This window comes from Lactuca serriola, chromosome 2 (genome assembly GCF_051521515.1).
Source record: "Lactuca serriola cultivar US96UC23 chromosome 2, Lser_US96UC23_V15, whole genome shotgun sequence".
Lineage (NCBI taxonomy): Eukaryota > Viridiplantae > Streptophyta > Magnoliopsida > Asterales > Asteraceae > Lactuca > Lactuca serriola.
The window spans coordinates 233,629,516-233,701,604 of NC_136409.1; the positions used below are offsets into that span (position 1 = coordinate 233,629,516).

The following is a 72,089-nucleotide window of genomic DNA, read 5'->3' on the forward strand; positions in this document are numbered from 1 at the left end:
AATCAAGGAACCAAGGGATCACGGTAGATCTAGGCATATCGATAGAAAATACCATTTCATTAGACATCGGGTAGAAGAGGGACTCCTCATAGTGAAGAGGGTATCGTCAGAAGATAACCCAGCAGATCCCGTTACAAAGGGACTGAGCGGGGTTAAGCACTTGCAACACGTTAGGAGTATTGGGCTATAGGATGATATGAGTTTAGATTAGATAGATAGGAAACGTGTAATAGATAATTTGTACTTGACATTTGATACAAATAAAGGTGTTTTATTTAAGAGTAAAGTTATTATCTTGTGTTGGTTATTTATCTATTGTTTCAGTTTTGCATGTTTTGACTTCCTGAATAATAAGATTATTCAAACGGTCCATAGTCGCTCATATGTTGGAAGTAGATATGAAAGAATATTGTCATGAAATTGTTTGTAGATTGTCTAAAAGGTTTTATACATAGCAATGGTTTGCTGCAAAGTTCATGAGTGCTTATGAATTGTGATTTGAGCATTGGAATAAAACTCGTGTTTGCTGGTATCACTTCATGGAATTTTATCTCGAGTGATCGCAAAGCGATAATATCTTATAGGCTTAAAACTTAGAGATATGGTAATTGTTTGTTGGTTGGTTATGCATTGATGATGTGTAAACGCATTAGTAACTTGATGTTATAAAAAACATTGTTGTGCATGATTTAATTAGTAAATAGTAAAAGCATATGAGTCGAAGTCAATCTGTTCCTTTTATTCTGAGAGGATAAAGGTGATATCTTGGCCACTCGATGATTTGGTTTGACTTATGTGTCGGGCCCGGTCAGAAGAAAGTTGATGTGTTCAACTAAGTTCTATGTCAAACGAATCAGAGATCGAGAAACAATGTGCTAAACAATAAGTATTATAAGCATGATATCTAAAACAGAGGATTATTCGATCCCTTATCTGAACGACAAGTTACTGATCAGAGTTGACAGCGGCGTATAAGAGCTACGATTGCTAAACGGATCCTGAAGTCATATGTGAGATATAGTTACTTGACTTATCCAATTGGGAGACTATTTGATTAGTGTCTAAGCCCGTAACTATATTTGGTATGTACTTGACCCGGTTGTGCATGGTCCTTTTGGGTTGCCTTCACCAAAGCAACTTGACAAGGTAATTTAGAAGAGAGAGAAGATATTATGATTTATTAATATATTATAAGAATAATATATTAAAGGAGAAATCATATTATTTGATTAATATTAGTCATAAATTAATTAGGAATTAATTTGGTGACTAAAAGAGATTAATTGAATAAAGGGGCTTAAACTGTCAAATGTATGATAGTTGAGTTTTTGGGCTAGGAAACCTAATGGATTAAAGGGGGAACGAAATTATGATGGGGATCCATCATCTTTTCGTCCATAGGCCCTATTCCAGAAGGTTCCATGGGCTACTTGGTGATTAAGTTGTCCATTAGGGTTTTACCTGAAACCCCAGCAACCTACAGTATACATAGAGACCCCTACTTTCAATTTTCGGCCACTTGATTCCAAGAGAAACCCTAGGGACGATTTTAGCATCCTCCCTCCTCTCTCATAATTGTCTTCTTGCTTGTGTGGTGTTTGTAACTCATTTGAGGAGTTACACTTGTGACTCTAAGCTCAAGAACCAAGAAGAATCAAAGGATTTCAATCCAATTGAAAGAGGTAATCACTTAGATATGTTCTTATAATGTTAATTTCGAATTATGCATGCTAGATCTAGGGTTACAAGTCTTGGATGAATTACATGTACAATAGAGAAGCCTAGATCCAATCTTTAGGGTTTTGCATGAGCACATAGGATGTTCTTTTGTATAAAACCCATCATAGTTGACTATATGAAATGTATTGTATTAGGTTATGGGCTACTTGAGTGAAGTTTGATTCAATGGATAATTTTGATTAAGCATAGAGTATGATATTCACTTAGAGTACATGTCTTACAATAGATGATGTTTACACGAGAATAGAATTTCCTAGCTAAATTTGCTAGTTATGACAGTTGATGGCAACGGAAGCAATCGACGTCGCTAGGAACGACAGTTGCGGCGTCCGGTGATGGCTTCGTCTTCACGGAAGCAATGCAGCGGCGACATCACTCCAATCATTCACGATCCATGCATCGGCGTTTAAAATTCCATCTCTGGACTCTGGTGGTTCTCTATCGGCTGCTCACGACGTTACCGGCAGGGGGTTGTGGTGGTGGCGTTTCGATGGCGAGGAGGAAGGCGATCGGTCTCAACAAGGCGGTGGCGGCTGAGAGGCTCGATGATGATGGCAAGTGGAGATATAATGAATTAGGTTTAGGTTTCGGTGGTGCCTCTTTAAACGGGAAGGAAGGGTATCGGGTTTAATCCCGTACCACCCACTCAAACATGTAACCATTTTTCCAAGTTTGGCCCTCCACTACCAAATCTATTTCAATTTAAATCCATAATTTACCCTTTATCCCCTGCCTCCAAAAATCCTTTCATAATAAGTCCAAAAATTACCAACCAGCCCCTAGCATCAAAAAATATGTTCATAACTAGTTGGAAAGTTACACTTTAACCCCCATTGCCCAAAAATACTACTTTTAACTCCCATGGCTAACATTGATTCCTTATTATGGAGTTAGGGATAAATAAAATAAAATTTACATCACGGGGTTTAGGTTTTATTATTTATTTAATTATTTAAATTTTAGACGGACGGTTACAATTCTCCCTTACTTCAATTAGATTTCGTCCTCAATCATTTCTTACCAATCCCAGCAAACCAAAAACCTGAGCAACAAGTCCTCAACCCTGAGCATACCACATCCTTCCCAAGGCAACCGAAACCAATCCGCAGATGTATGAATTCCTTTCAACATGATCACATTTACACAGTCTGAAATCTGAAGTCTTGCGATGGTCTGACTCCCTGACAGATGCCCATACTAAACCAAAGCTGAATCCATCCCATAAATTTTCCCAACTGACTACTCAGCTTCTAATATTAGGGGTTTCAATTAGAAACAGAATCATTGACCAGCTATCCTTGCAGATCACTTATACTTGACAGTAGGCTCAAATAATCCTTCGAGTAGGAGACTCGGAAGATAGCTACGCAACAGGGTAAAATCAATTACTCTAAGATTATTTAATCTAAACTGCAAGTGACTTAGCACTTTCGATCAACAAGCTACTCCACATACATGAATCCTCAAATCACTACTTTTTCTCGAAACATCTTGTTGTTTCTTATCTACTTTCCAAAATAACGGAGACCTCCCAGGTCCCAACTTACCTGCTAACTATCCGGAATACTGGATTCCCGCCTGGCTACTGAGCCAAAAAACACCTTCACAATCTTCCTATGCGATTTCCATAAGAAAGCTTCGACCAACAATAGCTACCCGAACACTCTCAGCACCAAACCCGATGCTAGGCTAAACGTTACAGGACCAACTATGGTCTTACTTAAAACCCGGTCTCCCACGACCTGACATGTCCTGATTCCAAACATGCTATGGCCCTTCCTCAGCCTAGCGAACTGGCCCATTATGGCCTCATCTATCCGAAGAAAATCGCGAGCAAATCGCAATTTGCCTCACTCCCACTGCTGCACAGGGACCTATGAATGCTACGGGCCACCCCGCAGTCTTACAACACTTCTCATGCTACTAATCGCTAGTGAATGCTACGGGCCACCCCACAGTCTTACAACACACCTATACTATCTACAAACCAGTGAATGCTACGAGCCACCCCGTAGTCTTACAACACTTCCAATAACTGCTAACTAGTGAATGCTACGACTACCCCGCAGTCTTACAAAACTTCCAATAACTGCTATCAAGTACCAAGAAAATGAGATCTCAATGTTGGTAAGTTTCCCGAACTTCCCGTTCCCACATTCCTCAATCCAAATAGCCACTTGGGTTGCCCTTCCCCCGATGGGGATGTGAAGCTCATCCACGCTTCAAAACCGCTTCTGATCCTGAATACCTACGCAATTCTCCCCCACTTAGTTTCGACTAAGTCTTCACAACACATGAGGATTGAAGGATTTTCAATCCTTTTTGCTTTCCAAAAGTTGTTCCGATGGCATCCAGCGATTGCCAATGCTAGTACTCCATCACTAGCCAATCCCCAAAAGACCACACCACTTCTAAAGACCAGATGAACACTTCCCAAATCCTAGCGAAACCGATAGCCCCTGATGCTTGAAATGATACCATACTTAAATCTTGAAAACCAAAAGACAGATGCTCCAACCAATGCCTCAGCAACGAGCCACTTCCTTTGGTGCTACCATCAGCTAATCAATAATGGTTACTAAAACCACCGAATCCTGACGACACTGAATAACCATTCTACGGAACCTTGACCGCAGACCTTCCACATAATACCCCTGAACCGATCTCCACCATAAACCAATATAATACGGAACACTCCCAACCCGAAAATAGGGAAATGACCTTTCACTAACCACTAATAATTCACGGCATGTAAATAGCATATGACATCACTTGAAGATATATCCCAAACACAAGCAAGGAAACAAACCTAGAGGTAAACTTACCCAAACCCTTGGAATGAAAAACTCCATCGTGCAGTTTCCCACAAGTGTTGCACTAACTCCAGCCCTGATGGCCACTTGGAAGCTGATCCGAAATATTGGGTCTCTTCCCAGGACCCTCAAATATATGCACCTGATTTGGTCCCCTCTTCCCAATGTGCTCCAAATCAGTCTCCCACTCTCGGGCCCTAGAAATCATATCATTCATGGTCTCCCACCCCAAGATACTCACGAACTCTCTGATATCATTCTACAGTATATCATGCTACCTTACCTTCTTCATCTCCTCATTTGCTGCATACTGCGGTACCAGATAAGTCCTCTCCTGAAACTTGGTAGTGATCTCTTCCACAGTCTCAGTAGTCTGGCGGAGATTCAGAAACTCTCACGCCAACTGCTGCACCTCAATCGCCTAGGCAAACTCCGCCCAGAATCCAGTCGAAAAGTCATCTCATGACATAACATTAACCACATCATCACCCAACTCACTACCAACCTCTTCCCATCAATCATGTGCCCTGTCTTTCAGGAGGCATGAAGCAAGTCGGACCTTGTTCCTCTCGGGACAACGGTTGGTACGAAAAGTGTTGGCGACATCTGCCAACCATCTGCTGCTAGCAATGGGGTCCCTAGCCCCATGATAATATGGAGCTTCACAAGCTCTGAACTCCCGAAACGTCAACGTACGCGTCCCTATCATGTCCGCCATCTCAGAGCGGAATGAGCTCAGCTTCTCATCAAGAATCTCCCAAATTCCCTCCTTGACCGCTTTGAAGAACACAGGAGTCTGGTAAATGATACCACGCGTAATCTCAGATGGAATGAACTCCCTCATCTGACCATCGAGCTGCCCGACTCCAGAGTTTGAGCCTGATCCCTCGCCGGCACCAGAACTACCATCTGGTCTACCACGTAGCGTCACCATACTCGAAAATGTATCATAACAATCATCTGAATACTCATCATAAATCGAGGGATCACACACTACAAGTTCCCTGGTTTTATCTCAGCCCTCCTTGACTCGAGTAAGGATCCTCTTCTTTTAGTAGTACGTGCCCAAACTACCTTCCACATTTATCTGTACTTTCCTCATGGCTTGCCTTCACTTTACTAAGTCCCTTTTCACTACTGTTTCTCACGCACTAATCTCATCCTAGGCTTGCCCTAGGGTAATCTCCGACCCACACTTTGCCATCAGCTGCATAAGACGTTCCAACCATCTCTCCCTAACTAGCTCGTAAATACCATTACATATTACTAAGACCAGATAATTCTTCGAATGAGAGATCTCTTCCTACAACGGTTGGACTCAGAAAAAAGCTGCAAAATAGGATTAAACCTAACCTTCTGAAATTATTTAGTCCTTGTAATATGTAACTTGGCGTATTCGTTTACTAGTTAGCTAAAGATAACTAGAACTCCTAAAAGCACAAAGCAAGCAGCATTCGAGACCTTAGAGTTGTGTCGTCCATAAAGGAGTCAATGGATATTTTCTGCAATAGTGAAGGATCAGTTGTCAATTTTAGTCTCGGCCAAACTTTCCAACTTCATTCCAAGATTTCAGCTGTTACATTCAAACCTTTTGAGTTCTAGATCTTCCTCAAAATATTGCACTATAAATGCTATAAGCATCAACCTTTTATTTACTCATCTTTTCTCTCTCTTTCTCCAATAGTTTGTTCAGCCTCATCAATTTTTTGCGCACATCATTTTTTTGCACACCACCTAGTACTCGCCATTTATTTACCTTTCCCTGTCAAAAAGTTATTGTTTGTTATGGTTCATGTCTTAAGCATTTAAAATCTATATATCTATAAAATAAGCTTTTCAAAATAGACAGGGCCGGTCCTGAAAAATTAAATATTCTTAAAGGCCCAGGACGAACAAGAAAAAAAGGGCCCTTATCTTTATTATAATTTTGTATTTTTAAATAAAAATATATAATCAAAAAAATTAGGCGCTGTGCAGCTGCCCACTTTGCCCTCCCTCTAAACCCCCCATGAAAATAGATATTAGTATAAGCAAACTCTAAAACTTTTCATGTCTACACCGAATGTTTTCCTTTTCGTGATCAAAGATATGATTATAAAAGCAAACATGCTTTTATCATTAGCATTATTCATGTAATTGGATGAAATGATCTTTAACTTATTTATCTTTACATTAAAGTATCCATATTAATTTGTTTTACACTGAATGTTTTAATTTTCATAGATAAAGATATAAATATAAAGGTTTAAAAGAAAAGGTATTATATTGTCTTGGCTGCTAAAAAAAATATGACTTTCGTTGGCCTTAAAATGAGTTTTTTAAGCTAAAAATGCAAAATTTTGAAAGCATAGATATTGATTATTGGCATCCCCAATTTTTTTCCCAATTTAGTAATGGACTTTCTAAGTATTTCTTAACATGGTATTGTACTAAAAATATTGCCAATACCTATCTATCTACTTTAAAAGTAAAATTTTATAAAACAAACAAATGAAGATTATCAAAGTCATATTTCATATCTTTCGGCATTATAACTTTCATAATCTTGTATGTTTCCATACTTTGTCGTATTCCAGTACTTCCAGTCTCATTTATTAAAGTACAATATCATCCGACATTGACAAACATACTTCAACATAGTTTAGTATTGAAATTTTTAAAATTTCTAATTTTATTAATCTACTTTCGTTGTGTATCTTATAATCTCGTGGTTTCCATGAGTCTCTTACCTAGTATTATTTTATATATCTCCATTAACTAGGAAGATATAGATAAGTTGGTAATTTAACTTTTAACTTAAATGAAAGGAGGAGAAATATGTGTAAAAACTGTTTATTTTTTTAAAAAATAGAGAGAGTAATTTAATTACTAGGGATGTCTTCATAAGCAATATTCAAAAGTTTTATTGACATATGAATAACATATAGGGCTTAGTAACTACAAGAAATACCAATGGATCTTCAAAATACTATAACTATGACTACTACGTTTTTATTTTTGTAAGTTACATCTTATAAAGATGTTTTATTCTATAAAATGTATATCCATACTAATAAATCAAAATCTTTTACCACATGTCATATTTTTATGTATTTTGACACATATAATTTTGTGGTTAATTCTTAAAAATTAATTTTTACTTGTCATTTTGTAGTAATTTTTTATTTTCTTAATTAACTATTTTAATTTTTAGGTTATAGAAAGTATCAATATGTTATTATGTAACACCCCGAATTCAGAAGACCTAGAAAAGAAAGAAAACCCTCAAAATAAGGAAGTGACTCATTGAGTAGGAGTGACTCGACGAGTAGGAGCGTGACTTGGATCGCGGGTTACGTAACCTACTCGACGAGTCAGAGGACTGACTCGACGAGTTAGTCAGCTTTTGGGAAACCCCTAAATTTGGGCCTTGTACCCTATTTAAGGAACATTATAACCCTTCATCAGCCTCCTTGATGCTCTTTCAAGACCAGAACGAAACCCTAGTGCATCTTGTGAGTGTTTGAGCCACTTTTGTGTGAATTGTGTACTCTTGAAGAGGAAAAAGGAGAAGAAGGAAGTTGGAGGTTCAAGGAGGAAGAAGATCCAGAAGATACACTCCATTGGCTGCATTTCCTGGTAATCAAGTCTTCATCTTGACTTTTGGTTTGTTTGATCTCTTTATAGCCCCTTTTATGAAGTTTTTGGACCAAGAATGATTACTTGTGGGATTTGGACATCCCCAAGCAAGATCCCTTTAGATTTGAAAGTATTTAGAGTAGTTAAGGCATAAAGGTGGAAGCTTTATGCCATTAGAACTCCCCATGCAAAGTTTAAGAGGTTGTTTTGGCCTTTTGAGCAAAAAGGGCCATGCAAGGATGTAAAGGTAGTGGCTTTGCGTGTTATTCCGACCCTATGAGGTTAGATCTGGGTCCTGGATGCCTTGTGCTCTTCTGAAATCGTCTGAATAGAATTGGACATAGAGGGACTCGGCGAGTCACTTGTGGAACTCGGCGAGTCAGGCCGTTTTCTTTCCCCAAAACCCTTCTGTTAAAGGCTATGAGTTGAGTTGGCATGGGACTCAGCCAGTCTGGGTCCATAGTGGACATGAAGATCATCGTACTCGACGAGTTCAAGGAGGAACTCGGCGAGTCTGTAACGCCCGTAGATTAGGGCTAGTCAATTTAGAAACGATAAGCGTAAAAAAAATGACTTTTTGATAAAATATTATTTAGAATAAATAATCTTAATTATGATGTAGTATATGTCACAAGGTTTCCGTGCATATAAAGAGCGCCGAAATCCGAGTTATAACGAAGAAGTTATGACCTGTCGAAGTTTCGCGACAGAACCGGCATGACGCTGAATGAAGTAAAAAGTGAATTTATGTTAGAGCGATATTTAGCCTTAGTGATATAAATGAAAGTTGTAGAGTTCGTTAAACCGTGAGTGTGCATAAAAAGAACGTCCAAATCTGACTTCGTATGAGGAAGTTATGATTTTCTAAAGTTTCGACGTGGCAGTATGCAGCCCGAATACTCGATTTGAGATCGAGCGGTTTTTAGCCGAAACAATCTAAATGAGAATCGAAGATCTCGTTGTTAGTAGCGAAACGATGAAAAGTTAGGCAAGAACGGACGTCAGACAAAGAAGTTATGAATTTATAACGAAATTTTTCTGTCCCGGCCTTCTAAAAATAAATAATAAAAATAAAAGTCAAAATTAGCCAATGGAGTCTAAATGAAAGTTGTAGAGTATGGTCTGACCTTCGCGTGGATATAAAGAACGTCGAAAACGGAGCTCGTATGCGAAAGTTACACAATTTAGAAGTTCGACGAGTCAATTACGCCCCGCGTAATTTGAGTACGCCCAGCGTACTCAGTCGGATGCAACTTGTCTGACCGATACTCGAGTGCCACCAGTCGACGCACGCAGTGACGTCAAAGTACGCCCCGTGTAACTCGAGTACGCCCTGCGTAATTTGAGATTACGCCCCGCGTAATCCCAAACCCTCAGCCTATAAATAGAACTCGAAATCAGCCATTTTCTCTTGTTCAAACTCTTTCTTCTCTCTAAGTTTTGCCTCGTTTTGCGTGCCGTTTATATCCCGAAGCCCTAGTAATATTCCCGAGCCCCGAAGCAAGATCCGAAGCCCCAAGGATCCCGAAGAGCGTTATTCCCGAGCCGAAGCGCTGCCCGCGAGGAGCCCGGTTTTTGTGAAGATCTTCCAGATCTACGGAGAAACACTACTTCTGCAAGCCGTAGTGCTGCCCGATCATCTTCTGATCAAGTGAGTGTATAGTCATTTTCATCTTACACATAAATATGAAGTATTTTATAAAATACGTGTTATGTGTTGTTTATATGCGTGAGTGCATAGTACTTTCTTCTAATACATAAATATAAAGTATTAGCTATGAAATACGTGCTATGTGTTATATATTAATTATCTATTTGAGATGGATTTGGAATTGATGTTTTTATACGGGTGTTAAATGATTTAAATTGTGTTTGTATTTATATCTACAAAAATGTTGGGTAAACATGGGTAGATGGAATAGTTGGTGACGATGCGACTTCGTGCCTATTGAGTAAGCCTTGGTGACGATGCGACTTCGTGCCTATTTGATAAACCTTGGTGACGATGTGACTTCGTGCCTTTTGTGTAAACCCAGGTGACTATGAGACGTGGTGCCAATTGTACGAACCCTGGTGACTATGCGACGTAGTGCCTGTTGTATAAACCGTGGTAGCAAATGGACTATGTGCCAGTTCCTTAGGTAAATCCTTAGGAATGAATGAAGAAAGTATAATCGATTCTTAAGGTAAAACCTTAATAAATAAAGAAGATAATGGAGATAGGTATTTAGGTTGATTGTTGATAATTGAATATAATAAATGTATTATTGTGGGTTGAAAACCCTATATGCTCACCAGGCTCCCAAGCCTGACCCATTCGGTTTTCTTTGTATCACAGGTATCAATACGAAGACATATTTCACTGAGAGAATAAAGGAGATGTAAATCATTAGTGATAATAAATGTAAGTTCTGTTTATGCTTATGTGTCTGTATCGGAACATGACATCCCGAGATTTTGTTATATAATGAAAATACTTTTCTTTAAGAAATGCTTTGATAAATTCTTATCATATTTTTTTTATTTTGAGGACAAATTCCGCAACAATTTTCTTTAAACGATTACTCTGATTTTAAAAACAAAGCATAAACAAATCGGTCTTTCTGGCCATGAAATTGGGGATGTCACAGAGTCTAAGGCAATCTCCTTAATTTATGAAGGTGGACTCGGCGAGTTTCGGCGAGTCAGATGAAGGAGGGTCCCAATGTGTTGAAGGTGTACTCGATGAGTTCACGGAGAACTCGACGAGTAGAATCGAAGTCCAGAGTTTTGTGTAGAATGTGGGACTCGGCGAGTTGAAGTCAACTCGGAGCGTTGACTTTGACCAAGTTTGATCTGGGTTGACTTTTGAGAGTATTGTGGTCTAAATGTTATTTTGGGTATTGATAGTTCGGAAAGCCGAAGGATCAGCAGTTCAGAAGTTGCCGGTTAGCAGTCAAAAGTGTTCAGCCAGCCTTCAGCAGTGCGAGGTGAATCTCCTCACTGTGTGCATGGGTGGCCCATTATGTTTATGTATAGTAGGAAGACTCGGGGGGTTAGCCCTAGGCACTTATTGTTATATGTTTCGGGTTACGACCTAATGTTGGGCAAGGCCCGAGGAATGTTAGGATGCTAGAGGTCTTTGTGATTCTTGCATGTGTCAGTACGATAGGTTCCGGACCGAGGGTCCGATGTCGGGGTAAGCCCGAAGTATGATAGATAATAGTATGTCTCCGGACCGGGGGTCCGATGTCGAGGCAATCCCAAGGAAGATTATTATGTTGTATGTTAGATTATACATGTTGTCTACGTGATACTTGTATGTGCCTGGTAGGGAGGTGAGTGTGGACGAGGTCCCGTATCTCATCACTAGCTGAGTATGGATGGGGTTCCATATCTCGATGTTAGCAGAATAGGGGCGAGGCCCGTGATAAGAATGATGTGAGTGTGAGCGGGGGGGCCGTATCTCAGTACTAGTAGGAGTATGGACAGGGTTCCACTACTTCAGTAGCAAACCAAGGGCGGGGCCCAAGTTAGGCGAGGCCTTAGATCAGGGTACAGTTAGAGTATTTTTATGTATGTTCTAGTATGTTATTTGATTGAATGTATGTGTGTAGCGGGCGAAGCCCGGAGTCAGGAGGGGCCTAAGGGAGACATTTGTATACCGAGCGGGGCTCAATGCCAGGCGGGACCTGATGCCAGGCGGGGTCCGAGGCAGGGCGAGGCCCGATGCAGCGGGCAGGGGCCCAGTATGTAGTTATGTGTTCCTGGTTATGCGTATATGGTATGTGGTAGGTTGGGGAACTCACTAAGCCTCGTGCTTACGGTTTTCAGTTTTGGTTTCAAGTACTTCCGATAGCGGAGGGAAGAGCTCGGGATGATCGCATGGCACACACCAAAAAGATTAGTCTAGGATGTTTACTCTGATAAAATGAACAAGTGTTTTGAAAAGATACTATGATTTGTTATAAAACCATTTAGTTATGGTTGAAACGATTTAATATTTATGGTTTAGTAATGTTTTAAAAAGAAATTTTCGATCATAATTTTTGGGATGTTTCATATTAATTTATTTTCTTATATTTTCAAATTTTAATATTTTTCCTTAATCAATTCAAAATTAACATGTTTTTTTCAAAGTTGATTATCATTTTAGGCAAAATGGTTTACATAGAAAAAATAATTAAACTTTATTGTTTTTTATTGGCAAATTAAAAAAAGATTATATGGCCAAAATATAATTATTTTTCTATAGTTTTTTTATTAATATAAATTGAATTATTTATTGATTCATCATTTTGTTTATATATATTTTGATTTTTTTTTAATACTTAATATTTACATGATATTTAATCTTTTCTGTAAAAAAATACTTAATATTTATATCTTCATATATAATATTTTTTTTAATCATGTATCCACCTAGTTAATGAATAACAGGTTGAATGAGTTTTATATGAGAAATCATGGATGTTTGTTAACTGCTAGAATGTTAAGTTTAACCATTGCTGATGTTATAGAGGTTTGTTATATGCTAGAATGGGTTTAGTTTGAGCCGAAAGAAGATAAAACGATATGTTCGTAATTTTCCCAGATACAAAAAAGTTGAAACATAAAGCCAAAAGGATTTCAAATTTCCTTAAATTCCAAATAGATGCAATTCCATTTCCTTGGGTGTAATCAAATTCTAAATCCGTCACAAAGAAACTTAGGATGTTTTGTTAGCTATCAAACAATCTTTGGATAAAGGTATTTAGACATAAACAAGTTTTTCATCTCATTCCACCCAATGGAATGTTTTCCATCGACTTTCTTGCTTAGCTCTTGGATACCTTGCCACCATTTGAAAGCCTCTCCTTCAAGTGGCAATGTGCATCTGACTACAACTTCTACTTGTTTATCCACTGCGACATCACAATACTCAAAACCACTTTCTACATCTTCTATCCAATAGCAAAATTCATCTTCATCAAAATCTTCATTAAAAGTTGGTAGAAGTGACTCTGGTTTGATAGATCTTGGTTTCTCCTCTGCAAACTCAAACATCTCTGGCGGAAAATGTACCTCGCATAGATATTTTGGCAACTCCTCATCCATATATTCTAAACAAGCGCCAAGACTTTCATGCATGTTTGACATAGACCAAACATTGCTCATTAATTTATTTAAATCGTTCACCAAAGTTAAAGTGGTACTGAAAAATATAAACAAATGTAAACTTTAGAATGCAAATAATTAAATCCAAAATAATGGAAACTTTAGAGAATATACAAATCTGTAAAACTTCTTTTTCAATCTCTAATGTCCATATTTTTAAAATATTATCATTCAAAAAAGAATTAAAATATCCAGTAAGTAACCTGGATTCACAGTGTCCTTGATCCATGTCTTGTGTCACCTTCCCTGCATCAAAGAATTTAAATTCAGCATAACAAACAATTCCCAGTAGATTGGTTATTTTTTCCAAACACAACTCTAAACTTGGAATAAAATATAAACTCATCCTAATAAAACCTTAAAGCTTTGAACAAAAGGATTTAAACCTTATTCTTTCAATACTGTTTCTCTTTTTGAAACATATATATATATATATATATATATATATATATATATAGAGAGAGAGAGAGAGAGAGAGTTCTATGTAACAACAACTTCAGAAGTATAAAGAAGAAGAAAAAGAGAAATTAGCCGGATGTGAAAACTCTACACCTAGTCAGATTAATGACAAATCTAGGGTTTTGGCTGTTCTGTTCTCCATAGAAGAAGACAACACCGGTGCACAAGTTATTACATAATTAACTAAGTGGTTAGCATCACCACATGGAGATTCTAAATAACTTAACTTGTTCTGTGTGTTTATTTTAAACTATTTGACTTTGCATTCTAAAGATTTTAAATACAAAGCATGATTTTTTTATATGAATCGTGTCTGTGTATCTAAAATTCTAATTGAACGTATTTACAGTAACTTCTTGCAAAAGAATACATCCAAACCTGAGTCATTCTTCATTTCCCCAACCATCTGCAGTTTGTTGACTTTTGAACCCTGCTGCACAGTAGAATTAGAAAGCTCATCTTAATTAAGAGAACAAAAACCAAAGCCATGCCTTGTGATATAAATATGCATAAATAATTCACCAACTCGCTATATTGATGCAGATTACATATGCTCATGGTATGAGTGTACAGATGAGCATAAACTGACGTACTCATACTTAAGTTGCTGTGGATGCCATCAAATGTTAAAGGTTTATCATTGGTTATTCAGCTGCCTCTTCATGGTTGGAGATGTTTAAAAAAAAACACCAAGACGATTTATTTATTTCTTATAACAAAACTGCAATAAAGTTTATGAACAAACAAAATCCATAATAGCAGCAAACAGAATAAAACCAATCAAGAAAGTTAACAAATACCAAAAGTATGTTACCAAGAGATTATTTATTTATGTATTCCATCCAATTACTCGGCATATCCATGAAAAAAGCATATAAAACCATTGTGAATTCAACACATACAGAAATTTTACATTATTATTCCACTTTTCTTGTCCGCCTTCAAACCAAACATAACCAAACTACGATGAAAATGAAAATGAAACAACTTTGTAAAGGCATAAAACTAATTTTTCGATCAATTTGAAACATCTTTATGACTAAATTTGATGCAAAATAAATAGACTTAGTTTATTCAGAGTCGATGAATCATTGAAACTTATATCAGAAAGAAAAAGAAACACAGAAAACAAACCCTAGAAAATAACTAAACAAAACCATTGTCCTCGAATCGGGATCGGGATCCGTATCATAAATCACACAGTAATGAAATTAGTAGACTCGGAAGATTAGGTTTTCACGATTACCGTTATTACGTGAAGCAATCGTCCCCTGATTTGCCGTCTTCTCCTCCGCCTCTACGCTGTACTGCAACCCTAAGATGGAGATGAATCAATTTTTATACGCGTAAGGCGTAACATCAAACCCTATCCACTGGGCCGAGGCCCATTGAACTGTGAAACAGGTACCCAATCGACCAATCACATATATTCTTCGTCCCTCACTCCCTTGTGAGTTTATATAAATCTTTCTTGATTCTAAATAAATTATTTGATAAAACAAAAAAAAAAAAAATAAGTAGATTAATAAGTTAAAAAAATAATATTGAAAATGAAACATACAAAGATAATATCGGTAATTTATCATTTTTATCTAAACTTTAAATCATTCTTCAAATTTAATTTTGGATAATTTGAAAAAAAATCATTATATTATCTGAGTTGACCATATGCCACAACGTTGAGGGCATGATTTATTTGAAAAATAACCTATGTTTTAAGGCCATTATTCATGAAAAATATTAGGCATTGGATCATGGGGGCATGTGGCTAATATAAAATTTCCAAAAAAAAACATATAACTTTAACGTTAAGAAGTTGGATTTGTTGACTTTAAATCTAAAAATTATTCATGTTATACCACGGTCGGTCCGTTGATTTTAGGACCCGATGCAAACTAAAAAATGGGCCCCTAAATATATATATTTATTTATTACTAATAGTAAAAATTCATTAATTATTCCATAACTATTATAATATGAAGCAAAACAAAAAAAATGATCATATAATAGATAATCTTAGACAACTACATGAATCGCGAGACTCTCCTAGCATTTTTGGAAGCAAAATTGTTCACTAACTCTTCATAATCAATAGTCTCTAATATATCTTTCTCAATAACTATTGTCGTCAATCCATTAAATTTTTCTTATAACATTGTGGACCGTATGTAGGACTTTAACAACTTTAGCTTTGAAAAACTTCTTTCTGCATACGCGACCGTTACAGGAATATTCAACAAGATTCTGTAGGCAATAATTGCATTAGAAAAACAATCGACTTTTTTCATATACTTTAAAACATCAATAGGGCTCATAATTTCACTCGGTAAAAACATATCAAGCAGCTTTAACTCCATATAAAGTTCATGAGAATCGATATCTGATTGCAGTTCACCAGACTTAAGTGCGGCTTCGAGACGGCTACAACATGACTTGAGATTTTTGTCATCAAATTTCTTCAATTTTTTTGGAAACAAGAAACCAAAAATATTTTCATACTCTTTGTATTGTTGAAATCTTGTTTTAAGAGAAGCATTCGCTTGATCAACAATATATAAAAAAGTAATTAACTTTAAAGTTCTCCTCGGCTAAAAATACAACATTTTGATCACTTGAATTCTCATCAAATTGTTTTTTTTCTACTAACCGGCCGCTTTTGAGAGAATACGGATCAATATTCATTTCAATAGAAAGTTCCTTCGCATCATCAATCGCCTTGGAGAACCCTCTTTCTCTAAACTCCTTGAAGTACTCAATTAGCATATTCACTTCGTTAATAGCAACATCGAGAAGCATTGACATCATTAATCATCTTCAATGTCATCACCATCATCAACATCAACACGATCTCCGTCGACATTAACATTATCAACATTAACATCATTAATTTGATCTCCTTCAACAACACCACCCAAATTATCAGGAATATCATCACTATATTTTGATTTTGAGAAGGAACTTTAGTTTTTTTTGGAAAAACTTATCTAGAGAACCACTATTAGCCTTTGTTGATTCTTCAATTCTTTTTCTCTTTTTACGTTTTTGACTATCAAATAAATACGTAGGAGGAATAATTTCTGAAAATAAAATAACAATAATCAACCAAATACTCGATAAAAATTAAAATTATGATAAAAGAACTCAAGAAATATAATTGACTATATCAAAATGTTGAATGAGCAATACCAATAACAATGTAAACTAGAAAAAAATACCGATGATTATAAAAAGTACTAATAATTATGAATTATAAATATTACCATTAAAAGGAAAAAAACGAACCTATTCTTAGTTCATCCTTTGTCTGCCGAATTGCACAAACTCAACAAATAAATAAAAGAGGCTATGGACTAATATATATATATATATAACTTGTGGACACCACGGGTGAAAATTTTAAAAATAATTTAAATTTATTTATAGCATATATGTGTGTAGTCTTCCTTTTTAATTGATGTTTTCCTTTTGGTAACTTGATTGATAAAGATTTTTGAATGATGGTTGAACGACCGGTGGATGTCATGCCAATACCAAACAATGGATTATCATTGTTAATAGATAGCGGTGTTTGAATGTTATTACGAAAAATATAATTTCCTGAAAAAACAAAAATAGAAATTATAACGTTAGGAATTTGTATAAATGTTATCATTGTTAATAGATAGCAGTGTTTGAATGTTATCATTGTTAATAGATAGCGGTGTTTGAATGTTATCATTGTTAATAGATAGCGGTGTTTTAGAATCTGTCTATAAAGAAATGCATATCATTTGAAATGTTAGATAAATGAGCTCTAACATTTATATTTGTAGAATGAGAATGAATAGTTGTATGTTGATATACAAATGATTTGACTGAGTTTAGATTTTTCTTATATGATGTAACGTTTCTGTAGATACTAAATGACGACGACGATTGCAGACATCTATTATCTAATGAAAAAAGGAAATATTGTTAGTAATAAAACCAATAAAATTAATTATTAAAAAAACAATTAAATTTTAGAATTTAGCAATTTGATATAATTTATATAGTTCAAAAACAATTATAAAATAAACGAATAACAATACCGTTATTTGATATGTAAGAAACATGTGTAATAAGTGATTTTTGATGGATAGATATGTTAGAGTTTGCGTTGGATTTTTTATTATCCAAATATAACGTATTTTTATCATTGTTCAGGCTCGATTTTGATAATACAATGGAAATTCCACTACCCCTCGATATATATATATATATATATATATATATATATATATATATAATGGAAATTCCACTACAGCTAATGTTTTCAAATGTTTAAGATATTCAGCTTTACATTTAAAACCGTGTTTATGCATAAAGTAAAATCGAATACATGAGAAATTAAATAAATTTCATTTTAACCATTTTAATGATTATTCATAATTTTTAGTTTATAATAAAACCCACCTAAAAGTTATCATTATTCCCCAAACGTTCCCCTTCCCCTTTTGTTGTAACACAAACGATGAAACAAAAAACCCAAAATTTCGATTACATACACATTTTCACAACCACCATTCGATTTCTTAAAGGGTGTCAACGTTTATCCATGTATATCGATGAAGGAAGATACTAATACACCACCGATTATAAATGTGAAGTGAAGAAAAGCTTACATTGAGTAATACCCGATGTCGAACTCAGAGACTGGTTGAACGCAACTTTGGGATTTGAAGAAAGCAAGATTCAAGGTAAGAGATGATCAATTGATGGTTAATCTTAGTTTTTTTAACAGTTAATAGATTATGTCGAAGAAATTTTACCTGTTTTTCTTTGTTCCAGAAATGTTGTATCTGAAGATATAAGCGACAACTCAAGCCGTTCAAAAGAATAAACTCACATTCGTTAATAGCGGAAACACAATAAGGTAGAAATGGTTTTGGTTCGATTTTTGAAACTTGAGTCTTTGTTTAAACATTTGAATTTTGAAATTCCTAAATTTTAGACAAAATCTCGTTAATGATTATTCAGGGGATCATATGAGTAAATAAAACATTTACTTTATTTGATATACCTTATATATTATATGAGATTTGTATCATTGTATAGTAAGGTCTTCAATTTTATGTATAATACAGATAATTCATATCTGATCCATATTTCAGTTGTGATCAAGAATCCATGTTTATGTGGGTCACTATGTTTCAAGCTACTTATATTAGTTTAAATCATTGTTCATTTTTAATCAAACTTTATCTTTTTGCATACCTTTAATCCTTATTCCAATCAAAATCACTTAGTTTTTACTACTGCCTCATTATCTTGCAGGCCAAAAAAAATGGTATGTAACCAATTGCAGAAATCCATATAAGTTATATTGGATTGCAATATACCATAGCCAAGGACAACGGACATTGAAATGTAATAAACTTAAAAAGTGAGTTATTTTATGCACCAAACCATGTCTAATTGTCTAATGGTCTATTTCGGCTATTGATAATTATTTATTATCTATATATCACATTAGATATTATACTATTTAAGTATTTATAATACAGATGAATAGTTAATTAGATTAAAAGGTTAGGAAGGGAAATATTCCAAACTCCATTATTGAAAAAGGAATGGTTTTCCCTTTTTGCTTTCAGATAGCCAGTTGGAGAAGTGGACACTGCTCCCCTTTTTTGACAACGAAGTGTATTATTAATACGATTCAAATGATTGATTGATGATATAGTTTATTAAAACTCTTATAACTTGATGTATAAGTGCATGTATAGATGTTTATTTAGGATTTTATGCAGAAGGGTTAAAATGAAAAATAACAATGCTACTTTTATTTATTTGATTATGATAACATCTTATTGTCATTTTTTTCCAATAGAGTATTTTACTTTTAATTTAGAGTGGTGAAATTAGATGCAAAATGTAATATGTTAATATACAATTCTTCATTAAAAGATGGCAACCCTAAGATGATATCTAGTTGAGATAATATTTTTTGTGTTTTTTTGATTTATATTTCTTATTATTTAACATATCTTTTAATCAACATATACAATACACAATATTTAGTATTTTATAACCAATATTTTTACATTGACATGTAGGTGGTATGTGTAGCCTAGGCAAATGATAATTGGCCAAAAATGGTAATGCACTTATATTGATTAGTTTTTTAAAGTATCATACCTTTATCTATTCCTATTATAACATCCTACTATCAAAAAATTGTTGTTACACTTTTATAGCAATATATATTAATTTTGCTCTTAAACCACTAAATCAATAACTGTTTCTCTAACTCCCGGAGGAATCATTGGCCCAAAATAAGCTTGTATTTTGAAATGTGCTATAGGTAGTAATGTATATTGCTTATCTACCAAAATTAATCATTTATTGTTTTCTTCAGATATGGAAGAATCTAAAGCTATGGGTAACATTCTTGAAATATGGTCAGCTAACAAAACCTCAATCTTTCAGGTTTTACTTCAGGTAATAATAATATGATTGAAATTTTTTGTATTTGTATTTGTTTTTGTAAATATTTGATTTGTGAAATTTGAATTGTGTTGTTATCGTCCTCCTGCAAGGCTGGAAATATCAATGAATAAGCAACCTGGAATCAACCGGAATTAAGATCTTCACTAAGCACAATCACAATAACAGACTGGCCTACTTTAGAATAGGAATCAGAAACACCCAAATTCAAAGTCAAATGCAAACAATTGCTACAAATAGAAGTCTATAATGTATGTCTGAAATTAAAAAATAAATGTGGTGTTTGTTAAATAACAAAATTATTCCAAGATCATAAGTGAAATAAATAACAAAATTATTTCTAAATCATAAATTCACATTCAAAAATAACAACTTTTAAAATTGTACCTTCATTTGGTGCAAACATAGCATGAATGAAAGTCAATTAATTTGTAACGCCCCGATTCTCAGGTAATGTTTTGAATAAGAATTTCTTGGTTTTGGTCCTACTCGACGAGTTGGTTGCACTACTCGTCGAGTAGCAACGGGTGGGATCGTGGATTAAGTGATCTACTCGGCGAGTCCATAGTAGGACTCGATGAGTAGGAGCTGGCAGATGAAACCCTAGTTTCCGAGGTTTGCACCCTTATTTAAAGGGACCTTAGCCTCCCTTGGGACTCTTTACAGTCTTAGAGAGCCCTGAGAGCCTGATTCAAGTGTGTGTGTACCTTGTGTGTGTGAAGCTTGAATAAAAGAACTTTGGGAAGAGAAAGCTTGGGGAAGAGGAATTCGGAACAAATAGAGTGTGGGAACAACACTATTGGTAGTTATCATCCTCAAAAGGTACCAAATCGCCATTTCTATTGTAAACCCTTCATATTGTTTGAGTTCTAGGGTTTTTATGGATTTTGAAGGTTGACAAGTTGAGTTATAGGCTAGATCTGAAGTTGTAACTTCAGATCTAGACCCTCTCTGAGTCATAGCATCATAAAGTCTCGGATTTGGCCATGTGTGAGGTCCCCCTTGGGCATGAAGGTTCATTAAGAGCTTATTTTTTGACATTTAGAGCCTTTAAGGCAATGCATGTACGTAAAGTTTGCAACTTTACGTGATAAGTATGCCCTAAAAGCCTAGATTTGTGATTTGGAGCCACTGCATGGCTCAAAATAAGTCTGTATAGAAAATGGACTGATTGGACTCGGCGAGTCACAAGAATGAATCGGCGAGTCAGATGAAGATAGTTGTGTACTCGACGAGTTAGTTGAACAACTCGGCGAGTTCGATGAAGATTGTCATGCAACTCGACGAGTTGAAGAACAACTCGGCGAGTCGGATGAATTTCCCCAAAGTTTCGTATGCATGTGAACCCGTCGAGTTTTGTTAGGGAACCCGATGAGTGGCCTTAGAGTCTGATCGATAAAAAGGGGGGGGGGGCAACTCGACGAGTCACTCCATGACTCGGCGAGTGGGCGAGTAGCCGAGAGAACTCGGCGAGTCAGGTCAACATTGACTGTTGACCTTGATTGTTGACCTTGACTATTGATCATGGGTTGATCAGTTGACTTTGAGAACAATTAGAAAGATTGGGGATTTACGTGTGTGGTTCGTGATAAATATAGGTGGTGGAGTTCGTGACAGTGATCCCAGGCTTGGAGCTTATTTTTGCGAGTCAACATTGCGAGGTGAGTTATCCTCACTATATCGAAAGGGTCTAAGGAACCAAGGCCGGCCCTCAGTTAATATGACTGTGTCATGATTATGTGATTATGATCCGATGGATCGGGTTCAGGATAGACAGTATGTTATATCTTATGATCCTTAGGGATTTGTATGTTAGTGGCCTTCTAGATAGGTGCTCTAGTCTTGTGTGATTATTATGGTTGATGATCAGTATGATAGACATGTTGATACTTGTATATGTTAGTTATGCATAATGGTTAATTGCTTGTTGGTTGAGTTGAGGCGGTCCTGCTTTGTGCTGAAGGCCAATATACTCTATGAGTGGTCCGAGGAGACTGTAGGCCCACGTGGCGGTCCAGTCATGTCGAAGGCTCTGTATAGGTTCTGTTAGACTGTAGGCCCAATAGGGCGGTCCAGTCAGGCCGATGGCCCAGTATGCATGTTGTCGATTGATTATTGGAGATATGATATCTCAGTGTGGTATTGGTATTTTGGGGGTAGCTCACTAAACCCTTGGGCTTACAGTTTTCAGTTTATTGTTTCAGGTTCTTCAGGAGATCGTGGGAAGGCAAAGGCGTGACCGTACCGCTCCTCATCCTTACATTATGATCTAGTTTTGGGACACTCTGATGAACATTGTTTTGGAAATGTTTTGTAAACAATTAATTGTGGTTTATTTTGTTAATTTAAAAAGTTAAAATTTGGCTTGAATTTTGTGGGTGTTACAAGTTGGTATCAGAGCCTTGGTTGAGTGAATTGGAGAAGCACTTATGTGGATCCAGTCTCAAACCAAGGAGATTTTCGGAAAGTAAGTTTTAAAATATGGTTTTCAAATAAAGGAATGAGGATGCACAGGGTAGGATCAGCCGGAGCCTGTAAGTAAACCCCAAAATACCATACAGATATTTTATATTAAGATATGTTAGAACAACATGCTAGTACTAGGCTAGGGATCTTCAGGAATCGCATGATAGACTTGCATGATTGTATATGATGCCTATTAGCCTAGGGTTTCTTGTTTGTGGAATTGACACCATAACTGTAGATGTTTAGGGTATGCATCACGACTGTGTATAGTCAAGATCTTATAGCCTGAGAATGTCTGATTCGACCTTAGGGTAGGATTGGGTATTTGAAAGTCTATCGGGTCCAACGCTATGTGCGGCTGGCATAAACTAGCGCTGTAGAGGCTGATGGAAGTTTCATGTATGTGTGGGTTGTGTGGAGCGATGGGATCAGTTGTGAGATAGGCGATGTCCCCTAGTAGTGAGGGTTGAGCGCATATTATGTTGATTATAGTGTTAGGGCGTTGTGGTGATACTTGAGACAAAATATGGGTAGGTTTGGAAGGTAGTATGGGCCCGTACTACTGAAAGCACAGGACCCATACGCGTAGCAAGGAAGTCACAACCCCTAGGGTTGAGGGTATTGGTCTCCCGATATTATGTTGTGTATCTGATGTCTTAAGTATATTTTTCAGTATGGTGGTGACGAGACGCTTTGCTACTGGATCTGGATTGGGATCGGGATCCGGGTCGGGGTCAGGATCGGGAGATGGAGGGCACCTCAGCCTGTGGTTCAGATAGGGACTGAGGAGCTGGATGCCAGGATCCGAGAGATTCTGCACGATGAGGTCGCTGCGGCTTTCCGTGCACAACTACCAGAGATGTTCGGGTCGATCAAGACCGCGATGGATGAGTACTTTGATGAGCGATATGCAGCTCTGGCATAAACTGCAGCCGTTGCATCTGTTTCGGCTGTATCTGCGGCAGGGGTTGGAGAAGGAGCCGACAGGGCTTTCCAGTACCGGGACTTCGATAATACGAAGCCCCCAACATTCGATGGTACGCAGGATGCTATTCGGGCTATGAGGTGGTTGTCTGACGTGGAGGGCTGTTTCTTCATGTGCTCTTGTCCTGCTGACCAGAAGGTCAGATGTGCCCTGAACCTGCTGAGGCTCGGGGCAAAGGACTGGTGGAGATTAAGGACAGGGTCATACACCGACGATCAGCGAGCCGCGGTTACATGGGAGCAGTTCCGGGAGATGTTCTGCACCCGCTACGTTCCCTTGTGTCGAGCGGGAGCGGCTTGCTCAGGAGTTCTTGACTTTGAGACAAGATGGGGAGTCTGTGATGGAGATTACCCGGATGTTCACGGAGAGGGTAATGTTTTTCCCGGAGTTTGCGTCGGAGCAGTCTAAGATGACTCGTTGTCTAAGTATGCTCAAGATGGACATCCGACAGTTTGTGGCTACAGAGCGTTGTGATACGCTCTTGGATCTTCAGGAGGCCGCGAGGCGGCGTGAGTTAGAGATTGAGCTGCAGCTGAGGGAGCAGCGTCAGGTCCCGACACAGTCTCAGCCGGCACCTAAGCGGTTTAAGACCGCTGATACACGGTCTGGGGGTCAGCAGAGCCGCACTTGTGGAAAGTGTGGCAGGGTTCATGCGGGGGATTGTCGAGCAGGAGGTGGGTGCCACAAATGTGGCAAGGAGGGGCACTATGCCAGGGACTGCCGTCAGTCCGCCCCTCCAACAGATACGAGGATTTGTTACCATTGTCATCAGGTTGGTCATGTGAAGACCAACTGTCCGCAGCTCGTTGCCAAGCTAGCGCAGGGTTCCGCGCCAGCTGCTGTGAGGATTGGAGATGTGAGGCCGGTCAAGGTGGAGCCTTCGAAGGCTCAGGGATGCACCTTCCAGCTTACGGACGAGGAGGCCAAGGCAGCACCGGATGTGGTCGCTGGTATGTTTCTATTCTCTGTCTCAGTTATTTCAATTGTCTTATGCTTATTGGTTGTACCTGTGTTTAGGTGCATTTTTAGTAAATCCGTTGCCTGCTTTAGTATTATTTAACTCGGGGGCGAGTCGGTCATTTGTATCTCAGACCTTTTCTAGCGGGTTCAGTGCGCCGATGGATGATCTTGAGTGTCCCTTGCGAGTTTCGATCGCCGACGAGCATGGGGTTTCTGCTTCTTTGGTCTACCAGGGATGCGAGTTGGAGATTTTCAGGGTGTCCTTCTCGATAGATTTGATTCCTATCCCCATGGGGGAAGTGTGCGTGATCGTAGGGATGGATTGGCTTAGCCGTTTTGGCGCTATGATCGACTGTGAGGGACAGTGAGTGGTGGTTCGAATCCCAAGTGGGGGAGAACTCGTGGTTTACGGTGAGGGCACCAGATTGGGATCGGGGTTCTGTTCGGCGGCCAGGGCCCGACAATATATTCAGCATGGGTGTGCCGGTTATTTAGCGTATGTGGTAGATACGCAGGTCAGGGAGCAACCCTCAGTTTTAGAGGTGTCGGTGGTGAGGGAGTTTGTTGATGTGTTTCTGAACGAGTTACCCGGAGTGCCTCCGGAGAGGCAGGTTGAGTTCATGATTGACTTAGTGTCGGGTGCGGCCCCTATCGCCAAGGTGTCGTATCGTCTAGCACGACCTGAGATGCAGGAGCTATCATCTCAGTTGCAGGAACTGCTGGGTAAGCAGTTCATTCGTCCGAGTAGTTCACCCTGGGGAGCGCCAATCCTTTTTGTTAGGAATAAGGACGGTTTGCACAGGATGTGCATCGACTATAGGGATTTGAACAAGTTAACGGTGAAGAACCGTTATCCACTTATGAGGATAGATGATCTTTTCGATCAGCTGCAGGGTGCATCTTGGTTTTCCAAGATCGACTTGAGGTCCGGATATCATCAGGTCAGGGTGAGGGAGGAAGACGTGGAGAAGACCGCGTTTCGGACTCGTTATGGTCATTACGAGTTTGTGGTGATGCCGTTTGGGCTCACCAACACGTTGACAGTGTTCATGGATTTGATGAACCGAGTCTGCAGATCGATGCTCGATCGCTCGGTCATTGTGTTCATAGATGATATCTTGGTGTATTCCAAGACCCGAGAGCAGCATGAGGAGCATCTCAGGGAGCTGCTGGGGGTTCTGAGGCGAGAACGGCTATATGCTAAGTTCTCGAAGTGTGAGTTCTGGTTACGAGAGGTCCAGTTCCTCGGACATCTCGTTAACCAAGAGGGGATTTTGGTTGATCCGGCCAAGGTGGAGGCAGTTATGCAGTGGGAGGTTCCGAAATCTCCCTCAGATATTAGGAGTTTCTTGGGTTTAGCAGGGTATTATCGGAGATTCATTCACGATTTCTCCAAGATTGTCGTACCCCTCACTCGTCTAATGAGTAAGGGGGTAGATTTCCGGTGGGGCCCGGAGCAGCAGAGGGCATTTGAGACACTTCGGCGATGTTTATGCGAGGCGCCGGTGAGGCGCCGGTGTTGACACTCCCCGAGGGATTTGAGGATTTTGTGGTATATTGTGATGCATTCATCACAGGATTAGGAGCAGTTCTCATGCAGAGGGGACGGGTGATAGCCTATGCATCGCGGCATCTGAAGTCGCACGAGACGAGATACCCTACGCACGATCTTGAGTTGGGGGCGGTGGTTTTCGCCCTCAAGATTTAGAGACACTATCTGTACAGGATCCGTTGTACGATATACATGGATCACAAGAGTTTGAGACACATCATGGATCAGCCGAACCTGAACATGAGGTAGCGCAGGTGGCTAGATGTGGTCAAGGACTATGATTGCGAGATCCTTTACCATCCTGGTAAAGCGAACGTGGTTGCGGATGCTTTGAACCGCAAGTCTGCTGGGTCTTCTACCCCATCAAGGTGTATGAGGATAGAGGTGGACTCCCCGCTCGTGAGTTTGATTGGGGACACTCAGGTCAAGGGTATGAGATCGGAGAATTGGAAGCTGGAGAGGATTAAGGGCGAAAGCGCTCGGTTTGTTCAGGATAGCCGCGGGCTATTGATCCGATACGTTCGGGTTTGGGTTCCGATGACCGGAGGGGTCAGGCAGACAGTGATGGAGGAGGCTCATAAGTCTCATTTTTCTATTCACCCGGGTGCCACTAAGATGTACCGCGACTTGAATGTGAGCTATTGGTGGACAGGTATAAAGCGAGATATCGCTTGGTATGTTGAGAGGTGTTTGACCTGTAGGATGGTCAAGGCCGAGCATCAGAGGCCGCATGGTAAGCTGCAGCCTCTGGAGGTTCCCATGTGGAAATGGGAACAGATCACGATGGATTTCATTACGAAATTGCCGAAGACGGCAAGGGGGTTCGATGCTATATGGGTCATCGTGGATCGGTTGACCAAGAGTGCCCACTTCTTAGCCATCCGGGAGAGTTCGTCGGCTGAGAAGTCGGCCGATCTGTACGTCAGCGAGATTGTCTCTCGCCATGGGGTCCCAATCTCCATTATTTCCGATCAGGATGTCAGGTTTACTTCCCGTTTCTGGCAGAAGTTCCATGAAGAACTGGGCACGAGACTGCATTTCAGCACGACGTTCCATCCGCAGACTGACAGACAGAGTGAGCGGACCATTCATACCCTCGAGGATATGTTGAGGGTGTGCATCATTGACTTCGGTGGGAGTTGGGATTCCCACCTACCGCTTGTGGAGTTCGCCTATAACAACAACTATCATTCTAGCATTGGCACCCCGCCTTTCGAGCTGTTGTATGGTCGGAGATGTAGAACCCCAGTTTGCTGGGGTGAGGTTGGGCACAGAGTGATAGGTCGGACTAAGGTAGTTCTGCAAACTACCGAGATGATACAACAGGTTAGACAACGGCTGTAGACCGCTCAGAGTCGGCAGAAAAGTTATGCCGACCGACGCAGATTGGAGTTAGAATTTCAGGTGGGTGACATGGTACTCCTGAAGGTCTCGCCCTGGAAGGGTGTGATTCGCTTCAGGAAGAGGGGAAAATTGGGTCCTCGTTTCATCGGGCCTTTCAGTATTATTGCCAGGATCGGCAAGGTGGCTTATAGGCTAGAGCTTCCGAAGGAGCTTAGCCGGATCCACAACACATTTCATGTTTCGCAATTGCAAAAGTGCGTTATGGACCAGGAGGCGGTGGTATCGTTGGATGACATTCAGGTGGACGAGCGCCTGAATTATGTGGAGAGGCCTGTGGCTATTTTGGAAAGGAAGAAGAAGATTTTGCGAAACAAGGAAATACCGTTAGTGAAGGTACAGTGGGAACATCGAAGGGGATCTGAATGGACATAGGAGCCGGAGGCGGAGATGCGTGAGCATTACCCGATGTTATTTATTCCAGAGGACTTCGAGGATGAAGTCTAGTTCAAGAGGGGGAGAGATGTAACGCCCCGATTCTCAGGTAATGTTTTGAATAAGAATTTCTTGGTTTTGGTCCTACTCGATGAGTTGGTCGCACTACTCGGCGAGTAGCAACGGGTGGGATCACGGATTAAGTGATCTACTCAGCGAGTCCATAGTAGGACTCGACGAGTAGGAGCTAGCAAATGAAACTCTAGTTTCTGGGGTTTGCACCCTTATTTAAAGGGACCTTAGCCTCCCTTGGGCCTCTTTACAGTCTTAGAGAGCCCTGAGAGCCTGATTCAAGTGTGTGTGTGTACCTTGTGTGTTTGTGTGTGAAGATTGAATAGAAGAACTTTGGGAAGAGAAAGCTTGGGGGAAGAGGAATTCGGAACAAATAAAGTGTGGGAACAGCACTATTGGCAGTTATCATCCTCAAAAGGTACCAAATCACCATTTCTATTGTAAACCCTTCATATTGTTTGAGTTCTAGGGTTTTTATGGATTTTGAAGGTTGAAAAGTTGAGTTATAGGCTAGATCTAAAGTTGTAACTTCAGATCTAAACCCTCTCTGAGTCATAGCATCATAAAGTCTCGGATTTGGCCATGTGTGAGGTCCCCTTTGGGCATGAAGTTTCATTAAGAGATTATTTTTGACATTTAGAGCCTTTAAGGCAATGATTGTATGTAAAGTTTGCAACTTTACGTGATAAGTATGCCCTAAAAGCCTAGATTTGTGATTTGGAGCCACTGCATGGCTCAAAATAAGTCTGTATAGAAAATGGACTGATTGGACTCGGCGAGTCACAAGAATGAATCGGCGAGTCAGATGAAGATAGTTGTGTACTCGACGAGTTAGTTGAACAACTCGGCGAGTTCGATGAAGATTGTCATGCAACTCGACGAGTTGAAGAACAACTCGGCGAGTCGGATGAATTTCCCCAAAGTTTCGTATGCATGTGAACCCGTCGAGTTTTGTTAGGGAACCCGATGAGTGGCCTTAGAGTCTGATCGATAAAAAGGGGGGGGGGCAACTCGACGAGTCACTCCATGACTCGGCGAGTGGGCGAGTAGCCGAGGAAACTCGGCGAGTAGCCGAGAGAACTCGGCGAGTTAGGTCAACATTGACTGTTGACCTTGACTATTGATCATGGGTTGACCAGTTGACTTTGAGAACAGTTAGAAAGATTGGGGATTTATGTGTGTGGTTCGTGATAAATATAGGTGGTGGAGTTCGTGACAGTGATCCCAGGCTTGGAGCTTATTTCTGCGAGTCAACATTGCGAGGTGAGTTATCCTCACTATATCGAAAGGGTCTAAGGAACTAAGGCCGGCCCTCAGTTAATATGACTGTGTCATGATTATGTGATTATGATCCGATGGATCGGGTTCAGGATAGACAGTATGTTATATCTTATGATTCTTAGGGATTTATATGTTAGTGGCCTTCTAGATAGGTGCTCTAGTCTTGTGTGATTACTATGGTTGATGATCAGTGTGATAGACATGTTGATACTTGTATATGTTAGTTATGCACAATGGTTAATTGCTTGTTGGTTGAGTTGAGGCGGTCCTGCTTTGTGCTGAAGGCCAATATACTCTATGAGTGGTCCGGGGAGACTGTAGGCCCACGTGGCGGTCCAGTCATGTCGAAGGCTCTGTATAGGTTCTGTTAGACTGTAGGCCCAATAGGGCGGTCCAGTCAGGCCGATGGCCTAGTATGCATGTTGTCGATTGATTATTGGAGATATGATATCTCAGTGTGGTATTGGTATTTTGGGGGTAGCTCACTAAGTCCTTGGGCTTACAGTTTTTAGTTTATTGTTTCAGGTTCTTCAGGAGATCGTGGGAAGGCAAAAGCGTGACCGTACCGCTCCTCATCCTTACATTATGATCTAGATTTGGGACACTCTGATGAACATTGTTTTGGAAATGTTTTGTAAACAATTAATCTTGGTTTATTTTGTTAATTTAAAAAGTTAAAATCTGGCTTGAATTTTGTGGGTGTTACATAATTGATGTAAACATATGTTCAAGAAACAAAGACAAAGAAACGAATTACATTCTAAACACAAAGACAGAAAAAAGAGAAAAAGAATGATTGAAATTACAGAAATAGATGTGCAGTTTGATGTTAAAAGAAAAAAATAATAGAAAAAACTGTTTTACTAACCTTTTGCAAATCGGTAGAGCAGAGCAGTTAAGAAACTCAAATTTGAGGGCAAAGCAGTAGAAGATTATGGGCAACTCGATGGGTTAATATAAATATGCAGAGAGTAATGAAGCACAATAATTTTATTAATTGTAGAAAAGTATTTTACTTGGCTGGTTTTATTCCTGATTTTTATGGATTTGATTAGTAGGTAATTGTTTCAAATTTGAAAATCGGTAGAGGAGCTGATTTTTATGGATTTGATCTACAATTAATTGGTAGAAAAAAAGAGAAAACGAAATTGTAGTCAAAGATTTGAGTTAATTTGATTCCTGATTTACAGGATATGATAATATCCATTGTTATTTTTTTAATTTTCAAATATATGTTGTAAAACAAATAACCATAAATGTAGGATTAACCATAAATTGACCATAAATATAGGATTAATATCTGTTTTTATATGCAGGTAATTGAGCTGAATTTTAGAAGCTGATGTATCGATTTTTGCTGTAAAGGATGGGCAGGAATGTTTTATATAAGAGTTTCCTGGTTAAGACACGTGACAAGGAGGAGGTGCAAAAGAGTGACACCTGTCATGCAAAGTACTATTTTATTAAGAATATATATATATATATATATATATATATATATATATATATATATATATATATACTAGTTTATAACTCGTGGGAACCACAAGTTATAAAATTAATTAAACTTTCATAATAAAAATTTATAATTGTTAATCAATTATTTTAAATAAATTATTAATTAATAGATATATAAATTTTTTAAAGTTATTATAACTTCAAATTTAACATATAATTAGAAAATGTAAATTTGAATTTTGAAATGAGTTGCCTAATATATATCTATATGACACATGACATAATATTAATGAGGAGTTGTATTAGAGTGACACTTGGCAAAAGGGGATTAACACTATTTATTTATTAAAATAGGGATATATATAGTAATTAATTGCGTGTTTGTGGTAGATACTAATTCTTTATGTGATATATTTGGTTTAATTGGACTTATATACTAACTAAACGAATTCTCGCGCGTTGCGCATCGAAGATTAAAAATATATTGTTAAAATATTGAAAAAACATGTGTTTAAAATGGTTATGTTATTGACATTAACTTTGTGATAATATTTTTACACTAATATATATATATATATATATATATATATATATATATATATATATATATATATATATATATAATCTCTATTATTTTGAACAATAATATTCATTGACATCAACCCAAATTCCTCATTAATAGAATTAAATATAATTATCTATTTATATTATTTTTAACAATTATTATTGTTATTAATTATATTTTTACTTATGCGATCATTTTCTAATTTCAATAATAATGTTCATTTAAAATACAATTTATTTATAGCTAAATATAATTTATAATTACATGTCATTATCATTTAAAATTGGAATTCATTAGTTTTGAACCACTTATTATTAATAATAAGTTAAAGAAGACTTTTAAAAACACTTAATATTATTATTAAAATGTGAAACATACACTGAATAATAAAGTGATAAGATAGACAATTTACATTTCAAAAGAGATTTGCATGGATAATATGACATATCCATGTAATTTGATTTTATTATTTATAATTATTGCTTATTAATTTTAAAACCACTTGTTATTATTAATAAGTGAAAGAGACTTTTAAAAACACTTATTGTTATAATTAAAATCTTAAACATATATACTAAAATATAAAGTGATAAGATAGACAATTTGCATTTAAAAAAAGGCTTAAATGGATAATGTGGATAATATGACATATCCATGATTTTTAATTAATTATTATTTTGAAGCAACATGAACATACAAATATGTATACAATAGTTAATTAAATATTATATATATCATCTTCCATAACATATGATCGATAACATGAATATAATCTAATTTATATTAAAATTTCAACTACAACATACAATGATATTCTTAAAAGAATACTTAAATCAAGAAAATACAAAAAGGAATTTGTATATAACAAACTTACAAATTAAAAACTTCAACATAATAACATGGCTAGAAAAATTGTACAAAACTCTCAAACCAACACAAAAAACTTTAAACTTGTTTTCTTTGTGAATTTTATATGTGATTTGTATTTGTGTGTCTACTAAAAAAGATTGACATTTTTATAGTAGAGTATCCATTAATTGTTTATTAAATATATTATATAAGTTATAGAATCTTTGAATTGTTAATCATTATTAAGAGACTTCTGAGTGGTATTCATTAAAATAGGAGGTTTCAAATGTATGAGGTTTTTGCAAATTTTTATAGGGGTTTCAAATGCATGAGGTTCAAGGAAAAATGCTAGCTTTATAAGTATGTATGATTTAATTGAAGATGTGATTGTTGACTTAGATAATTCCTTATGGGATACTAGTGACGTGTTTGTTACGCGGAATACTAATGACGTGTTTGTTACGCTTGAATAGAAGGATGGGTTGAAAAATTATAATAAAAATAAAAAACATAATTGCTTGCACAAAGTTTCGAACTTGAGTCTAACCCATGAATGTCAAGCGCCTTTGCCATGTCCACCACCAGCTTTTTATTTACTTTAATCTCGACATCTCATATATATATATATATATATATATATATATATATATATATATATATATATATATATATATATATTAGGCCCCCCAAACAATGCCGGCCCTGTGCGGTCGCAGACCCGACATATGTTAAGGGCCGAGGTGCATCAAGTACATATCTTCACGCTGCTTGTTTTATGGAAACTTAACTCATTTTGTTACTCTTTTCCATCTTTACAATCATTCATCCCTCCACCATGTTCTTTCTTTTAAGTTTTAACTTCCTATTACATTTTGCATTTTTCATTTGTGTGTGTATGTTTTTTCAAAAATAGTAAGAAAAAAACTTTCCACAAATGTGGCTTGATCAAAGTGGAGAAAACTAAAGTTGTTGGTTTTTATAATGTTGATTTATGTATGTGATTTAAGTTGTATAAAGTAAATTAAAACACTAATATTAATTAATGTAGATATTTGGTATTTTGACTTGTTTTGGTAGAAGAATGAAAATCCAATAAAGGGATAATTCGTGAGGCTAATCAACCTTAGTTATTTATTCAGTACATCCAAGTTATCTTAGATACTATCAACTCTCTATATAAGCAATCCTGAATAATGAAATAGTTAATATTTTGTTTTCAAGTTTATTATGACATATTTTCTTATTATTGAAATTGATTCTAAAAAGTTATATTATCATGCACAAAAGTTAAATGTATAAAATAGAAACCTACTTTCACATATTTCCTTTTAACAACAACACAATTTGTATTTTTTCATATATATATATATATATATATATATATATATATATATATATATATATACTTTGTGTGGTTTGGCGATTAAAGCTCGTTGTTGGTGAGTAAAGTGCTTCAATGGACGTCTCATATTGAAATAAAGGTGGCTACTTTGTGTGTAAATCTTCATAAAAAAAGTTAACACTAATTATCCTTAAACACTTATAAATGAAACATTTACCGTAGAAATAGCCAATGGAAAGACAGAAAGCACTAAAGATATATTCGTAGGATGCACACTAACTCTAAACAATCATTCCTTTCAAATCGACTTTATGCCGGTCACAAATAAGCAGCTTTGACGCTATCATAGGCATGGATTGGTTAAGTCCTCACCATGCCGATATTCTGTGTTACGAAAAGGACGTTCGCCTTAACCCACCCAATAACGAAACCCTCATCATTCATGGCGACAAACACGACGCGAATCTACAAATCATCTCCCGCATCAAGGCTCAAAAATATCTACGCAAAGAATACCATGCCTTCTTAGTCCATTTCGTTGATAAGAAACAAGAAGTGAAAGACATCAAGGATATTCCTGAGGTCTGCAACTTTCCCGATGTATTCCAAGAAGACCTTCCAGGAATCCTACCAGTACGCCAAGACGAGTTCAAAATCGATCTAATATCTGGAGCCACTCCCGTAGCCAAATCCCCATACCGCCTAGCACCTGCTGAAATGCAAGAACTGTCCAGCCAACTGAATGAACTGCTGAACAAAGGATTCATCCGAACGAGCTTCTCACCACGGGAACACCTGTCTTGTTCGTGAAAAAGAATGACAGATCTTTCCGCACGTGCATAGACTATCAAGAGATAAACAAGCTCACTATCAAGAAACGTTACCCCTACCTCGGATCAACGACTTATTTGATCAACTACAAGGATCGAGCTACTTCTCGAAGATTGATCTAAGTTTGGGGTACCATCAGCTGCAATTTCAGGAGGAAGATATTCCAAAGACGACATTCAGAACTTGCTATGGCCACTACGAATTTGTGGTGATGCCCTTCGGTTAAACCAATGTGCCAGCAGTGTTCATGGACCTAATTATTGGATAAGGTGTCTAAGTCCATAACTATTCCTGGTATGTACTTGACCCGATTTGGCATGGTCCATTTGGGTTGCATGGCACCATGCACTTGGGTAGACTAAAATGAGATAAATGACACTTATGGTTTATTAATATATTATAAGTTCTAATATATTAATAATATTATTTAATTGATCAAGAATTAATTTGGAATTAATTAAGTGATCAAAAGGAGACTAATTAAATATATGGGTTGATTCTGTAAGTCATCCATTCTTTAATAATGGGCTAATGATCCATGGTTTATCAAGTTGGGCTAAAACCCATAAGATGCTCCATGGATGCTCCATGGTGTTTTTGAACCCATGGATCTAATAAACAAAGAGGCATGTCATTTAGGGTTTACATGGTGTAACCCTACTTATGACACAATATAAAAAGAATATGATAGCAACCAAAACCGACCACTAAGTGAGAACTAGAGGGCATAGCCGATTTTAGAAGTGTACTAATTCTCTCAAGGTTATTCCATGTGTATTTGGTGTTGTGTGAGACATTTGAGGCATCACACTTGAGGTGCTAGGCTCACAAGGTTCTCAAGGAATCTAGGCAACAAGAAAGGTATGTATTCTTACTAGCTTTATGATTCAAGTTATCTATGCCATGCTAGATAGGTTAAGAACATTAGAAAAATCAAATTTGCATGTATCTTAGTAAAACATAGATTCAAGGTTTCTAGGGTTGCATGTACACCTTAGGAGTGTTAGAATGCTCAAAACCCTTCAGTGGTATCAGAGCCTAGGCTCGTTTATTGGATACTTGATGCAAACTTGTTTTTTCAAAAACCAAAAACTGCCCAGAATGCAAAACTCGACGAGTTCTAGCCAAAAACTCGCCGAGTTCATGAGTTAAAACATGAACTCGACGAGTTCCTTAGAGAACTCGACGAGTTTGGCTTCCAGTTTGCAATTTTTCGACTTTTGCTGCTGGAAATGGACTAGAAACATTATCCTAATCCATTTACAATAATCTATTGCATTATTTGTTTACATCCTTCATAATCATCACCAAATACGATAATCAAAAACTATATCTCAAACTCTTACTTAACATCTGAATATGAATTCATTCCAAACGGAATATTGACTCAAATAATACACATGCACACACACAAAATCTTTCACAGTCAAGACCCTATCAATTAACTGCAATTAAATTGAAAAAACAAACCTACTTTCATTAAACAATAACATCCAGTACCAAATACTTGGGCCGACTATGTATATTTATATTTGAGATTGTATTTTCCTAAAAAGTTTGAATAATTATTGAAATTTAAAATTGTTTAAAAAGACATATAGAGTTGATTAAAATCGTTAACATGTTTTATGAAGTGTTGAACCCAAACCACCCCATCCCCATTACCTTTTACAAAAACATTGTTTTTTTAGAAAAAAATAGCTACATATTCAATAATTTATGTAAAAGGCTGCTACTGTTTTTTTCTTTCAAAAAATTCACTTGTAATTTTGAAAGGTTTTAGAAAAAACCATTCATATTTAAATAATATTTTAGAAAACCATTGTTTTTATTTTTTTTTCTTTTCAGAATGCTATGTAATTTCTAACCATGAAACACAATTTCTTAACAACCATGAGTGAGAATGGTTCGTTTTTTTTGTTAAACCAAATCCAAAAATTTTGATTATTTTTTGGAAAATACAATACCATTTGTTTTTTATTTTCGGTTTTTCATTTTTTTATTTACTTTTTGTTTTTTTTTTATTTCAAAGATTTCTTCGTCAACAAGTGCTGCTAAATTTAACAAAAATACATAATTTGCTAAAACATAATATAAGAGAAAGTTTGTTCACATTTAGTCATTGGACTTGTGTGAGAAGGTAATGAGCTTTCATTTATGTTCACATTTAGTCATTGAATTTTAAGGACGATTTTTTATATAACAGAATCAACTGAATCGATGTACGAAATAATATGAAAACAATAAAGTAAATAGGATATGGTTTCAGCTCTATTCCATGGAAGTATATGAGAGAGTACAAGAGTTGTGTTCGTGAAACAAAAGTTATAGACTCTCACTATACATACCCTATTTATAGGGAACCTGGAATACAAAAAATACAAGGACCAGACATGAATATCGAAACACAAGATGCCTTGTAAATACATTACATACTGAATATCACTTACTTCGATATTACATACACTTTCGAAACTGACAAATACATATTCTACATTTACATCACAAATTAGACTCTATATTCTTCCCTTTTGTGATGTGGCTTCGAGTCTTCAGGCTTTAGGTATAGTCCTTATTATATGTATCAACACTTTTCAAATCTCCAAGTACCATAGAATGATCTTTCGAATAAGAGCCTTGTCATCATTATCATTCTTCTGGCACTTTCCAATCCAGAGCAGAATACTTGAAAGATGTTGGTTTGAGTATCTCTCTACATCGTCTGCTCGAAACAAAAACTTCTTTGTGTTGTTCTTTCCCCCTCCTAGTGAAGACTACTCTCAAAGGATCATGTACGATTTCGCAGTCTTCATAGTCTTGAATATAAAATGTTCCTTTCAAGAGATTTTTGGGGACTTTGGATCTTCTGTTGAAAATTCCAGCAAGATCAATATCAGTTAATGCCAGGTGTGCGAAATAAGCATCCAAAAATGCTTTGATATACGAATATCCACTGATATAAGTTGGCTTATCAAGGATTTCATCCTTCTTCAGTTCACCCATCATTCTTGTCACCGTTATCAAATCTGTAACACCCCGTTTATTTATTAAATAAATAAACGAATTAATGAATGTATAATAGTCCTAAAAACCATAATTATATAACAAGGTGTTAATTTTGAAGAGTTATCTGGTATAATTTAGAAGTAAGGGGTTTAAAGTGTAAGTTCTGAATTAGTTTTGTAAGTATTTATGAAGGCAGGGGCTAAATGGTAACTTCTGGGACTTCATTGGAAGAGATTTTGGGGCTAAGGGGCTGATTGGTAAATTAGGGATCGAATTTGGGAGAAAATATGGAAGCAGGGGGTGAAATTGGTAAATATCGGATTAATGTTGTAAGAAAATGATATGGGAGGGGTATTTCTGCCATTATGGCATTAAGTTTACCAGGGCACGGGTATAAAGCCCATACAAACCCTAACCCTAATAGAAAACCCTCCAGTCGTCACCCCTTATGCCTCCCACCAGTCGCCGCCTTCCCTTCCATTTTCCGGCGTCGCCACCACTATGTCGAGGTTGCTAGCCACCAAGCCAAGTGCCACTGTCGCCCTTTTTCCCGTTGTGACTGGAAATGAAGACCGGTGGAGGGCTTTGTGCAGTCGGACGTGGAGAGGGCCAAGTCACAACCACCATGCTGTTGTGGTTGTTGCTGCTGGAATACGTGGCCACCGCCGGACACCGTGACCTTCCTTGCCAGAGAAATGAGTCGTGGAGGAGCCACTGCCCTCCGTTGAAGTCCGCCGCCACCACTTCTTCTTCTTCTCTTCTTTCCGCTCGCCTCGCCTTTCATTACGTCATCGTTGCCGCTATCTCCGGCCAATACCGTCGCTGTGCGTTTCCGTGAAAATAAAGGGTTGCTAGTTCTCGTGGATAGTTCAGTTGAAGGTGTTGTGGTGTCCGTGGGTTGTTGTCCCACTGTGAGGCGCTACCACATGGCAAGATCGTCGGTTGCGCCGCCGCCGCTGCCGCCGTTTTGTGCTTCTGCTGACGCCAACCTCCACCAAGAGGTTGTCTGGATCCGCTTGCAAGCAAGAAAGCATATGGGTGCTCGTTTAGCTGTAGTGTGTGTTATGTGTGTAACTTGTTTGGCTGGAAAACCTAGAACAACCACCACCACCACTAGCCACCGCTGGCCACCATAAGGTGGTTGTGTGTGTGTGTGTTTAGCTTAGTTGTGTGAGTTATTTTGGAGATTAGCATTTTAATATGTAATTAGAAATGTGAATAATGAAAAGAAACCCTAACCACCACCGTGAGGTGGTGGCTGCCACCACCGGCCGCCGTGTCGGGTGGCGGTGTGCTTTGCCTTGTTATGTTTGACTCGGTTGGGGTGCTTGAAACCCTAATGGGCCCAATGAAGCCCTAATGGGCCTGGTGAAGCCCTAATGGGCCTAGGAAACCCTAATGGGCTTAAGGACTTGGTTTTGGGCCTATTGGGCTACGAATGGATTGGAAACTCTAATTAGGGTTTAGAAAACCCTAATTTTGGATATATGTGCTTTGGATCAATTGGAACCCGCACTAAAATCGTTTATTAAATTAAAATATTAATTAATAACCATTTGCAATTAACCTATGGCCATATGGGACTTAATGGATTAAGTCCTTAATGGGGTAAGTGAGAAAAACTTAACCCTAATCGTTATTTTATGTAAAACCCTATTTTTACTTGGATTTATTATTGAGCCTTTCTTTTGGGCCTTGATGATTGGGTTATTAAAGGGCCATCCCAGATCAAGCAAATAGACTAGAAAAATTAATAGGCTTTTAGGTATGGCCCATATGAGGAGTTGGGCCCAATTTGGAAAATTAAGCCATTGATGGGCCATAGTTTGGGCCTTTATGATTATGTGGTATTGGGCCATTAGAATACCAAATGTTGGAGTGGACTTTTGGTTGGGCCTTAGAATAAGACCATATGGAGATATGGGCCCAATTTGAAAAATTGGGCCATATGTTGGGCTTTGAGCCATGGTTGGACTTTTGGGCCTATGGATTGGGCCTTGGGCTTGAAAAAGCCAAGCATGGGGTAATGTAGTAATGACCCCAAGTATATACTTATGGTTATGTAGTGGAACCCAATTATTAATTGGGTGTTGTTTTAATTGTTGACAGTTCGGGAATCTCGGATAAATCTAGGATAGTAGCCGGCCAATCCTAGAAAACTCCTGATCTCGATAGGGGATCTCGACACCTCCCAACTCATCACAACCTCCATCTTGGTCGGATCGACCAATATCCCATTCTGATTAACGAGGTGTCTCAAGAACTGGACCTCTCGTAACCAGAAGTCACACTTGGAGAATTTGGCATAAAGCCTCTCCGATCTCAATACTCTGAGAATCTCCCTTAGATGCTCCTCATGCTGCTCTTTAGATCTTGAATACACCAGAATATTGTCGATGAACACAATCACCGATCAATCCAACATTGGCCTGCATACACTGTTCATGAGATCCATGAACATTGTTGGTGCATTGGTGAGCCCAAAAGGCATCACCACGAACTCGTAGTGCCCATAACGAGTCCTAAACGCCGTCTTCTGGATATCCTCATCACACACTCTCATATGATGATATCCAGACCTATAGTCTATCTTGGAGAACCAAGATGCTCCCTGCAACTGATCGAACAGATCGTCGATCCTCGGTAATGGATAACGGTTCTTGACCGTCAACTTGTTCAACTCCCGGTAATCAAAGCACATCCGGTGTGAACCATCCTTTTTCTTGACAAAAAGGATCGACGCTTCCCATGGTGAGCTACTCGGTCAGATAAATCCTTTACCCAACATCTCCTGAAGCTGTGAGGATAACTCCTGCATCTCTGGTGGCGCAAGGCGATAGGGCGCCTTGGCGATAGGCGCTGCCCCCGAAACCAAATCAATGTGGAACTCCATCTACCTCTCGGGAGGCACACCCGACAACTCCTCGGGGAAAACATCCGAGAACTCACGCACTATCGGGATCTCATCGATAGAACTAGGTCTCTCCGCTGCAACTCGTGTATCCATTACATAGGCTACAAACCCCCTACAGCCCTGCTGTAGACTCTGCCTCACTCTGGCAGCCGAGCAAACTACTGACCCAGATCGGGTACCCTTGTCATACACCATAAGTACTCCCCCACTAGGGTTTCATATGGTTACCAACTGTCGCTCGCAGTCGATAACAACTCCGAATCTACTCAACCAGTCCATGCCCACGATGACACACACATCCCCCATCGCTATCGGTACCAGACCTATTGGGAACTCCACACTGAAAATCTTGAGTACACATCCTCAAATCGCATCAGTAGCATACACTGCTCGCTCGTCAGCTATAGAAACTCGTAGATGTCGACTCAACACCTCTCGCTGGATACTGATGTGCTGACTAAACGCTAATGACACAAAAGATCAACTCGCACCCAAGTCAAACAACACCAAGGCAGGTACAACATTCACAAGGAAAGTACCTAAGCATACCACAAAATAAGCACACTATCTCAAACTTAGAAGGAAAAATAAAATAATACATACCAGCCACGACGTCGGGAGCTACGCAGACCTCCTATGCTGTCAACTGAAAGGCTCTCCCACGAGCCTTCGGTTCTTTGGCCTTCACTGGCCGAGTCTCAGTAGCTCTAGCAGCAGGCGCAAATCCCTGTGCTGATCCTTGAAGTAGTTGTGGGCACTCGGCCTTCCGATGGCCATTCTGGTTGCAATGAAAGCAAACCGCAAACCCCATGGGGCAATCCCTCACAAAATGCCCCTCTTTCCCACACTTGTAACATAACCCCACTCTGCACACTCCCTCATGGATCTTGCCGCACTTCCCACAAGTGTGGCCCTTCTGTCCCCTAGATCTCGAATCTGCGGGATTTGCCCGCTTGGCTGCCGGCTGAGACTGTACCGGCTGCATGTCCCTCCTCTGAGACTCGGCCTCCTCCCTGGCCTGAGTCTCCAACTCGATCTCCCTATTCCGAGCATTTGTCTAGAGCTCAGAAAATGTCCGGTATGACGAGTTCGCCACGAACTCACGAATGTCTCGTCTCAGTATGCTCATATATCGGCTCATACATGCCTGCTCAGTCGACACGTGGTCATGGAAAAACATCACCATCTCAAAAAACATCCTTGTAATCACTGTCATAGACTCAGTTCCCTACTTGAGGGAAAAGAACTCCTGGGCTAAACGTTCCCTCTCCACCGGGGGAACATACTCGTCTCGGAACATGGTGGTGAACCTCTCCTAGGTTACCGCCGCAATCTCTGTAGTAGTGAAGTCTGTTGTCACAAACTTCCACCAGTCCTTCGCTCCCAAGCGAAGCTGGTTAGTGCGAACCATACCTTCAGATGCTCCAGACAAGAACATGTGTAGAAGCATCCCTCAATATCAGAAATCCATCTCATCGCGACTATCGGATCCTGTGTACCATCAAACTCTGGTGGCTTCGTGTTGCTGAACTCTCGGTGCAGCTACGAGTCACCCCCATGCGGCCTGGCGGCAGCGACAGCTTTAGTGGCTGCAGCAATAACAGCCTCCATAACAACATATTGCTCATCGAACGTCTCCATCAACGTGTTCTTGATAGACCCAAACATCTCCGAGATGGCCTCCTGGATTGCCGCGGCCACCTCCTCGTGAATCATACGGCCGATCTCCTCGTCGCTAACGCCGCTGCTCTCTGGTGTGTGGCGTGTCCCAACCATAATGTCTCTAAAATACAACACAAAAGATATCAGAGACTCGCCCGAGTATACCCGCACTCGATAACTCAACCCTACTTGTTCCTTAGTATCCTAAGGATTCTTACTTGGACTGCTCACTGATCCGGTGCTTCCAGTAGTATGGGCCATTATACTACCTTCCACACCGCATCTATATTCACCCTAGGTCCTCCTCCTAGGATCCCAGATCAAAAGTACACTATCTCTCGCTGAACACAGGCTACCCTCTAGTAAACCACTCATAAGCTCCTCGTTGCTACTTACTCGCTCTCAAATATCTCATTGTAGCAGTAATCTCCTAGGCTAAGGCATCACAATCAGGCCACTCTAGTCCTAGTTATGAATACGTAGCCTACTCTAGCATGCATAGCATATCACATAATATCTCATAACACAAAATGTAAGGGTATTTTTGGAAATCACCGTTCGGGCGCTGGCTGATCGTACACACTGCTCCGTTCTGCTTTTCTCAAAATCTTTTATTCTTTTAGAAAAATTGTTTCACTTATGAAAATTTTTCTCAAATCCTCAGTTTGAGTTCAGATACGCCCGAAGGTGCATCCAAATCCCTCAAACCAAGGCTCTGATACCAACTTGTAACAACGTAATTTTTCAAAACAGAATTTTCATTTTTAAAACAAGATATAACTCATAATATGATCACCAAAAAGAACCCAAAGTATCACATGTTATCTATATAAAACAAATCCTAGAATCTCAAAATACATAAGTCTCCATCAGTGTGTATAGATCATGTCGGCGCCTTCCTGCGATTCTCACTGGTACCTGAAACACATATCACATAACACGGTAAGCATAAATGCTTAGTGAGTTCCCCAAAATACCACATACAGCACACATATGCCACTCGATGCTATAACTTAGTATGACCCTCCGGTCAATGTGTCTCAGCAGGACCCTCCAGTCCTGTGGCTCATTGGACCCTCTGGCTCGGTCTAGCTCGTTGTACCCTTTGGTCCGGTCTAAATCGTTGGACCCTTCGGTCCGATCTAATATCACATAACATACATAAATCACATAATCGCAAGCAAACACATAACACATAAAACCCTCTGGTCTGCACATAGATACCACTCTAGGTAATGTATAGTGAGAAGAATCACCTCGTATGATGTCAGATAAACTGTCGAACTCAAAATACTGATCTAGCCCCCGCCTAATCACATAAACAATTTCCTTTAATTAATAACGGCTCTCAAAGGCTAGATTAATCCCTTCCTAATAATCCCTTAGAAGGGTCAAAAACCATTTTACCCCTCAAAAGCCAAAAAGTCCAAAAGTTGACCAAAACCCCAAAAGTCAATGAAAGTCAACAGGGGCAGTACGCGGGGCGTATGCTGGTGATCCAGAATCGGGGATCTCAACCCCCTACGCGGCGCTTTCTGAGATTTACACCCGACGTAAGTCTCGGTTTCATGTTCTTAATGCTTTTGGTCTGAAACGGTTAAGATACATGCTCATATTCCAAATCTAGTCCTCCTACTGCCTCTTATCCCATAAAGTCGAAACCTTTAAGACTTTGCATGGCTGTAAAGGTCACCAATCACTTCAAACACATATTCTCTTTCTCCATTAAGTCCAAATCACATGCATGACTTAATCTAAATGTCCAATATTGGATTTTTATGAATCTACAATACTTATAATACTGAAATGGACCAGATCTTAGCTTATGGAGACCATTTACTCATAAAGTCTCCATCTTGGGACCAAAAAACCTAAACATTGGTCCATAAAGAACAAATAAAAATGGAAAGGAAAGCTTGGAGCTTTTTACCTTCAAGTGAAGCTCCAACCTCTGTAGAACTCAGATCCAAGCTTATACTCCAACTTCTAGCCTCCACAATGACCTTCTCTTCTTCTTCTCAATCACACAAGGACAATATCAAGCTCAAAAACATACACACACACACAAGCTTAGAACGATGGTATTTCTCTCTTAGGGTTCACTCTCTGTAAATTGGTGGCGGGGGGTGGAGACCATATCATTCATTTTATAGTCCTCAAGTCACAATTAGGGTTTTGCATCTGGGCCAGTTACGCCCAGCGTAACTTTGGTACGCCCAACGTAGCTAATAGAGTCCGCGTTCAATCCACGTTCATGGGTACGCGCAACGTACTCTTAAGCACGCCCAACGTACCCATTTATCACCGTCTTCTATTTTGGGTTAAATTTGACAAATTTGAAAAAGAATAAGGGTTTAAGAGATATACCTGAACTTCGGGGTGTTACAATTAAGGGAGAGAATATTATACTTCGTTCCGAAATCTAAGAGCTTAGATCGAGAGATTTTAATTAAAGCTAGTCAAATATATGAATTGTGTTCTCAAAATTCGATTATCATTGCGACATCCCTTTTCATAGATCGAATTCTGTGAACATGACAAATATAAATATTATGGCAAAAGACTGGTAAAGTATCACGTCTTTATGTAAGACATTATGCTTCGTGTTCCATATGCTTCGGGTATTGGATTGATCGCATATGCTATAATATTTGACCGTTCTAAAATTTTCCAAATGCCTAGTGAATTAAGAGGGAAAAAGGACTAGAACCGGACATGACTAAAATTATTAAACAAATGCCAAAGGACAATCTAAGGTTCGCCAAAGATTGGTTTCTTGTGGGCAGTTGGAAGTGTAGTAATGGATGGACCATACTGACATTATTATTATTATTAGATATGATCCTATTAATGATGAGTTTTCATATGGCAAATATGGAAATATTTCCATATGTGGAAGTTGGATATTAAGAATCTCTATCTAGATTAGAAAACTTTTATGCAAAAAGGATGTTCAAAGGAATGTACTTTGAATGTGAGACTTCATATCTATGGAATTGTCTTGCAACAATCTCCAATAGAGGACTTTTTAATTTCATTGGCAATAGTCTTTGTGACTTTGGTGCTGTGACATTACGAAAGGATCACTGCATAAAATGTTAGAATCTAACATATTTTATAAGTGGCAAGAATTTGGTATTCTTACACTTGTGGTAAGGATTGGGAATTGTGAAATGAGTGTGATTAAAAATGTTTTTCAATTATACTATTTCACAAAGTAAGAACCATAGGTAAACATAGTGTGCATGTTAAGAGCATGGGATAATTATTGTTATAATTCAAGTAATAAGTTGATTACCCGAAACATTATACAATGAATAATGTGTAATCAATATGGTGATTAAATAAAAGGAGTTTTATTTATACTCAAAAGTTTGGGGCCATATTGGATTCGATTATTATTGTGTTTCACTTTACATGTTTTGACTTCCTGAATAATAAGATTATTCGAATGTTCCACAATCGCTCATACCTTGGGAGTAGGTATGAAAGAAGATTGTCATGAATTGGTTTGTAGATTGTATAAAGTGTATTAGACATAGCAAAGGGTTGTTTCAACGTTCATGAGTGCTTATGAATATGATTTGAGCATTGGATTAAACCCACGCTCACTTGGATCGCTTCATGGATTTTATCACGAGTGATTAGTGAGACAATAATATCTTATATTCTTGAAACCGAGATGTGTGAGTTGTATCTTGCGAGTCGGTTGCACATTGATAGTATGTAAACGCACCAGTAACTTGGTGTTATAAAACATATTGTTGTGTGTGATTTGATGAGTGAGTACAAGCGAGCATTGAGTCAAAGTTTATTCGTTCCTTTCACCCAAAGTGGGATAAAAGCGATATCTGTGGGCCCCTCGATGATTTTGTGATGACAAACGTAAATGCTCGGCCGGGCCAGGACTAATTTGATTTGTTCAATTAGTCGTTTGTCATAAATCGGAAATCAGGAAACAACAAATGGACAGAGAGAATGATTATAATCCATGTCTCAGTTCATATGATATCTAGAATGGAGGAATATATGATCCCTTATCTAAAGGACTCATATCTGATAAGATCAGAGTTAACAACGGCTTTTGAAAGCTACGATTGCTGATCAGGATCTGAAGTCATATGCAGAATAGTTTTTAGACTTATCCAAGTGGGAGACTGTTGGATTAGTGTCTAATCCCATAACTATTTTGGTATGTACTTGACCCGATTACGAGCATGGTCCTTTTGGGTTGTCTTCCTAAAGCAACTTGATAGGATGATTTATGGAGAAAGAGAATAATTATGATTTATTAATATATTATATGAATAATATATTAAAGGAGAAATCATATTGTTTAATTAATATTAGTCAAGAATTAATAAGAATTGATTTTGTGACTAAAATACATTAATTAAATAAAGGGGACTAGAACTGTCAATTGTGTGATAGTTGAAGATTGGGCTAATGGACAGAGGTTGGAGTGGACGAAATCTATGGGGAAACCCATAAGAATTCGTCCAAGGCCTCTAATGAGGGAGCCCATGGGCTGCTTAGGGCCTAAGCAGTCATATTAGGGTTTCCTAGTTCAAAACCCTAATAGCCTCACGTATATAAGGACCCCTAGGGCACCGAAAAAACGGGGCTTAGCATTCTTTAGGGTTCGTGGATGTTTTTTTGGTGCCTCCTTCTCTTCTCCTAAGTCATCCTCTTGCTCTTGGTGTTTGTGAGCCATTAGAGGTGTGACATTTGTGACACTAAGCTTTCAGAAGCCAATTACAAGGAGGAATTAAGATTGTTATTGCTACATAACAATCAAGGTAAGATCTAAACCCTAACTCATATGTTAATTCCATTATTGTATGCTAGATCTAGGGTTTATGGCTTTGGATGATTATTGCATGTTCATTAGACAAACTAGATCCAAAGCTTTAGGGTTTGCATGTACACCATAAGAATGATGTAGTGCTCAAAACCCATCGGTGGTATTAGAGCCTAGGTTGTTTGTATAATGAATTGATGCGATTGTGAACTATCAAAGATCAGGAAATCAAAAAATTTTGTTGCCTGGAGCATGAACTCGACGAGTTCTATATGAACTCGACGAGTTCAGAGCCCAACTCGATGAGTTGGCTGTTCTGTTGCCGAGATTTTCGATTTTATGGCTTGTTTTTGATGAGGATAATTACCAAAACTCGTTTTTACTGCCTAAAATCATTTTTTTTTTATGTTTGGAATGATTATCCTAATCAAAATTGATGGATTTGGTTAGATTTGGATAGTATATGATTATTTTGATTAAAATATTTAACCTAGTAATTTAGAAAAGTTTTTTAAATTACACCCTTAAGTTTTATAGTTTTAATTTGAACCCAATAGTTTTAGTTTTTGAAATTTAAATATTTAAACCTAATTGTTTTGAAAAGTTTCAAAACTTGCCCTCAAGTTTTGGAAATTAAATTTTTGATTAAAAAGTTTAATTTTGAAAAGATTTTAAATTCTAAACCCTAATGTTTTGAAAATTTTCAAAACTTGCCCTCAAGTTTTGGAATTTAAATTTTGATTAAAAGTTTAAATTTAAAATGTTAAATTCTAAAACCCTAGTTTTGGTTTTGAAAAGTTCAAATTACACCCTCATGGTTTTATTAAATTAATTAAGTGTATAATTAAAAGCGAGTTAATAAATCCACAGTGATATGGTTTTCATTTAATTAAATTAAAAGTGTAATTTATAAAATTAAACCACCTAGTATTTTAAAAGTGTAAAATACACCCTTATAATATATAACATTAAAAATTTAATATTATATATGTATAACTTAAACTGCTAGTCTTAACGTTAGTAGGTCTCATTCACGAAGTCAATCTATAAGGGTGGTATAAGGTTATGGCCTATAAAATGGTCGTTTAATGAGTGTCCACTCTCACCCACCGCTTCATTGATTGGTGGAGGGCTAAGCAGTTATCGTGGTTGAAATTTCAATAGCGGTCACATGCCGCTATTTGAAATTGCGGTTATTGCGGTGGTATAGCAGTGGTATAACGGTTTTTTAATATTATGTATAATTTATATTATATATTTATACAAAATTTATATATTAGATTATTAATACTATATATAATTAATATCATAAAAAATCATATAAAAACATAATATAGTCTATATACAATATTCTGATATAGTAATATGGAAACTAAAAAGTGTCAAAATATCATCATAGCTCAAGTCGTTCGTGGTTTCTAATTAGTGAAACAGACGAAAAAAAGGAAATTGTCATTTGTTGCTTTGTAGTTTGTAATTAATTATATTTATTGTTTGGACTTATTAAGACAAAAAGTGTAGTGGACTAGTTAAAAAAATAAAGATTTAATATTGAAATAACACACAATTGTTTTTTTTCTTTGTCAAAATAGCCTACTATGTACGAAATTGTAAAAGCGGGTGTAACGTCGCTATAGCGCTGATGATGTTCGCGGTAAAGTGCGGTCAATAGCGCCGCTAATAGCGTCACCGCTATTCGTAAACGCTATTTCAAAATAACGGTTTAGTAACACCGCAAAACGCTATAGCGCCGCTATAACACCGCTATTGCGCACTATTGATAGCATAGGTGGAGGGTCGTTAGCCGAACGGGTAGGATAGGGCAAACCCTCTCCTCATTATAAGTATAATAAAGTAACTAAATGTTTTACAAAATTCCCAATCTTAGTTACTTTAGGCAAAAGTGAATTGATGCAATTCCATGAAATTACACTTTGTACCCTTGCTAAGATGTTAGTGGAGCGTGTGTGGTTAACCGACACACTAATTGAGTTCTAAGCAAAGGTGGAAACGGGTGACTCGATGTTTGTCATAGTTCGATGGAGCGTGTGTGGTTAACCGGCACATCGAATAGGTGACTGTAACATTGGGGGCACCATGTATATTTGCATGGTTATTCACACACTGTTTTGTGATCCTCGACATCCCAGTCACAAATCGAGGGGCATATCAAGATTTAAAACATGCCATTTAAAAGTTCAATGAATCTCAAAAGATCTAGGAGTTTTCAATACATTTAAAACTTAACCTTCTTTTCGTTTTTCATGGTGGAAATTGGTAAATTGTCATTTACCTACATTCAAATGTTCTGCAAGTTGGATTACGACATCCCTCTTCCAATTTGTAGAATATTGTGTTAAGTCCTAGCCTTAATATCTCATTTGGGTGTTTTATTAAGGACTCAATCAACTAAACTTGAATTTTCTCCCGTTTCATAGATGTCAAAGTCTGACAACTATGGTCTTCCTAAATACGTTGGAAAAAGTTTTCTATGTGAAGATGATATTCCGCGATTGGATTATGGAAAAGGAAATCATGCTTCATTTCCTCCACCTCCTCCAATAATTCTCCTTGACCCACGTGTTCAAAGACTTGAAAGGTTCAAGGTCACTCAAGCCCTATCGACAATAAGACACAAAGATGGAAAGTCTGTGTGTGCACACGTATTAAAAATGAAGTCACGCATTAAGGATGTTGGGTGTCGATGTCTCAAGGAAGTTGGTTGTTGACTTGGTTCTTCAATCACTTCCCTAATCATATGGTAAGTTCGTTAGAGACTACTATATGATGGACCACGTCATGAACCTTATTGATTCGACTTATTTGCTTATTGCTGCTGAATCAGAAATGATTTAGCACACTGGTTGAACAAATTTGTCTGATAAATCAATATCCCAACCTTCTACTGAAAATGGAAACATTGGAAGTCCAGAATAAGTTTTCTCTACGCAAGAGAAAGGCTGAGTTTGAGATAGTCCCGTGTACCATTCCAGAAGAATCCATATATTTCTACTGCCAAAAGAAGGGGCATTGGTTACTAATCTGCCCCGACTACCTGAGAGATCTAAGAGATGGGAGAGTCAAGATGTATGACTCTGTTTTAGGTAAAATCCACCATCTAACTCTATTAAGTGCCTATTTGGAGATTCTTAATACATGATGTGATAAGATTACATTTCGATGTTTTGAAGGATCGAAGAAAAGAAAGGAAACTTAAAGGAAGGAGTGAACTGAGTCTGCTCGCGAAGAAATGGATTACGATTGCATGGATTCGATGATCGGATTTTTTGAGCTACTGCTTAGAGTTATGGTAGATTGCTTAGGAATATGTAATAGCATAGTTGTCATTTGCATTGTAAGGATATGTTTTTTCCGCAATAAAATAAATTTTGATTTTGTCTTATTTATATTTCCTTGCAATGGCAATTGTGAAAATTGATGTTTGTGTGTTTCTATTATAAGCAATATTAAGTGGATGTGATTCTTAGTTATGTTATTCATGGTAGTTTCGTAATTTTCTAAGTAAGGAAAGATTCCCATCGCCCAAGTCTCAATTGGATAGAAGCTTGGAATCATATGATTTGAATCATGTGATGTATGGAAATCTTGGTACTTAGAAATTTTAAGGGTAATTCCTTGACAAAGAGTCAAGTGAAGGACTAGGAGATTGAGTTAACAATGTTGTGCACTGGTCAAGTCCACCATAAATAACAATAAGATTATTCGTCATGATTTACTAAAAGTCTAGTAGACGTGATTATGCTTACAAGATTAAATGTAATTCTGAATCATTGAAAGTTTCAATGAATGGAAGAACGAATAAAATGGATCAATTAGGCAGAAAGATAGAAGTTTCTCCAATCTAAGAAGAAGAAAGAGTACTTTTGTATCGTTTTTTATGATCGTCTTAAGAACCCTATTACAATTCATCCTCTAAGGACACCTTAGTACACTAGTTTGGCTAAGAAGAGGAATCATAGATTGTTATAGTAATTAAGTCAATAATATGAATCGTACTTCGTTCCAAAATCAAGTCTTAGAGTCAAACTCCAAGATTGTGACTTGAGTGATATAATCTTAAGTGGAAATGTTCTTTTGTACATTTTGGTAAGTTGTGATGTCTTGAATAAGACAAAGACCAACTAGTACCAAATTGTGTGTAGGTTTTGTCTTGATGAAGACACACACTAACTCTTGAGTATTTGTTTGTCAAGAAATGTTTATTGACAAGAGAATCTTATATGTCAAGAGGTCAGTGGGAGTCTAAATAATCTTGAAAAGGTTCAAGAACTAATCAAGAGTAAACCTATCATTAAACACTAGCACACGACTTGAGGTTTGTAACCTATCATGTTGACATATGCTTGTTTTTGTGCCATTCAAGTATGGTCAACTATGCATGTGAGTTCTATGAGTTCTCAATGGGTTGCATAGGGGCAAGGCACCTTGATTAATGGAAAGTAAATTGAAAGATAAGGGTGAGATGATCAATAACTTGAAAGCAATGGTGGGACCCTTAATGGCAAGAAATTAAGAATAACAAGTTCTGTTCATAAGAGTTTGGATTTGTCACAAACATTGTCTTGTGATTATGGTTATGACAAATTCACATGGATAGGAATACATACACCACAAGATCTAAGTGTCATAAGGTTTCTCTCTTTCATGAAAACGATTGTGAGGAAACACTTTCACTAAGAAAGATTTTGAAGATAGCATTATGTAATTTGCATTTCTCGAATTCGATCATGATTACGACATCCCTCTTCATAGTTCGAATTGTGGGAAATGGAAAATGGGTCTGAACATTTTAGACTTATTGCTATAAGTTCTAGAATCGTTTAGACACACATATAAGCTATCTAAGGAAAAGTGTATGAGGTTAAGAAGCTAAGATAAAGTCTTATCGAAGCATCTAGTATTAGAAATATGAACTTATGCAATTCAATAAGGATTGTTTTCTATAAGTTCAATTGATTTCGGAATATGTGTCAAAGCTAGTGGGAGCATAAGTGTTATGTTGGTAAAGATATAATCATCATCTTAGTGGGAACATGATTATTATTTTAAATGTTGCAAGTCAGCAATATTAATTATAGAAAACAAGAGTTTTACTTTGCAAAGTTGCAAGAGTTAACAAGTTGTTTTGCTATAATTAAGGGAGAGAATATTATACTTCGTTTCGAAATCTAAGAGCTTAGATCGAGAGATTTTAATTAAATCTAGTCAAATATATGAATTGTGTTCTCAAAATTTGATTATGATTACGGCATCCCTTTTTATAGATTGAATTGTGTGAACATGACAAATAGAAATATTATGACAAAAGACTGGTAAATTATCACGTCTTTATGTAAGACATTATGCTTCGTGTTCCATACGCTTTGAGTATTTGGATCGATTGCATATGCTATAATATTTGACCGTTCTAAAATTTTCCAAATGCCTAGGGCATTAAGAGGGAAAAAGGACTAGAACCAGACATGACTAAAATTATTAAACAACTGCCAAATGACAATCTAAGGTTTGCCAAAGATTGGTTGCTTGTGGGCAGTTGGAAGTGTAGTAATGGATGGACCATACTGACATTATTATTATTATTAGATATGATTCTATTAATGATGAGTTTTCATATGGTAAATATGGAAATATTTCCATATGTGGAAGTTGGATATTAAGAATCTCTATCTAGATTAGAAAACTTTTATGCAAGAAGGATGTTCAAAGGAATGTACTTTGAATGTGAGACTTCATATCTATGGAATTGTCTTGCAACAATCTCCAATAGAGGACTTTTTAATTTCATTGGCAATAGTCTTTGTCACTTTGGTGCTGTGACATTACGAAAGGATCACTGCATAAATGTTAGAATCTAACATATTTTATAAGTGGCAAGAATTTGGTATTCTTACACTTGTGGTAAGGATTGGGAATTGTGAAATGAGTGTGATTGAAAATGCTATTCAATTATACTATTTCACAAAGTAAGAACCATAGGTAAACATAGTGTGCATGTTAAGAGCATGGGACAATTATTGTTATAATTCAAGTAATAAGTGGATTATCCGAAACATTATACAATGAATAATGTGTAATCAATATGGTGATTAAATAAAAGGAGTTTTATTTATACTCAAAAGTTTGGGGCCATATTGGATTCGATTATTATTGTGTTTCATTTTGCATGTTTTGACTTCCTGAATAATAAGATTATTCGAACGTTCCACAATCACTCATACTGTGGGAGTAGGTATGAAAGAAGATTGTCATGAATTGGTTTGTATATTGTCTAAAGTGTATTAGACATAGCAAAGGGTTGCTGCAACGTTCATGAGTGCTTATGAATATGATTTTAGCATTGGATTAAACCCACGATCACTTGGATCGCTTCATGGATTTTATCACGAGTGATTGGTGAGACGATAATATATTATATTCTTGAAACCGAGATGTGTGAGTTGTATCTAGCGAGTTGGTTGCAGATTGATAATATGTAAATGCACCAGTAACTTGGTATTATAAAACATATTGTTGTGTGTGATTTGATTTGTTCAATTAGTCGTTCACCATAAATCGGAAATCTAGAAACAACAAATGGACAAAGAGAATGATTATAATCCATGTCTCAGTTCATATGATATCTAGAATGGAGGAATATATGATCCTTTATCTAAAGGACGCGTATCTGATAAGATCAGAGTTAACAACGGCTTTTGAAAGCTATGATTTTTGATCAGGATCTGAATTCATACGCATAATAGTTATTAGACTTATCCAAATGGGTGATTGTTGGATTAGTGTCTAAGCCCATAACTATTTTGGTATGTACTTGACCCGATTGCGAGCATGGTCCTTTTGGGTTGCCTTCACCAAAGCAACTTAATAGGATGATTTATGGAGAAAGAGAATAATTATGATTTATTAATATATTATATGAATAACATATTAAAGGAGAAATCATATTGTTTAATTAATATTAGTCAAGAATTAATAAGAATTGATTTTGTGACTAAAAGACATTAATTAAATAAAGGGGACTAGAACTGTCAATTGTGTGATAGGTGAATATTGGGCTAATGGACTCCATAGAGGTTGGAGTGGACGAAATATATGGGGGAAACCCATAAGAATTCGTCCAAGGCCTCTAAGGAGGGAGTCCATGGGCTGCTTAGGGCCTAAGCAGTCATATTAGGGTTTCCTAGTTCAAAAACCTAATAGCCTCACATATATAAGGATCCTTAGGGCACCCAAAAATGTGGCTTAGCATTCTTTAGGTTTCTTGGACTTTTATTTGGTGCCTCCTTCTCTTCTCCTAAGTCATCCTCTTGCTCTTGGTGTTTGTGAGCCATTAGAGGTGTGACATTTGTGACACTAAGCTTTCAGAAGCCAATTACAAGGAGGAATTAAGATTGTTATTGATGGGTTTTATGCTTTACATCAATCCTATGGTTGAAGAGTTGTGAAATCGAGTTTGAATGCAATCAGAGTATGAATTACGTAAACAGATTAAAAGATGAACACCAGAGTAAATAGAATCTTTGTTCAGCTCGTATTATGCTTCTCAGTTTTATAGAGTACAATTTCTAAATTGTAAAGACTGTGTAAAAGCGATCCTAAGACCACTAGTATAGACCCCTATTTATAGGCGTACAAAAGCATACAAAATATATACTAAGGACTAAACATGAAGCTTCGAATTAACAACGCCTTAGTAAAATAACTATACATACGAAGACTAACTGACCCTTCTAACAATCAAACTGACTCTTCGACTATTACAACATTTAAGCCCTAACATTCTCCCCCTTTGTAATCAAGGTCGAAGTCTTCAAGTCGTCAGTGATTGAACGACATACATCAGCACTCTTCGTATCTCCATATACCAAGAGATAACCTTCTTTATCTCTTTCTTAGCTCCTTCTGTATTCCGCTTGCAGTGGTTCATACGAACAATTAATTTCGTATATTGTGAGTTAGAGTATCTTTCCACCTCGCAAGTTTGGAACAAAAATCTCTTGGCTCTTCCAACTTTATCTTTACCTGCAAAACTATCCCCAATGGCTTTAAGCTGATTTCACCATCTTCATATTTCTTCAACTCCATTTGCTTCTTTGTTGGAGCCATTGGTGCGATTATTTCGATTCCTTTGACAGTAGCAAGTTCCAAATCAGTCTGAGCCAAGCACTCGAAGTAATTTTCTAGAAATATTTTGATGTGCTTGCACCCAAGACTAAAAACATCAGGCTCAGTCTCTTGAAGATATGAAAAAGATTTGTCTTTAAGCATCAGGGCAATGTTGATGAGATCATAAGTGTTCATCAACGGAAAGTCTGCAACAGTAAACTCATGAATTTTCCCACTCATTCTTGCAACGATGTAGTTGATGTTTGCAAACTTCCCTTCAAAAACAACATCCTTTTTCATTGAAATTACCCTTCGTATCTTTTCAGAAGACCATACTTCTTCTGGTGCCTTTCCCAACACAGCGTGGAACCTGATCTTCATCTTCTTTCCTTCATCTGTGTCAAGAGTATTTACCCCGACTTTAAAATGAGGCATCACGAACATCATCTCGTTAATTGGGAAGTCAAGTTGACTTGAATTAGTGTTTGTCACCATATAACTCTTCTTCGGTATCTTTTGAAAAGAGTACATATGATCGAACAGAACCCTGGATTCAATCATTTCGTAATTGTAGACTTTATTCGGATCACCTTTATCAACGTTCGAAGTATCCATAGCCCTGAGTCGCATAATACTCTGTAGTTGTCTCATTTTCTCAATTTCAGCTGCAGCCTCAGCTTTCTTATCTTCATTGGTTTTCTCAACTGCAATACCCTTCCCCTTATCCTTCGTATCTGTAGGCACAACTTTTGAAGAGGAAGACACATCAACTTGTTTTCCAATCACTACCCCTTTCGTAATTAGCCTAGTGAGTGGTACTGTTGTGATCACAGTTGAAGTAGCTGGACCAGCTGAAACAACAGTCGACTTTGTCGTGACTTTCGAAGGGTAAACTTTCCCAACAACCTTCGCATCTTCTGTTCCTGTCTTTATCCCTTCGCAAGTTTTCACTTGTTCTCCAGCCTTTTTCTGATCTATCTTTTCTCCCCCTTGCACCCCTGTGAAAGCAGGTGGGGCATCCGAAACGGCTGGTAAAAGGCTGGAAACTCGAAGTAAAGGAGCAAGTTGTTTCTGAAGAATAGCTTCAAAATGAATGAACTTTTGGGACAAGAATTCAGGAGAAATAATGGGAGACCCCGTCTTCGTAGAAAGATCCTTCAGCTCCTTCAACAAATTAACCAACTCTCCAAAGTTTTGTTTTTCTTTGCTGGAGAGAGTAGTAATAGCTGGTTTTATACTTTCGAAGAGTTTGACACATCTAGTGACAGCGTCACAGATAATATCAATCTTTTGATTAGCCGAAGCATAATCTTGTTGAACTGAATGAACTTCTTTTTCCATGTCTTCTCTAAGTTCGCGAATTTGCAGATTCACGTCTTCCCGAACTTTCTTGACTTCTTGAACAAAGAGCACATGGAGCTCCTTCGTAAGAGCCCTCAAGTCCTTAATTTCCCCCATAAAATCTTTCCTTAAAGCACTGATACGATTCTCCATTGACACATCGTGATGATCTACTTTTTCAAGTAATCTGCTTTCTGTATCACGAGCTATCCTAGATACCTTCGTCATCATCCGACCCTCCATCACTTTCAACGAGGAATCAACTTCTAGAGTTGAAATGCCAACACCCCCAACATCTGCTTGTGATTGCAAGATAAAATTCAATTTGGAATTCAAAATCTTGAATTGCTTCATTGTCATCAGCATATGGTCTGGAAAATCTTCTTCGGCAGTATCAAAATGAAGATCTTCGAATGTACCTCCAAAGCCTTCATTATCAGTATCTGCTTCAGTTGCCATTGTTTCATCAGCAGGTGAAGGTGGGTTTGGTGGATCGGTTGATTGAGTAGAAAAGATGGATGTGAAGGGTTGTTCCATAATTGTTTGAAAAGTAGGCGAATCAGTGGTTGAAGTAACATGAGGCAAAGAAATGATGACACCTTGATCAGTAGTTGGCTTATTTTGTTGATCAGCAGGCTTCGAACCTTCAGGAGGAGTCGTCTTCGTATGTTCACCACCCTTTGAATCTGTAGGTGTGATTAAGACCATATCATTAACCAGAGATTGTTCTTTGTGAAGACTGGCATCAGGTGTTTCCGGAATTCATTCATCTTCATCAGTCGAAGTTGACCCCAACACCAATTGTCGAGTTTTCTTCTTCTTCTTCTGAAGTAACTTTGCAAGGTCCTCAGCCCTTCGTTTCTTTGATGATGGAGAAACAGGGGCTGGAATTTCCCGGACAGTAACACCCTGATGAGACAATTGAGTTTTCCTTACAAATTGAGGTGAAGATTTTCGCTTGATCTTGAGACGGCGAAAAACCCCGAACTTTGATGGGATAATCTCTTTCTCCTGAGACTCTTCGAAAATTGGTGTATCAACAACAGACACAGGAATATCCGAAGAAACCGGTGGAATAACTTCTTCAAAAGTAGGAGTCTTTGGCTTAGGAGACTTCCTCTTCTTCTCTTTCTTCTCTGGTTGTTCCGAAGACCCAACCTCCATTTGCTTACTCTTCTTCGACTTTTTCTTCTGTACATCCTGTAAAACACCAGTAATCACTGTTGTATCAATGGTTTGAAGATATGCTAACAAGACAACATTTGTTGGATCAACTTTCTTGAGCATCGCATCAGGAATGCGAGCCACTGCTGTAAATATCTCAGGATCATCTGCAACCTCCTTTGGACAACCATACAGATGAAATGATGCCTTTTCTTTAAAATCAGGAACTGCAATATTCTCCTTTGTATAAAAATATTGAAGAATAAGACTCCGATATCTGCCACATGAAATCCCTAGCTTGGCATTCGTCTTCGTAATGCTTTTCAAGAACTCCGTCCATAACTGATCGGAATAATCAACCTGCAGATCGTAATAAAGCCCAACTACCATAGCATACACCTCCATCCTTCCTTTGTCAAGCCCCACAGTTCTGCCAGTAAGACAACGAAGAAAGATCCCAAAAGGAAAATTCCATATCGTCGGTAAGCCTGATTTCTTAAAATCACTGATCCTTGTCAACTGGGGTTGATGACCCATTTCGTTGAACATGAAGACTATATGAGGATAAGTAAATTCCACATACGGACCCTTGTGTGGAATCCCCAAAATATTGCAGAATAGCCTCTTTGACATGCGAATCCTTGTGTCATTCACCATTGTAAACTCCACACTTTCAGTTTCTTTGTTGTAGGATGCGGTCAATCCTGCCTTAGATAACCAAGACATCGGCACCGGAAAAGAATCAAACATGGCTTTTGAAAGAACTGAGTTCTTCAGAGCAACCACCAACATCTTCAATTCATCCGGATACTTGGATAAATCGGAATCCACCTGGTAGTTCGTACCCTGGATCTTCAATGTAGGAACAGAAATCACTTCATCAGTTGTAGGTTAATTGCAGAGAGAACTTGCTTTGAAGAAGTTGCAGAGAGAATTTGGTTTGTAGAAGTGAAAGTGTTTGATCGAGTAATCTGAAAAGAACCCCTGAATTCCCCTTTTATATGTAACCCTAGGAATTTGAATTGAAAGCGGGATACATTAATTGTTTGCTGACATGGCACCTTGAAAAATGGACCTCTACGCCAAGAAAGTAGCCACTCATCAAAAAGTAACAAAAAGTAACTGTCACATCGCCTAAAAAACCGGATCGTGTGCCATACGTCACGAAAATACAGGCTGTTTTGTTTGCCCCAATGGAAGTGTAACCGTCGGAACCCTTCGGAATGGAAGTAAGGCTCTTTCACTTTTGGGTTTTAAAGCGAAGTCATATGCCAGAGTTTCGAAATCATCAGCCTGAGTTGGTATTACTCAGAACCTCAAGGATTTCGTGTGTGCTGTGTTCCAAAGAGTGTAGACAAGAAACAAATTAAAAAAAATTTGGATTGTTGTGATGTCAAACATTTATTTTGACACAAAAGCAGTTAAATCCCGGGCAAAGATTACTTCGAAAGTTATCAAGAGAGATAATCAACAGCTTGCTTGGTTTCCCGTGAATTACAATCGATAACTATTAGAGAAGTTTCGAAGGGTTTCTTTTATAAGGCTAAATGGGTGTCTTCGAAAATTTCGTTACATATCAACCTAAACATAAGGTGAGTAATTGTAATAGAAATTACTTGTTTGACCAGTGTAGTCAGTGACAAGTTGGTTTGGAAAAATATTTGAAGTGACAAGGATTTTCAAAGTATACTCACACGAAAATCATATTCATAAAAAAAATTATGCTGGATCTTGTTGGGAACAAACATCATAGGCTTCGAATGCTTGATCAAGACCATTCAAAGAGAATGAATACGATTTGAAGTATAAAAATTTGGTATTGAAACAAATGTTTCGTAAGATCTGGAACAAAGTTCCCCGTCAATTCCTTAATTGGTTGGATTTATGGGTTTCACTTCCATCACGGTCTCATGATGTTAGATCATAAACACAGACTTGTGATTTATCTAGGTTTTGATTGGTTTGATCAAAGACCTCAAGGACAAATCTCTTCGAAAATTTAGATTGTAAGAAAGATTTGGTTTAAAAAGATTGTTTTAAGAAGCGAATGGTACCTCTGTTATCATGGACAAAACAGAAAACTCTTAACTCAATATGAGAAGAGTAAGGTAGCTCAGTCGACTAATGTGAATTTAAGCCTGATTGGGAAGAACCCTTCGTGTGAAAGATTCATTAAGGCTTTTAGTTTTTTACACACATTGAGTCTAATTGAGGCTTTTGGTCGACATACAACAACATGCTTCTAGGGACAGCCTAACTAGTTCATTAAAAAAATGAATATGAAAATGGAATAAGAAAAATGTACCTCCCCTAGAAATGCCAGACCAGTAAGTATCAAACGTACGAATGCGAAGCGTTCGAAGAGTTAACTTTGAATAGTAGCCTCTGAATACAAAGACATCTTCAAAGAACAAAACATACGAATGCGAAGCATTCGAAGAGTTGACTAGGAACAGTAACCTCTGAATTTGAACGCTATTTACGCTAACTTTCATTCAGCGCACTTAACCATCCTGCCGTATCACTCTTCGCTTTTGTCGCATGGAAGTGAATTTCCATCGATCATTCCCAATCCTTCTAAAATGCGAAGAAATAACTTTTCATCCAATGCCTTTGTGAAAATATCAGCCAGTTGTTCTGTTGTTTTCACAAAATGGACTTCGATATTTCCTTCTTCCACATGATCTTTGATGAAATGATATCTGAGAGCAATGTGCTTAGTCTTCGAATGTTGCACAGGATTATGACAAATTCATATTGCACTCTGTGAATCACAATATAAAGGAATCTTTTTCATATTTATAGCATAGTCATGTAATTGACTTTGAATCCAAATAATTTGTGATGTACACGCAGCAGCAGCAACATATTCAGCCTCGACAGTAGAAATCGAAACACATGTCTGCTTCTTCGATTGCCAACTAACCAATTTGCCGTCTAGTAATTGACATCCCCCAGTTGTGCTCTTTAGATCAAGATTGCACCCTCCCAGATCAGCATCATAATAAGCTTGAATAAAGAACCCTGTTTTCGAAGGGTACCAGAAACCTAACGAAGAAGTGCCTTTCAAATATCAGAAAATATTCTTCACAACCGTTAGATGTGGTTCACGTGGATTTGATTGATACCTGGCACAGTTACATACAAAAAACATAATATCAGGTCGACTTGCAGTTAAGTACAATAAAGACCCTATCATGCTTCTATACAGAGTTAAATCAACAACAGATTTGTCTAACGAAGGAGTTAGCTTTATGCCCGTTGCCATTGGTACTCGTAACCTTGTGCTATTCGTCATTCCAAAATTTTCTAGCAGATTCTTTGTATATTTCTCCTGATTTATGAAGATGCCTTCTCTGCTTTGACAAATATTTAAACCCAAAAAATTGTTAATTTTTCCCATCATGCTCATTTCGAATTTGCTTTTCATCAAGTCTTCGAATTCTTTAGATAACGCAGGGTCAGTAGAGCCAAATATTATATCATCAACATAAATTTGAACAAGCATCAGGTGATTCCCAACTTTCTTTCGAAATAATGTGGGATCAACTGATCCTTGTTTAAATTTTGATTGTTTCAAAAATGATGTTAAAGTTGCATAGCATGCTCTTGGAGCTTGTTTTAACCCATATACAACTTTATCTAAAATATAAACATGATCAGGATTATCTTTATTTTCGAAACCTGGAGGTTGTTCAACGTAAACTGTTTCTTCAAGTTCGCCGTTTAGGAATGCACATTTTACATCCATTTGATAAACGTTGAAATCTTTCTGAGCTGCATAAGCCAGAAAAATACGAACAACCTCGAGTCTTGCGACAGGGGCAAAAGTTTCTTCATAATCAATTCCTTCTTGTTGAGAATAACCCGTAACAACAAGTCTAGCTTTATTTCGAATAATATTTCCATCTTTGTCGGTTTTGTTTTTGAAAATCCATTTAAGTCCGACAATAGAAACATTTTCAGGTTTAGGAATTAATCTCCAAACCTTGTTTCTTTCAAATTCAGACAATTCAGCTTGCATTGCAACAACCCAATCAGAGTGTTCCATTGCAACCTTAAATGTCTTTGGTTCGATTTTGGAAATAAAAACATTAAACATGCATAGCTCTTGATGAGTATTGAGTACCTCATTTCTCGCACAAAGTTGAGCTCTAGTTAATACTCCCTCTTGAGGATTTCCAAGTATTTGTTCCTTTGGATGATTTCTTGTCCATTTTTCCATTGGCGGATATGAAGGATCAAAGTCCAAAGGTGCATCTTCGAACATTTCATCGTTTTCTGATTCAATTATTGAACAAACATCCTCAGCATCATCAAAATGCTCCCCCTCGAGTATTGGCTCCCCCTCAACATCAGCATTTTTAGACATATTATCCTCTTCGCACGAATGCTCCCCCTCAACCAAAGTATTTGTATCCAAGTGCTCCCCTCCACTGGACCATCTGGTATTTCATTTGGGTTTGCATGCGAAGACGATGTTGAGTTATCATCAAACTTCAAATTTTCTGACTGATGATTATCTGGTGCATTTCTTTCGGCATCAATTGCTTGATCTGAAACACCAAAAATCATTTCGTAATCAATATCATTCATTTCAATAGGTTCCTTCTCAATTTGAGATTCTTGCAAAATTGGATAATTTGCAAATTGATGATCAACCTTTTTGAGATAATAATCATCAAATGTTAAATTGAATGTTTCTTCCACTTTTCGAGTCCTCTTATTCAATACTCTATAAGCAACAAAATTGTGAGAATATCCCAGGAAAATTCCTTCATCAACTTTGGTTTGAAACTTCGAAAGATTATCCTTGAGATTCATGATAAAGCATCTGCATCCAAAAACATGGAAGAATTTGACATTAGGTTTTCTATTGTTTATTATTTCATAAGGAGTGATGTTAAAACGTCGATGAATGAATGATCTATTCTGTGTAAAGCATGCAGTTGACACTGCTTCAGCCCAAAGGTATTAAGGTAGATTCGAATAAGCCAACATCGTTCTTGCAGCTTCGCATAAAGATCGATTTCTTCGTTCTACTACACCATTTTGTTGTGGTGTATATGGAGACGAGAAATTATGCGAAATGCCTTTCTCCACCAGAAATGAATCCAAAACATGATTTTTGAACTCAGTTCCATGATCACTTTTAATCTTTCGTACTGGCTTCTTCAACGAAAGTTCCATTTTCTTTATAAAGTCAATCATCACTTGTGATACTTCGGATTTTAACCTGAGAAAGTAAACTCACGTAAATCTAGAAAAATCATCCACAATAACTAGAATGTACCTTTTCTTGTTAAGAGTAGCAACTGTTGAAGGACCACATAAATCAATGTGTAATAATTCCAGTGGTTCAACAATCTTCGAATCTATTGTTATTGGATGACCTTGTTTGTGTTGTTTTCCTACTTCACAAGCTGCAGACAAACTATTATTATCATATTTGGGAATGGGTAAACCTCTTACCAGATCTTGTACCACAAGCTTGTTGATGTTCCGAAAATTCAGATGTGATAGCCTTCTGTGCCATAACCAGCTTACATCGGTAGCAGCCTTCGAAAGTAGACACACAACAGGTTTGCCTACAATTGGATTGATGTCCAATGTAAACATATCACCTTTTCTTTTTGACTTCAGTAGAAATTCGTTTGTCTCAACCTTCGAAATGACACTCCTTTCTTCATTGAAAAGAACTTGATTGCCAGTGCCCACAACAAGTTGTGAAACACGTATCAAGTTATGCTGTAAGCCTTCCACATATGCAACTCGATTGACAGTAAACTGGCCATTCATAATCTTCCCATAACCTTTCACCTTGCATTTCTGATTATTCCCAAATTTGACTACACCAGCATTTTCTAGAATTCGAAAATCTCTCAAATTTTCCTTCTTCCCAGTCATGTGACGTGAGCAACCGCTATCGATATACCATTGGTTGTCATATTGCTCATCACACAGTACCTGCGATTATTGAAAAAATTTAGGTACCCAAGGCTTTTTGGGTCTATTCAAATTAGATATCTTTTTCAATTGTAAAGTAAAACCATTAACCCAATCACAAACTCTAGTTTTGAGACTGTTAACAATGTCAACATCTTCTTTCAAAGGGACAGTTATATGAGGTTTTACTGACTTTGCATTTTCACTGATTGTACCCTTCGCATTCTTAGTCTGTGATATGACAGTCTTCGCTTTTGTGACCGGTTTCCAAGCTTTGACTGAAATATTGGATTCTTTTGACGATGAACTGCCATTTGTTGAAGGATTTTCATACTTTTCATATGCTTCATGTATCTGTTCTGTCTAAAACTTGCTTGATTGATACATTTTTCCCTTTCCTTCCAACCAATGATCAATATGTCTTTTAGTAGTTATACCCTTCGCATGTGAAGCTTTCACCGCTTGTTTCTTCGGAAGGTTGGAACAATTTGTTGGATTTGGAATGTAATCAACTTTTGGTTTTGACAAATATGACTCATGATAAGATGAGTTTATTTGAGATTTTGAAATTGGTTTTTCATTCTTTTTCTGAAAACTTTTTCTTGGAAGTGTTTCTATAGTAATATTTGTTTGATTTTTGCTTTCAGAAAATTGTTTTGATTTTTGAAAATCTATTTTAAGAATTGGATGATTATTTGAAAATGAAGCATTTTTCTTTTCAAAAATTTGACTATTTGATTTTCCTTTAGACACTACATGTTTTGTATTATTAAGAACTTTTTCTTCTTTTGAAAAATTTGTCGATGTCTTATTTAATGACTCAATGGTTTGCCAAAAAATTGTTGTTCTTGCTTGTCTTTTTGAAAATTTATTTTCTTTTGAAAAATTTTCAACTTTTTCTTTAAACTCTTTTGAATTCAATTTTATCGCTTTATTAACCTCTTTAGTCACTGGTTTAACAAATTCTTTCTTTGTTTGCAAATTTTCAGTTGATTTAGCCACTGTCTTTTCAATTGTTGATTTTTCAACCCATGTTCGTTTTGGGATGTTGAAATGTATATGAATTCTTTGTAAGATTGTTTTCAACTGTGCTTTGATTTGCGAAGAATCCTTCATCAGAAGTTTTCTTATTGTCCTCCTCCACCATCTTCTTGAATTCAGGCTTTACATTTTCTACATTGCCTGTTGTTACGAAGACTTGGTTTGGAAACACAATATCATCAGTGCATTTGAAGATTGGATATACCACATTATTTGATTCCAGATAGTGAGCACCTTTTTCAGAAAGAATTTTCTCAAACTCTTGTGAATCCATATACACCTGATCAACAACAATTCTAGGAATTTCAACCTCTTTTAGAATTTTCTTTGTCTTCGAATGTTTGACTTCTTCCTCATTGTCACTGTCATTTATTTGGCTATCTCGGATGTCCACAAAATCCATATCACAAACTTTCGAAGTTGAGGGTTGATCAGTGTCAATTCTCACCAATAATTCCTCACATTTTTCTTTCCATTTAAAAGAATTTGCAACATTTATAACAGACAACTGGGAACAATCTACATCCTCTAAGTCACTAATTTCACTAATATTATCATAATCATCTTCAATATCAGCAAAATTAGATTGAGAATCAGATGTAGAATTCTCAGTCTTTTTCAAAATATGAATTTGTTCAGATTTGGTCAAGGTCGCATTCACAATTTTCACTAAGTCATTAGGATCAAGACATTCTTCGACTTTAACAATTCCATATCTAAACCTATCATCAGGAACTTTGTTAAAATCAGCTATCGCTTTTTCGCAATCATATGAAACATTATCTACCTTAGCTCTTTCATAAGCTAAAAATGACAGTAATTTTCTATGTTGTTCTTTACTTATTTCACATGAATGATGCAATTCTGTTAATTTTCCATAAAGTCTCTTTGCCGAATTACAAAAAATATTACGTTGTGCCAATAACAAGTTTATTTCTCTAGCAAAATTTTCCCTATCTGCCATAATATTCGAAACTTGTAATTCTAAATAATCAACCCTAGTGACTTTTGATTCTAGCTTCTTTCTTGTCTCTAGTAATTGATCATTTAACTTTTTCGCCTCATTGCTAGCAGATACCACAAGTGAATCAAAGTAAGTCGCAGTTTCATCAAAAGATACCAATTCAGAATTATATGCAGAAACTGGAATATTAAAAGATTCAAGAATGTTACGTACCTTTGTTGTCATAGGCAACTTGTCAGTAGACTTTGATACGAAGCAGCGCCCACGTACTTCGTAAGTCGCATCCTCCTCAGAATCCTCCTCAAGCTTCGCATACATTGCTCCATGCGATGGATTCTTCATTTCTTCATCATCCGAGCCTGAAGACCATATTTGATATGTTCCATCAGAGTTGTTTTCCCCTTGAGCCACCAAAGACAAGTTCTTCGCTTTTGATCTCACTTCCTCCAGTTTCTCCACATAGTAAGCTTCATCCTTTGTTTTGTTTTTCTTTTCCTCCCTCTTCCTTAACATGCAATCAGATGCTAAATGATTAGCACCATTGCAATAGTGGCAATCAATCCCAATATCTCCCTTCAATTTCTTCTCACCTTTCTCCACTCCACTCTTCGAATTCTGATTCTCTTCCTTCAGCTTCTCAGCCAAAACACCCTTTTTCTCAAAACTTCCCTTCGAATCTGATGACTTATTCTTTGGATTAAAAGGTTTCTTGAAAAATTTCTTTACTCTATTGTTTGAGTAAAACGCCACAGCTTCATCATCAGAATTCATCAAAAACCCCTCTTCATCATCAGACTTCGATTTTTCACACTCCTTCTCTGTGACCTTCGAAATTAGAGCTAGTGGTCCACCAAGACTTGCCTTCGCTTCCTCAGCAATTTCATTAACCTCATTTTCATGAGATTTCAGTTGGTTGTACAAGTCATTCAGTGTTGATGAATCAAAGCTTTGCTGATTCTTTACCATCATGCTGACGCTCCTCCATTCCTTTTGAAGTCCCATCACAAATATCAAGTTGAACTCCATTGCAGACCTGAAGATACCATAACGATTACAAAGATAGATTAACTCGTTGAATCGGTCATAGTACACTTCAATGGTTTAGAATCCTTCTGTTTGAAATCCTTGAGTTCAATGAGACATTGTTTCACAGAGGTTATCTTTGTCTTCTTGCTTCCCTGGAATTTATCCTTGAGGTTGTTCCAAATTTCTTTTACTGTTGTGCAAGTTCTGACATAGTTATACACAACAGGAGGCAAAGCACCTCTTAATTCCCTCATACATCTTTTTTCAAGTTGTTTTAGACGATTGGTTTGATTGTCAACCTATGAATTGGTAGAAGAAGAACCGATTGGCTGAACTGTTGCAGGTGGTCTGATTTCCCCGGAAATGCAATTCCAAAGTTCCTCATCCAGTCCGTTCAGGTAGTCTTGCATACGACCAGCCCACTGATCGTAATATTCCGGAATCAGCATCGGAATCTTCATGGATGATCCAAGCAGATGAGAGAATGATGTCATGGAGTTAAGATTGAATGACGCCATTGATGTTCGGAATTGAAAACTTAAGATTTTGATGAAAACTTGGAGAATTTGAAAACAAATTTTATGATTCAGATTAGAATCACAAAATGAACACTCGATTCACACAAACTATTGCAGAATCAAATCCTAGACCTGGATTTAGAAGAATTTTTCACAGTCAAAAAGGACGGAAACTTTTTGAATCAAACAGTAGACTCAAAAACCATTTGAATGTATGAAAATCAGATCGCAGAAAGGATTCCTGCTCTGATACCAATTGAAGAGTTGTGAAATCGAGTTTGAATGCAATCAGAGTATGAATTACGTAAACAGATTAAAAGATGAACACCGGAGTAAATAGAATCTTTGTTCAGCTCGTATTATGCTTCTCAGTTTTACAGAGTACAATTTCTAAACTGTAAAGACTGTGTAAAAGCGATCCTCAGACCACTAGTACACCACTAGTACAGACCCCTATTTATAGGCGTACAAAAGCATACAAAATATATACTAAGGACTAAACGTGAAGCTTCGAATTAACAATGCTTTAGTAAAATAACTATACATACGAAGACTAACTGACCCTTTGTAACAATCAAACTGACTCTTCAACTATTACAACATTTAAGCCCTAACAATGGTGCACATGCAAAACCCTAAAATTTGGATCTAGGTTTATCTAATTGTAGATGCAAATTATCCAAAGCTCATAAACCCTAGATCTAGCATTCATGTAATCGAATTAACATAATAATAGGGTTTAGATCTTACCTTTGATTGTTATATAGCAATAACAATCAATTCATTGGCTTCAGAAAGCTTAGTGCCTCAAGTGTTGCACCTCTAATGGAGTCACAAACACCACTAAGCAACTAGGATGAAGAGGGAGGAGGGAGGAGGCACCAAAAACGGCTGGAAACCATAAAGGAAGTATTCACCACGTTTTTGGGGCCATAAGGGTTCCTTATATATGCTGGCTATTAGGGTTTACAACTAGGAAACCCTAATCTGACTGCTTAAGCCCTAAGCAGCCCATGGACTCCCTCTTTAGAAGCCTTGGATGATTTCTAATGGGTTTCCCCATAGAATTCGTCCACTCCAACTTCTATGGAGTCCATTAGCCCATTTATGTAACTATCTTATAATTACATAATAAGTCCCTTAAGTTTAATTAATCTCTTTTAGCCACACAATTAATACTTAATTAATTCTTGACTAATATTAAATAAACAATATGATTTCTCCTTTAATATATTATTCTCATAATATATTAATAAATCATAATTAAACCTTTCTCTCCTTAATTCATCATACATATTGCTATGGTGAAGGCAACCCAAAAGGACCATGCTCATAATCGGGTCAAGTACATACCAAAATAGCTATGGACTTAGACACTAATCCAACAGTCTCCCACTTGGATAAGTCTAATAACTATTCCGCATAACTTCAGAACCTGATCAGGAATCGTAGTTTTCAAAAGCGTTGTCAACTCTGATCTTATCAGATACGCGTGTCCTTTAGATAAGGGATCATATATTCCTCCATTCTTGATATCGTATAGATTGAGACATGGATCATAATCATTCTTACTATCTATAAGTTGTTTCCCGACTTTCGATTTATGACGACTGAGAACAGACTACAATTGAACACATCAACTTAGTCACGGCTTGGCCAAGCGCTTAGGGTGTCATCAGTAAATCTTCGAGAGGCCTACAGATACCTCTTTTATCCCAATTTGGGTAAAAGGAACGGATAAACTTTGACTCAAATGTTCGCTTGCACTCACTCGTCGAATCTCACACAACAATAAATTTTATAACACCAAGTTACTGGTGCGTTTACATATTATCAATGTGCAACCGACCAACAAGTAACAACTCACACGTCTTGGTTTCAAGAATATAAGATATTATCGTCTCACAATCACTCTTGATAAAATCCATGAAGTGATTCACGTGTGCGTGGGTTTAATCCAATACCTTAATCTTATCAACACACTCATGAACTCTGCAGCAAACTTGTGCTATGTCTAAACACTCTAGACAATCTACAGACAGATTCATGACAGTCTTCCTTCATACTTACTCCCAACGTATGACCGACTGTGGATGTTTGAATAACCTAGTTATTCTGGAAGTCAAAACATGCAAAGTGAAACACAATAATAATACTCAATCCTATATGGTCCCAAAACTTTTGAGCGTAAATAAAACACTTTTTATCTAAACACCATATTGACTACTCATTATTCATTGTTTAATGTTTCGGAAAATCAACTTTGTACTTGAATTATAACCACAATTGTCCCATGCTCCAAGCATGCACACTTTGGTTTCCTATTGTCCACACTTTGTGAAATATATTAATTGAAAAACTTTTCCAATGAACTCATTCCACAATCCCTAATCCTTATCATTAGTGTAACAACACAAATTCTTTCCACTTTTAAAATATGTCAGATTCTAACATTTTATGCAACGATCCTTTAGTAATGTCATAGCAAGAAATCACCAAGACTCAGCCAATGAAATTATAAAGTACTCTATTGGAGATTGTTACAAGATAATCTTATAGATATGATGTCTCTCACTCAAAGTACATTCCTTTGAACATCCTTCTTGCATAAAAGTTTCTAATCTAGACATGAATTCTTAATTTCCAACTCCTAATTATGGAAACATTTCCATATTTGCCATGTGACAACTCATTCTAAATAGAATCTTATCTATTCATAATAATGTCAACATGGTCCTTCCTTTACTATACTTCCAACTGCTCACAAGCGACAAATCCTCAGCGAACCTCAGATCGTCCTTTGACAGTTGTTCAATTATTTAGTCAAATCCGGTTCTAGTTCCTTTTCCCTCTTAATGCCCTAGGAATTTGGAAAATTTTAGAACGGTCAAATATTACAACATATGCAATCAATCCTATACCCGAAGCGTATGGAACACGATTGATAATGTCTCAAATGAAGACTTGATACTTTACCAATCTTCTGCTATAATATTTCTAATTGCCATGTTCTCACAATTTTGATTATGAAAAGGGATGCCGTAATCATAACCAAAATTTGAGAATGCAATTATCCTTTCTATATATAGAATTTCCTCATGTTGAACCATTCCAACAAAACATTCATATATATTTGACTAATTTTGATTAAAATTCCACAATCTAAACCTTTAGATTTGAAATGAAGTATAATATTCTCTCCCTTAATTATAGTAAAACAACATTTCAACCCCTACAACTTTGCAAAGTGAATCTTTGTTTTCTATAATTAATATTGCTAACTCGCAATACTTGAATAATAATCATGCTCCCACTAACACGATGATTATTACCACACAAGCATAACACTTATGCTCCCATTAGCTTTGACATGTATTCAGAAAAAAACTGAACTTCTAGAAAACAATGCTTATTGAATCCTTAAGTTCATATTTCTAATACCTGATGCTTTGATAAGCCTTTATCTAAGCTTCTTAAACTCATACACCTTTTCCTTAGAAAGCTCATATGTGTGTCTAAAGAAATTCATAATTCATGTTACTGAGTCCCAAATGTTCAGACCAATTGCCAAATCTCATAATTCTAACTATGAAAAGGGATGTCGTAATCATAATCGAATTTGAGAAAACAATTTTCACAATTGCAATCTTCGTAAAATCTTTCTTAGTGAAAGCATTTCCTCACAATCATTTTCATGAAGGAGAGAAACCTTATGACACTTATATTTTAAAGTGTATGTGTTCCTATCCATGTGAATTTGTCATAACAACAATCATAATACAATGTTTGAGACAAATCCAACTCATATGGATCGAACTTGTTCAATCTTGATTTCTCGCCTTATGGCAATACGAATGCCCACCATTGCTTCCAGGTTGTCAAGCAGCTCATCCTTACCTATCAATGTACTTTCCATTGATCAAGATGCCTCGCCTTTATGCAATCCAATTGAAAACTCATAGAACTCATATTGAATAGTTGATTTAATCTGGAATGGCATAGAAATAAAATTGTGTCAACACGATAGGTTATAAACCTCAAGTCGTGTGCTAAGATCAATTAGGTTTAATCTTGATTATGTTCTTGAAACTTTTCAAGACCATTAAGACTCCCACTTACTCCTTGACATATGAGGTTCTCTTGCTAAGAAACATTTCTTGACAAAACAAATATTCAAGAGTCAGTGCGGGTTCTTTATCAAGTCAAACACTTTATCCAATTGGTTCTAGTTGGTCTTTGTCTTTTGCAAGACATCACAACTTACCAATTTCAAATGTGCAAGAATAAGAAACTTTCAAACTACACATTTGATAAGTGTTATAAACCTACTAAAAACATGTCACTAAAAGTCGCAATCTTAACCTTAAGACTCGATATTGGAGTGAAGTATGATTGGCCTTTTGATTTAACCATTTCACCAATTCCAGTTCCTCTTCTTAGTCATACAAATGCACTAAGACTTACTCAAAGGATCAGTTGAGATATGGTTCTTAATCATTAAGACGATCACAAAACACGATAAAAGGTACTCTCCCTTCTTCTTAGAATAGAGAAACTTTCATCTTTCTGCCTAATTGATTCTTATTATTCATTCTGCCTTTCATTGAGACCTTTCCAATGATGCGGATTTATACTTAAACTTGTAAGCATAATCATATTTACCAAGCTTTCGATAAATCATGACAAATCTCTTATCGTTCTTCGTGGTGGACGTGACCGGTGCACAACATTGTGAACTTGATCTCTTAGTCCTTCACTTGACTCTTTGTCAATGAAACAGTCTTAAATTTCCAAATATAAAGTTTCTCATTCATCACACAAACCAATTTGTACGATTCGAAATTTCTTTCCAATATAAACTTGGGCGATGAGAAACTCTCCCTATTTGGTAAATTCTTGATATTTCCACAAATAACATAATTAAGAATCAAATCCATTATTGCTAATGGTAGAAATATTCAAACATCAATTTTCATACATGCCATCGCAAGGATAAATAAATAAGACAAAATCAAAATTTTATTTTATTGCGGAAAAACCTTGTCCTTACAATGCAATTCAACTGAAAAACTATGTTACTATATATTTCCTAGCAATCTACCCTAACTCTAAAATAGCAGCTCAAAAATCCGATCTTAGAATCCATGCGATCGAAATCCATTTCTTCGAGATCAGATTCAGCACGCCTCTTCCTTAAACTTCCTCTCTTTT

At 37.3% G+C, this 72,089-nt stretch overlaps 2 protein-coding genes across 13 annotated transcripts; both read right to left on the minus strand.

The window, feature by feature from the left end:
- Nucleotides 1-12,755: 12,755 nt before the first annotated feature.
- LOC145088900 (uncharacterized) lies at nt 12,756-15,165 on the minus strand. Of its 12 annotated transcripts, none has more exons than XM_079027356.1 (5): nt 15,013-15,099; nt 14,289-14,487; nt 14,145-14,199; nt 13,511-13,553; nt 12,756-13,344 (listed from the first exon to the last, which is right to left on the minus strand). In XM_079027356.1, exons 2-5 carry the CDS (start codon nt 14,361-14,363, stop codon nt 12,879-12,881), a joined length of 639 nt encoding a protein of 212 aa, XP_078883482.1. In that variant the 5' UTR covers nt 14,364-14,487; nt 15,013-15,099; the 3' UTR covers nt 12,756-12,878. The 12 variants fall into 12 exon arrangements, with proteins under 12 accessions (XP_078883482.1, XP_078883491.1, XP_078883487.1 ...); XM_079027365.1 differs by having other exon boundaries at nt 14,145-14,196; nt 14,360-14,487; nt 15,013-15,097; XM_079027361.1 differs by having other exon boundaries at nt 14,360-14,487; nt 15,013-15,097.
- Nucleotides 15,166-15,913: 748 nt separating this feature from the next.
- Nucleotides 15,914-16,568, minus strand: LOC145090189 (uncharacterized). The gene is made up of 2 exons (XM_079028518.1): nt 16,338-16,568; nt 15,914-16,222 (listed from the first exon to the last, which is right to left on the minus strand). The coding sequence occupies exons 1-2, from the start codon at nt 16,566-16,568 to the stop codon at nt 15,914-15,916; spliced, it is 540 nt and encodes a 179-aa protein (XP_078884644.1).
- Nucleotides 16,569-72,089: the final 55,521 nt, after the last annotated feature.

Coding starts and splice junctions, on each gene's coding strand:
- LOC145088900 (XM_079027356.1), bottom strand. CDS start 14,363: ATGAGTACGTCAGTTTATGCTCATCTGTACACTCATACCATGAGCATA. Junction 14,200..14,288: donor TGCATCAATATAGCGAGTTG/GTGAATTATTTA, acceptor TCTACTGTGCAG/CAGGGTTCAAAAGTCAACAA. Junction 13,345..13,510: donor CAAGGACACTGTGAATCCAG/GTTACTTACTGG, acceptor TATATTTTTCAG/TACCACTTTAACTTTGGTGA.
- LOC145090189 (XM_079028518.1), bottom strand. CDS start 16,568: ATGTCAATGCTTCTCGATGTTGCTATTAACGAAGTGAATATGCTAATT. Junction 16,223..16,337: donor TAGCCGAGGAGAACTTTAAA/GTTAATTACTTT, acceptor AAAAAATTGAAG/AAATTTGATGACAAAAATCT.